The sequence below is a fragment of the Alligator mississippiensis genome, chromosome 7, assembly GCF_030867095.1.
Source record: "Alligator mississippiensis isolate rAllMis1 chromosome 7, rAllMis1, whole genome shotgun sequence".
Lineage (NCBI taxonomy): Eukaryota > Metazoa > Chordata > Crocodylia > Alligatoridae > Alligator > Alligator mississippiensis.
Window position 1 is genome coordinate 7088530 of NC_081830.1, and position 72089 is coordinate 7160618.

General features: G+C 48.1%; 1 pseudogene and 1 gene segment (V, D, J or C); one reads left to right on the forward strand and one right to left on the reverse strand.

Annotated features, from left to right (window-relative positions):
* The first annotated feature begins 613 nt into the window (after positions 1-613).
* On the forward strand, positions 614-29484 carry LOC132251466 (Ig mu chain C region-like; annotated as a pseudogene).
* A 9136-nt stretch (positions 29485-38620) lies between these two features.
* On the reverse strand, positions 38621-43031 carry LOC132251467 (Ig mu chain C region-like). The segment is given in 5 exon segments: positions 38621-39168; positions 39610-39933; positions 40838-41167; positions 41743-42045; positions 42998-43031. Coding segments are annotated over 5 exon segments (1389 nt in total).
* Between the last annotated feature and the right edge of the window lie 29058 nt (positions 43032-72089).

Sequence of the window (72089 nt, forward strand, 5' to 3'; positions counted from 1 at the left end):
GTTTTCAAATACTTTCCCCAAAAACGCATTTTAAACCGGGGGGGTAGGGGGGAGGGGTGGAAAGAAATCTCACTCCTCAAAAAAAATGCTTATTCATTCTCATAAGCAAAAATAAATCAGAATTTCAAAACAAACCAGGTCTCTCAGATTATAATTAAGATCCTCTTCCTCCAGGCTCTGCGTTCAACTCTTCGCAAAACAAGAGTAGACCCAGACCTGCCTATGCTGAAGATAAAACAAAGCATTTCACCTCTATGCCAGATGCAACTTCCAAATGCTTTCTTTGGAAAAAAATATAAGCAAGTCCTTGAGCACATGTGGTCAGTCAAGGTCCAACCCAACCTTACCCCAATCTAGTTTCCATTGTAGGAACAAGGAAATTCTGAGAGTTCCCAAATAATCAAGGAATTCAGAGAAACACCTCTCTAAAACAACCAAGTCTTTTGTGGTTTCTTCAGATTGACTTCATATAGCTCACAGTCCATGAGTAAAAAGCCTTTTCAACTTGCTCTTCATACAGTCATTCTCACCAAATTTTCTTCACAATCTCTGCTCCTCCATATGTTTAACCAACTGTATGTTCATTTATTCTTTAAAAGCAGTATTGGCCAAAATGAAGAGTATGGAACAGACTGGCATTAGAATGGCCATCACAATGGCTACATAACATGTAAGTCCTCTTTAATGCAACAGAATAGGCATAGAGTATGCACAGCCCCCAGCAGAGAAAATAATATGCCATCCTTTTTCGGTTTGAGCCACTACACCTCCAGTCTTCTGTCTACAAGTCTGGAGTCACCCAGGGGCTCAAAGATATTTCATGACAGGAGGAAGATATAGTTTTCTACCTATACATCAAGTTACACTTTGAATACAGGCTCACCAGTATCCTCCCTCTTCACCCATCACTATTTTCCTTGTATTTATTTTTCCTCTTAAGAATTAATTTAGGCAGAGAGTTCTAAAGCTGAAAAATGGATTTGTATTCCCCAATTGAAACAAACCTTATCTGTCTATCTGGCCATCCTTCTTTCCTTCCTTATCTATTTATCTATCACCTATGAATGCAGTGCAAAAAAAGTCCTCCATCACTTCAGACATCAGCAATTAGACACTGCAGAAACATTGTTACAACCATACAGTGAGATGTTCAAAGGAATCTCAGAGACCTTTAGTTTGGTTGTCCATCCATCATCCAACTCCGTCCCCATCCCCCACCTACCCCACTCCCTGCCCCACTCCCAGTAAGTGAGGTCAGGACAGTGGAGTTCTTCCCCTGGGTTAGAAACCACTCAGGCATCCCAACACCTGATGTGATTTAATAGTAGTAGCTAAAATCAAGTCAATGGACAGGTCCACTGATAGTACAATTCAGCCACCGTTCTGCTGCCAATAATGCAACTCCAGTCATTCACACCTGCTGAGAGCCTGACCTGGTCTCTCCCCCCTTTCCAAATGTCTAGGCAGAGATAGTTGAACTAATGGGAACTGGGGAAGCATATAGTCCTGGTGGCTTTTGAAAATCTCATTCTGACTTGACTTCCCCAGACACTTACAACCAAATATCTCCAATGGAAAATCATCCTAGCCCTGCCCCAAGCTCACTGCTACTGCATGGGCTCTAAGGCTTCATTGTTCTTCACCTTTGGTGTTCCTGACACCAAAGTTTACAATCTGTCTGATGGAAACCTCACCTCAGATAGCCATCTTCCTGTCTGCTGCAGCCCAAATACCACAGGGCAATACCCCATCAGCCCCTTGGACAGCCCATAGAAATAAAGTTCCTAACCAATCCTAACAATGTGTGTGTATTCCTTTGTTCAAAGGTTACCTAGATGACTTTGTGGATGCTGAAGATGAGGAACTCTACAACCTCTGGAAAACAGCCTCCACTTTCATCGTCCTCTTCATCCTGAGTCTTTTCTATGGTGCTACAGTGACATTGTTCAAGGTACAGGGGAAGTGTATCAACACTCTGATAATGTTGGCTCTTCTTAATATGCAATTCAACTTGCAGTGCTTGCAAGTGACTACATGTGGGAGGAACATGGTGTAATAACTCATTATCATATTGCCACAACAACAAAATGCCTTTAAAAATCTAGGCCTTGGTCATGAGATTGAACTGCCCGACACCTGGGTTCTGTCCTGGCTTTGTAGTGACTTTATGCAGGTTACTTCCCTTTTCCGTGCTTCTCAAGTAATTGATAGACTTTGTATGAATGGAATTAATAAAATAGTAGACCTAAACCCCAGAGATTAGGAAGGAGATTTTCAAAAACTCAGTCCAACAATCTGGTAACCAAGTTCAGTCCCCTGATTGACATGTACAAATTCAGCAACTAGAAATTCACCTAGAAAAGATCTCCTAAAAGATGTCTTATTCCATCTGAAATGATTTGGACTTGAAATTCTGCATCCAAATCACTTAGACAGCTGAGGACAGCTCTCTCACTTGTCATCTGTCTGCCATTTTAAAACCAGGTTCCCGGGCCACCGTCTTCCAGATGAGATAGAAAATAACAGAGTAGAGTGGAGCAAAAATTGCAGGGTGCCACCAAAATCAGTGGGATGATGTAAAGATGAGAAGGAATGGTAGTCTGATCTTTAATGAGCAAAAGACACTTGCTCCAGAACTGTTTTAACAAGTATAATTTTCAAGTGTTCTTTTTCAGGTGAAGTAAACCCAGTGGTCCAGATTGTTCCTACGAGGAGACCCACAAGAGCAATTATTCCTCAAAGATTATTCCCATACTTTTCTCAGCACAAAGAATCTATTCACCTGTCTGTGAAATGTCTTCAGACATTGTGTCGATGTAAAAAGACTCTCATCATTGTTGCTGAGGACTGACTGATTTAGCCATTGTTTCCTAGCCCCCATTTTTGGTCTGTCCTGGCAACCACAGCTTCATGCCAAATGCAGCCTTTATCAGTGCAAAGCTACAGCAAGAAGTTCTGCTACAATGCATGCTTGTGAATCCAGTTGTGCACAATTGTTATTTCACTGGGTGTTTGCTTTTCTCATTCTGTACATATGTTTTTGTGTTAAAATACAGAAATATATCAATCTAGCATGTCAATAGATTTCTTGTGATACCCTACCCATCACTTTCCCTGATAGGTACTTCCCAGAAACAGTTAGATGTTTTTTTACATTGTCCTGGAGACTTGCAAGGTTAAGGCCTGACTGAAATTATATGATCAACTGTAGCAGAAAGCCCCCTTTTCCTCTTGCCTGCATTTGCTCTCCCCTCTTTAAATATGTTTTTCCTCTTCTACCTTTTCTTCCTTCCTCTTTCTTTCACTTTAAGATAAGGGAATTGTGTTTTAAAATTTGTATGTGTGCATTTTGTATCTCCCCTTGTATTTTGGTATTTTTATCTATTTGTGTGCCATGCCATTACTTTTGTAGCTTATATTTTATACTCCTCACCTTTCAACTTTCAACTAAATGTGTTTAGTTTCATAAGTATGTTATACATTGTAACAATGTTAACAAGGGCAGGAAACAAACTGCCCTTCCCTGTATCAGGCTGGCCCCTGAAAGAGCAAGTGAATCAGTGATTGAATGTATAACAAGGTAGCAGGCAGCAATTAACACCTGGGAAACTGCAGCTCAACCAACTGAAGAGCTCAATAGAAGACAATGTAACAACCAGGAAATCTCTAAACGTCACTGATCAAGGGCTAGAAGCCCTGGCCTGAGTTAATCAACGCCGGGGACCAACTTTTGGGCTGAATATCTCCAGATCGACTGCTCCAAGCCCTATTCAAAATTCATCAACGGACTCCCAAACCTGCACATACATGTGGACGACCCCTGGGACTGACAGATGCCATCCAGTAGCCACCGAGGGTCAATGACCCCTGGATTGGGCAAACCTGAAAATTGGGGAGTCACCAAAGTCTGCCAAGGACAGATAAAAAGCAGTGAAAAGTGACCCTCAGGGGCACCCTCTTGATCTCCAATTTGACCAACACCCGACCTGTCCAGCCAGAAGGACCAGCCGGCGACCCCCTTCTGGAAGATAACACCACACTGAAAGAAGCCTCGACGACAGACTCCAGCACCTGTAGGATAGGTATGCCTGACTCTTGTAGCTTGCTACTGTGTGTATGCATGTGTGTGCGTGTGGGGGGGGGGGACCAGCCCCAAGGTTTATGATTTAACTTCATTACAATGTTTCAATCCGCCTAATAAACCAGAATTTTAAGGATCCCGAGTTGGACATTTGTAGCCAACACAACAAGACTCTCTGTGCCTTGGTGCCTCATCTGTAAAATGGGGAGAAGAGCCTTCCCCTTTCTCATGGTAAGGGTTGTGAAAATAAAGCCAATAAAGTCTGTGACAGGCCAGGATAATCCTTGTCTTGGGAGAATCCTGATGTGGACGGTGATAGTGCTAATCTTGAAACTGGGAGACGTGTTTTCAGCTCAGCCCTCTGCCCCAGGCATCCTGTGTGGTCTTGGGAAATGGGGAAGAGCTATCTAATTTCCTCTGATTGATAGACCTGTCCACAGAATTGGAACAATAATAAGAAATGAGTCAATGAAATGACAAATGCAGGCCCTCAAAGCACTGAACATAGAGAACTACTAGCACAGTCAGCAGCACACAGCTAGAGAGACTAGGGAACCTGAGCCTTTCCAAGAGGGCTATGCTGGGGCCAGGACTGTACCTTGGCACAGAAGGAGAGGGAAAGGCCTTGTGCCCACAGACCAATGGCTTGGAAGCTAACCCTTTCGTTTATAAAAGCCTCCACAGGCTGATTTTAAAGTCTGATGCAGAAAGAAGGCCCTTATTCAATATCTGCTTCAAACTAACCAAATGAATCCCTCTAAAAATCTCTGCCCAGCTGCTGTTTTGGGGTACTTTGCCTACCATTGTGTGCTAGGCAACACCCAACAACAGTGTAAGCCCCTTGGCCAGATGAAAGAGGCTGCTATAGTGCAATGGCCTCCTCAGTGGGCCCTGTTCCACTTGGTTGGGTCACAGGTGTGCATCCCTGCATGATCCAAGAGATACGCTCAGATTGGTGGTCAGTCATGCACAGCTGGTGACCCAGTGATATGTCATGTCCCAGCTGATGGGATGGTCCTTGCTGCCACCCAATGTTTATCCCCTGAGGAAAGTCAGGTCCTAAGCCAGTGTAGAAGGGACCATTTCAGTGACAGGGAGGGAGAGTGGGTGGTGATTATAGACTCAGGCATTGCTACCACCAACAGAGGTCTGACTCAAGCAAGAGAAGAGGGTGGAGTCTGCATCTCTGGCTGCAGGCACTGCATGTGCCATGGCCCCAGCAAAATTTGGAGGTCCTCACTGCCCAAAACATAGTGGTGGGCATAACAAAGGGGCTCAGAATAGGGACATGGCACAGGTAAGAGCAGAGATTAGAAAGGGCTGCTAACACCACTGTGCATTGAGGTGGTGACATTACAGGAAACCACAGGTGTGTGTGCAAAGGAAGGCATGGTCAGGAGCAACTGGCCCTAGCCAGGGCATCTCTGGAGCTCAGCCATAGTCAGAGCCATCTGCTGTTGGGGTATGAAACTTATGCCCATCTCCCCTGCAAACATCTGGGCTAGGTGGGCGTGATTTCTTCAAGCCTTTCTTCGAAGAGTGCTTGTATGGACACTGCACCAGAGCAGGCCAGGTGAAAGGCAGCACACATTCCTCCCTAGGGATGAAGAGGAAGGTGAGACCACCTTGACAACACTGGGGTGGAAGTATCTTCACAAAAGTCCAGGGCTGTTGCCTTCTTGTCCCTCCAGTCAGAACAACTGCAGGTATACTTCAAAATCACCTTGGAAAAGGCTGAGAGGACTCTTACAACAGAAACCTGTGAAACCATCTGGGAAAGGAGCCCTCCCCTGACACCTTCACTTTTCTTCTGAGAGGACCTCATCTCCCAGGGCCAGAGGGCAGCCCAAACATGTCCAGGATCTTCAACAGACAGGTCTTGGCTGGGCTGTGCCAGCTCCTGTTCACTGATGGAGGCAGGGCCATCGCTGAGATCAGAGCAGTGCCACAATCACATAGCACCAAATGCGTTGTCATCTCCATTGATGAAAAACCCCTTCCCTAATGACCCTCTCCTTTTTCATCCTCCTCCAGATTCCCACGATAGTACCATCAAGGGCTTTACACATTGCAAATAGCAAGTCAGATGATTACACCATGCCAAACCATGGAAACTGCAACCTCCCCACAGACCCCTTCCTTGTCACACTCTTCTACAGCAGCTTCATCATCTTCATCCAGGTAAAAGGGGGCCATGAATGAGTAACCCAGAGCAGGGTGGCTTAGCAACCAGGGACTTAAAAAGGAAAGTCTGCCTGCTGATTTGTAATTTAGATTGCCCCCATTACAGGCAACCCCCGCTTAGCGCTCTTAATTGGTTCCAGAAAAACTAAGCATTAAGTGGAACCGTGCTAAGCGAAACCCATTTCCCCATAGAGATGAACGTAAGTAGAGATTAATTGGTTACTGCCTGCCCCGCCACCGCCACCGCCTCTCCCCAGTCCCCCACCTGCCTGCTGGTGCTCCAGCCCCACATACCAGCCCAGGCCTGTGCTCCTGCCGCCCCGCTCTGGGCCCTGCCGGTCCTGGCCCTTGGCACTGGCATAGGTCCCACTCTCATACCCAGCCTCTCCTCGCTGCTGCTCGCTGCTGCTCCCCCCGCCCCTCTGCCTGCCCACCAGCCTCTCTGTCCCTACTTGCCAGCCTGTGCGCTGGCAGTACTGCCGCACCGCTCTGGGCACTGGGCCCCACCGGCCCTGGCCCCCAGGCATGGGCGCAGGTCCTGCGCTACTCGCCTCTGTTGCTGCCACTTCTCCCCACCCCACCCAGCCTGCTCCAGCCTGGGCACCAGTGCTCCTGCCCTCCTGCTCTGGGTACAGGCTTCCACTGGCCCTGGCACAGGCCCCACACACTAGTGCAGGCCCCATACTCCTGCCCCCCACCCATCTCTACTACACTCATTGTACAAAGAGGAAAAAGGGGGTCCAAACTTCCTTTCTGTTCACACTTATCTCACCGCTGTCCATGCCTTTCTCTGACCATGATAGATTTGGAGCAAGCCCTAAGGGGCAGGTTGTCCAGCCAGAAAAACATAGAGTTTCCAGAGAGATATCAGGAGCCCTAAGTTTTTATCATATTGAGTAAAATAGGGCTTGTCCCCTCCTTCAAAATGTGCCAGGTTGGAGTTTGGAGTTGAGCTGGTAGCAGCTGGGACGGCTGAGAGTCATAGTTATTACCTTGCCCCTTATAAAGAAGTCCATAGAGTAGGCTAGAGCAGGAGGGGTTAGGAATCAGAACACCTGGGTCCAATATTTGGTTCAGTGAAGAGAATGGGTTCAAGCATATTAGAGTAGAGAGGGGTTGGGCCCCAAGATTTCTGGATATTATCCTGGCTCTTATGGCGGAGAAGGGAAAGGCAGGAAGGGCCGGATCTCAGGACACCTGGGTTCTGTCCCTGGTTCAGGTAGGTAGAGGTTTCCCTGATGGTTATAACCAGGACCTGAGAGTCAGGACTTCTGCATTCCCTTCCTATTGTTGCAAACCTCAGTTCCCAAATTACTACAATGCTTGTCATTGTGTGTGAATGGGGGGCAAGCTATGAAAAATAATAGCAACTGGAGTTCCTTAGATAAAAGCTGTTAGCACAGAGCATAGGGTTATTACAACCTGAAGCATATTATTCATGTTACTTTGCACCCTAAGTGTTCAAAGTAACATGAATAACATGCTGCAGCTTGTGATCTCTCTTACCTAACTCATTTTCATTGCTAAGGCCCATAACCAAATTTGCCCCTATCGGCACCAGTGTTTCTGCCCCACAATGACTCAGAGGGGAAACATCTGGTTACAGCTGTTTTGACAAACAGGATATGTTTGTACTTAGGGAAGTTCAATCAAACTGGTCCAAATGCTGCAGACCACTGCTGCCTTGTCACATGAGATAGTGGTGGAAATGCAGGCCACAGCATAAGCCTTCCTGAAAAAATGTCTTTGCTTCTTCCCTGAGGAAGACTCAAGGGCCCGTGACAAAACCAGCTAGGCATGGACTTCCAATACAATGCTCTAGCTAAATAAAACAGAACAATCCTGAGAGATGCAAGCAAAGGAATATCTTGTAAAGGATCTTGGCAGAGATTATGGGTTATTTTGTGAGATTTCGATAGGGATTCCCCTGGACTCCTTTGAAAATCCTGGACCCTATAAATGAGGAGAAAAGGTTCCCTTTATCCTTATTTAGGGTTTCTTAGAATAAAGAATGGTTCCATTATATGACTGTAGCCACTAACTTCAGGGAAACCATGCCTTTACCCTGACTACCTCAGCCATTTTTGAGACTCCATCCTCCTCTCTTGCCTGATTCAGGAATAGCATCATAGGAGCCTTGCATAAGCCCTAGTGTGAGACAAGCCAAGGAATCATTCTCCCAAGAGCAATTCTATCCCAAAAGTGCAACAGACTCTGAGGCAGCCAGAAAGTAGTAACTCAGACTGGAATCCAGTTGGTTTAATTAATCACCTGAGAAGGAAAGTCCCCAATGTTTTCTAATGCTAAGCAATCAGCTCCATCAACTTTTAACTCCTGTAGAAATAATAACATGTGTAAGGTTATCTATCACCCACTCCACCCCTATGAGCCATTTAGGAATAGCTATGCGTCTGTTCTACTATGGGTATTCCCCATGCTTCTGGGTTTTACTGGTTATATCATGAGGGTAGGATGGCTTTTTTCCCCCTTCCTGCTGCTACATGTGTTGTGGGGGATCAGCTTCCTTAGAAGCACTGGGTGTCAGCTGCAGCCAAGGCTGGGGGTTTTGACTGGGGTATGCCATTGCTCCTGCTGGGACCTAGCCTGGAGGTTCCTTGCTAAAGAGTCTTGCCCCTGCAGTCAGGGTCAGACCAATTGCCAATTTGGGTTCAAGACTATATTATGCCATGGTCAGATTGGCTTGGACTTGGAGTGGGGGGGAAGGATTTGCTTTCCTTTGTAGTGGGGGCGTGGCCCTCTTCCTTAGATATCTTGAGCATGCTTTAACAACCTTTGCAGCAGCAGAAGGTTGGTCACCTTGGTGCCCCTGCTTTACCTGTGTAAGATTAGGGCATTATGCCTTGTCGTTGTGTCAGGATAGACTGTGTAGTTTTGCTAATAGGTTAGACAGTTGATTTGTATAGGATGGTTTGGAGAAGGCTGTACTTATGCAGGGGGCTGGGCTAAATGACCTCTGAAGGTCATTTCAAGCCCTACTTTTCTATGATTCTATGATTCTATTATCCTAAAGTATAACATTTTTCATTCATTTTATTTGGGAGTGTCTCAGAGCACTTAGGTGCCCTGCTCCTAAGAAGGAAAAACTGCTAGGGAAGGGACCCTAACAGTAAGTGAGTGATGAGCCCAGCTGTGGGTTGCCAGGGGAACCAGAGGAGGTCAGCTGACCAGAAGGGGCAGGGCCTGGCTCCCTTATAAATGCTAGGGGCTGAGGCCAGGCTGGCAGTTCCTTGCCAGCAGCTGAAGAGGAAGGAGTTGTCTGCCATGGGAGAGAGGAGAAGCCTGATACAGGAGCAGCATCTAACACTGCTGAGAGAGAAAGGGTCACCGGTAGGATTGAGCATTGTTATGGCCGAGCGGCTTCAGTTTAAGTTATAGCTGAAGGGCGTGCATTTGTGTTGCTGTTTATCACTGGTGGTTTGGGTGAGGCTATTAGGGGTTGGAGGTGGCCTCATAGGGGACTCACATTAGTGTGGGGACCTGAGCGCCAGTGAGGGTGCAGCATTTGGGGTCCACAGACCCCAGCCCCAGAGAGGGGCAGTTGAGAAGGCCCTGAGAGGTGGGACTGCGGAGAGCCCGAGCACCAGAGAGAGCACGGAGAGAGAGACAGGGCCGCAGAGAGCCCAAGTGCCAGAGATGGCGTGGAGACAGAAAGAGACAGAACAACGTCCGTGACATCTGCGAGGCTTGGGGCGTGGTATTAGGGTGGTAGGAGCCACGCATAGCCCCTAAGGCTAGGGTGACCCTGAAGTACCCGTTGTAGAGCAGGACCCATGAGGGGTCCGGGAAACCACAGGGTCTTAGTGTCCATCGAGAAGTGACCAAGAGGGCATAAAAGGCAGCCTCCCTAACACATTTGAACACCAAAGACGTGGCAGGAGAGAATTTGAGGGTGCCCTTGGGCCAACTTGGCACGGGGAGGGGGCCTTGAGGAGATCACAGCCCTCGTCCAGGACCCTGCCATGACAGGGAGTTATCATAGAATTTGATCAAGCAACAGCGGAAACCAGATGATTCCCCTTCAGAAAAAATGCACACACATCTGTGAGGGGCCCCCATAAACGTCACAGTTGGCCTCTGCCCTCCTATACTTTGGGTTTTTCAGTTTGCAATGTCTGTAGCATGTGCTACCAGATATTCTAAGCTACCACAGAACTTGCTGCCATTCCTTCAGGTACCCAGAGAGATGAGGTGTGGGGTAGGAAGAGGGACAGGTGTAAAGACGAGCCATGAGTGTCATCCACTTCCTTTAGAGCTTGGGTCCCAGCAATTACTGCACCTGAGAATGGCATAAAGCAGAGGGGTGACAATGCTGCTCTTGTAGCCAAAGTTGGAGTCACATGAAGCACCCCATGACTGGATTTGCCTGGTGGGATAGTGGAAACCTCAACCACAGACTAGTTCTGTAAACCCCCCATGTCATCAGAGGTCACCATGGGCATGAGGTTCTGCCATCTCCTTCTCCCTTGTTGCTCAGTCTGGCTTGGCACAGAAGGAGAATCCTTGTCTTGGAAGAATGCTGATGTGGGAGGGTGACTCTACCAGGAGTTCAATTCTATTTGTTCCTGGTGGGCTAGAGTCTGCCTGGCAACTAGTGATGTATTTCAAATTGGTTGGCTGACAGCCAACTGGTGATGGCCTCCATTGGACCAGGTAAATGAGGTCACAAGGGCTATATAAGTTAAGGACTGCCCAGGAGAAGAGGTGCTTGCTTGTATTGTGTATGTTGAAGTCTGTGTCCCATGCAGGGTGGGACACTTTGCATGTGTCAACATCCCTTTTATTCCAGCTCTCCCTAGTGATGTTCACTCGGTTTTGGCCCATGAACAAGCCATTTGTGCTCTTTGCAAAGGAAGAGACCATTCCAGGAAGGACCTTCTTAACTCCATTCGCAAGCCATTCCACTATGACTTTGTCAGGTCTGAAGCCCTGGAGGAAGTAAACCAGCTCCAGCTGCTTCTCTGTGGAGCTGTTGTTACAGGAGACTCATGCAGCAGACTCACCTTGGGGGCAGTGGGTACCACAGGGCAATCTGGAAGCAGAGAGAAAGAGAGAGTGGAGTGAAAGCTTAGTCCCAGAGACACTAGCTGCAAATCAAATGAGACCTGCAACCACACTCCACCTTCCTCCTCATTTCTCAGCTATTGACTTACTCATGAAGAAAGAATAAACGGATAAATGTCCAGAACCATAAACCTGCCCATGCCCTCCCCCAGCAAATCTAGCAGGGCCCCAATGTATAGACTCCTGCTATCCCAGTCATGCTAGACCATATCCCTACTAGGTATTCACCGTTTTCCCCTATAGCAGCGATCCTCATTCCTTTTCCCTCTTAACATCTCATTTATCTATCTCTCTTCTGTCTCTTTGATGCTTTTCCCTTCTGCCTGTCCATGGTCTTCCCATCTCTTTTCCCTCTCACCTGTGCCTCCATTAAATATTTTAATGCATACATCCCTCTCTTCAGTGCTATGCATCTATCCACTGGGACCACCTATCTGGTTGTTGTATAACCAGCGGGCCTCTCACCCTACAGGAGACACTAGAGAAGGAACCCAAGGAGCCCAGCCCAGCCCAGCACCTATCAGGCTTCTTGGTGACATGGGACCCTGTTTTCTGGTGAATCACAGTGCACTGGTAGTTCTGGGACTCACAACTCTCGGCTGGGACAGTGAGCTAGCTGCTCGTGATGTAGAACCCATAAGTGGAGTCCCAAGCTGATGGAAAAGTTTTGATGCCAGTGGAAACAGCCCCAGATGTCTTGCTCCATTACGCTGAGACAGGCTCAGGGAAGTAACTGCTGACCAGACAACCCAAGGGGTTCTGGGAGGAGGGTTCACCGCAGCAAGGAGCCATGGGTTAGACAGTTGGGGCCCAGTCACCTGTAAGGGGAGAGAAAGCAATGTTGTGAGGTCCAGCCAGAGTTGAGCACCACATCCCTTATCCTGCATTACAGCATCCCCTAGTGCTGCAACGGGATCAGGGATGAGAGGACCACAATACTCCAGGACTCCAGTCTGCACTGGCTTCATATAGCATTCTGGGTGTAACTCAAGGTACTGGTTTTGATCTATAAGGCCTTGACTGGGTTGGGCCCTACATAACCAAGGGACCACTTTCTCCCTTGTGTTCCATCACGGTCCCTTAGGTCAACCAAGAACAACCTTCTGCAAGCACCAACTTCATTTGGTGAGAATATGTAGGAGGTCATTCTCAGCTCTGGAAATCCCTCCTCCTTGTGGCCCTCAAAAACCTGAGCCTGGACATTTTCCAGAAGCAATGTAAGACCTTTTTACCTAAGCAGACTTTCAGCAAATGGGTTTAAGTTTTGGGCCATTGGCTTGGGAGTTTTTTCTTACCTCCTATTTTATATTAATGTTTTTAAGTTTCTTTATAATTTATCTGGTTTTCAATATAAACTGTCCTGAGCCTCCTCTGGGGTGGGTGACATATACATCTAATTAATAATTCATTAAATGAATGAGTAGAGAAACCCCTACTTTACCCACAACAGTTACTTCCCCCCAAAAAAGCATCAAAAAGCACCCTAGCCACAGAGCACAATCTTAGATCACCGCTGATTCTGATAAGGATGTCCCCCATGCTGATATCCTACCACCACTCTCAAGGCCATGTTCCATGAGACACTTAGCACATGTTAAACGCACTTAAAATGTGAACATCCACCTATTCAAGCAGAATAAGATGTCCTACACGTGCTTGTGTCATATTGTATTATAGCAAAGTCATACCTCTTCCAGAGTGACTGGATTATCCCCAGATTGTGATAGTAAACACATGTTAAGCTAATGTCAGACATCTCTATGGAGATTATAAGACCAATTGCAGTCCCCAGGTTGGGACCAACAACAGTCTGATTGGGGGTCCCAGGCCCAGGACTGCATGGGAGTCTCCAACCAGCTCTAATACAGTCCCAGGGCTGAGACCAACAATCAGCTGATTGCTGATCCCAACCCTGGGATCACACAGGAGTAGTGGCATACCAACAGGGGGGTAGGAGGGCACCAATGTCCACAGGGACCAGCCTGAAGAGAGCACCAGCTGGGCCGAGAGGTTGCAGCGTCTCCCGCAATTGGTGTGTGGCCTGCCAACCCACCCAGCAGGTTGCATGGTTCTTTACCTCTTATGGATGGAAATTCTGGCCACCACCCTTCCCCCAGCACCCAGTGTGCCACGGTGTCAGTCTCCCTGTGGAAGTGCCGTGGAGTGGGAGAAGGAACTCAGCATCCTGCTTGGATTGTCCCCAGGTGGCACAAATGCAGGCATTGGCCTCCAGTTGCCAGAGACCCACAATATGCCACCGCACTGGTGTCACCGACCAGTTCCAATCCCTAGGATCCAGCTGCAGAGGCAGCACCCTTTCCTGAGCTCAACTCCCAGCACCTCCTGCTGTCATCAGCAGAGACCTGGCTTGGGAGATTATAGTGATCATGACCATGTGACTGTTAAGAACACACTATAGCTTTTGCTAATGCTTACCATGGCCTAAATAAAACATGTTCTAAGGGCCCTCTCAACAACTATTTCCCTCTGGAAAGCCATCTCTAAGACAACATCCTTCTCCCTCAGCCCTTCCTGATCACAATGATTCTCCCTCCCATTAAGAACTGGTAGCTTTCCTCTTAGATTGATTAGCTTTCCTTGACTAAGAATAGATCAGGCTCTGTGCCTCCATTTTGGGCCATATTTCTTCTAAGCACATTTCCATTCTATCCCATCTTTTATTATCAGAGAGTGGTCAGAGGTCTAGAGAGTTACAACAGAGAGGGGATGGGGGTCAGGGCTCCATGGTTCTATCCTTGAAACTCGGAGGAGCCTGGGTTTTCATGTGTTAGTAAATGTAGTAAATGGGGTCCTTGGGAGCTAGGGCTCTTGGATCCTATGACCATCTAAATGAGCAGTGTAAGGTGTACTGGAGCTGGAAGACAAGACACCTGGGTTCTGATTCAGCAAGGGCAGTGGGGGACCCTCTAAGTTGTCTAATGAGAAGTTGTCTTTGGTTCTATTCCCACCTGTGTAAAGACACCAGAGTTTGCTCCTTCCCCAGGGAAGATTACATACCCAATTCCCCCCAGATACGATATCCTCTGAGATCTGAGACTTCCTTGACAGACTTTGTGGCAAACACCAGACAAACAGAACAGGATGAAAAGGGGAAGTATAGATGAGCACAAGTCACGTCAAGGGTGTTTTTCACCCCAGTTTAACCTCTGCGCTCACCCAACCATCAAATTCTTCATGTCTTTTCACTAGTTTCAACAGAAGACTTGTCCAGTGGGATGTCATCTATGGTTGCAGAAACACCTTCCTTCTATAACCATTGGAAGAAGCAAATCCCTCCCAGCCTCAAACAAGCAAAGTTGCCTCAAACAAAATGCACAAAAAGCCCAAGCCGGGGCTGGATTCCTGTAATGACCCCTCTGTCTACAGCTCGTGGTTTTGGCCCACCATGAACAACACTTTGGTGAGTCCCATGAATACTTTCTGTTATGTGATTATGAAGGTTTCTAACAGAGCAGCTGGCCTGTAGGGAGAGAACTGTAACTAGAGATGGGAAGGGGACATCAAGGGTTGTCCCCAGCTCTGGGAGGGAAATGAGGTGTTTTATATTAGGCTGGGGATATCTAGATGCCAGGACTCCTGGGTTCTTTTCTACCCTATGCAGGGAGAAGGATATCCCCCTTGTTATAACACAGCACTGGGAAGAGGCTGAACATGCATTATTGCTCTTATCATTACCTCTCTCAGATGGGGAAGGGAAAGTACAAGACTGGCAGCTTCCTTGCTCTTTCAAGGGCTAATTGAAGGGTGGAGCATCTTTGTCATTGCACCTAGGCATGAGGTAGGGGGAGCAGGCACTCTTCTGTGAGTCCAGGGCTGTGAAAGTGGAAGGCTGTGGGTCAGGAGACGTGGCCACCAGCAGACCTCTTGGCAAGGAGTGCAGGTCTAGGATAGGAGGAGCCTATTAAGTGGGAGTAAGAGACATAAGCAGGGCTGGGTGGGGAGTCCAGAACTGGGATAGCCAGGGACTGTGGGACAGGACTGAGGAACACCAGCAGAGATGCTGAGAGAGGGGATCACAGGGGCAGTGATCTGAGGAGCAGAGGAATAGCAATGCTATGAGCAAAGCCCAGTCATGGGCTAGCAAAAGCCTGCCATTGAGTTTGGGGACCACCAGCTGAGCTAAAAAAGCTCAGATCTGGAATAGCAAAGTACAGCCCTGAGGGGTATAGGCGGAGCCAGGTTGGGAGGGGGGTCAGGGGCTGGAGAATAGGCTGCTGTGGGCTGGGAATTGAAGAGGAACCAGGGCGGTTGGGGTCAGGATTTCAGAGAAGGCATTAGTGGAACAGAGGGAACCCAGAGGTGGCATAGCACAGGATGTAGGTCATGACTGAATGGCATCAGGACAGCTATGTAACTCTGGTGCCTTTACATAGGTGGGAATAGAACCAAAGCTTTGTAAAGCTAATGCAGAGCAGAAAATGGAATTAGGATAGCAGAAAAGGTGGAAGGCAGGACTAAAGGGCACCAGCAAACCTATGCGGCATGGGGAAGACACAGTAGGGAAAGTGGTAGGTCTGTAGACTCCAGCAACCTGCAGTAGCAGTCCAAGCAGAGCTATCAGGGACTGCAATTTGGGACTGAGGGGCACCAGCAGGGCTGGAGGGAAATGCCAGGCTGAGATGTCAGTGAGCTGCAATGTTAGGTTGGCAGCCAAGAGCTGATGGGCTAAGAAGACCCATGGCATTATTAATGGGAAACATTGATCTCCCAGAAGCTGTAGAGGAAAACAGGAGGCTTCCCTGGCTGACCAGAGAAATCCAGGGCAGCCTAAGGGCCAAAAGGGGAGCACATAAAAAATGGAAACAGGGAGAGATCACCAAAGACGAATATACCTCCTCTGCTCGTGCTTGTAGGGAGGCAGTTAGATGGGCCAAAGCTACCATGGAGCTGAGGATGGCAACCCAAGTAAAAGACAACAAGAAATTGTTTTTTAGATATATAAGGAGTAAAAGGAAGGCCCAGGGAGGAATAGGACCCCTGCTAAATGGGCAGAAGCAATTGGTGACGGACAGGGGGGACAAGGCTGAACTCCTCAAAGAGTTCTTTGCCTCAGTGTCCCTAAGCGAGGGGCACGACAAGTCTCTCACTGGGGTTGTAGAGGCAGCAGCAAGGTGCCAGACTGCCATGCGTAGACCCTGAGATGGTGCAGAGTCACTTGGAAGAACTGGGTACCTTTAAGTCGGCAGGCCCGGATGGGCTCCATCCGAGGGTGCTGAAGGCACTGGCCGACATCATTGCAGAGCCACTGGCGGGAATATTTGAACGCTCGTGGCGCATGGGCCAAGTCCCGGAGGACAGGAAAAGGGCCAATGTGGTCCCCATTTTCAAGAAGGGGAGGAAGGAGGGCCCGGGCAACTATAGGCCGGTCAGTCTCACCTCCATCCTTGGCAAAGTCTTTGAAAAAATTATCAAGGCTCACATTTGCGAGAGCCCGGCAGGACAAATTATGCTGAGGGGAAAGCAGCACGGGTTCGTGGCAGGCAGATCGTGCCTGACCAATCTAGTCTCTTTTTATGACCAGGTTACGAAACGCCTGGACACAGGAGGAGGGGTGGATGTCGTATACTTAGACTTCAGGAAGGCCTTCGATACGGTATCCCACCCATACTGGTGAACAAGTTAAGAGGCTGTGACGTGGATGACTACACAGTCCGGTGGGTGGCGAATTGGCTGGAGGGTCGCACCCAGAGAGTCGTGGTGGATGGGTCGGTATCGACCTGGAAGGGTGTGGGTAGTGGGATCCCGCAGGGCTCGGTCCTTGGACCGATACTCTTTAATGTCTTCATCAGCGACTTGGACGAGGGAGTGAAGTGTACTCTGTCCAAGTTTGCAGATGACACAAAGCTATGGGGAGAAGTGGACATGCCGGAGGGCAGGGAACAGCTGCAGGCAGACCTGGACAGGTTGGACAAGTGGGCAGAAAACAACAGAATGCAGTTCAACAAGGAGAAATGCAAAGTGCTGCACCTAGGGAGGAAAAATGTCCAGCACACCTACAGCCTAGGGAATGACCTGCTGGGTGGAACGGAAGTGGAAAGGGATCTTGGAGTCCTAGTGGACTCCAAGATGAACATGAGCCGGCAGCGTGACGAAGCCATCAGGAAAGCCAATGGCACTTTATCGTGCATCAGCAGATGCATGACGAATAGGTCCAAGGAGGTGATACTTCCCCTCTATCGGGCACTGGTCAGACCGCAGTTGGAGTACTGCGTGCAATTCTGGGCGCCACACTTCAAGAAGGATGCGGATAACCTGGAGAGGGTCCAGAGAAGGGCAACTTGTATGGTCAAGGGCCTGGAGACCAAGCCCTACGAGGAGAGACTAGAGAAACTGGACCTTTTCAGCCTCCGCAAGAGAAGGTTGAGAGGCAACCTTGTGGCTGCCTATAAGTTCATCACGGGAGCGCAGAAGGGAATTGGTGAGTATTTATTCACCAAGGTGCCCCCGGGGGTTACAAGAAATAATGGCCACAAGCTAGCAGAGAGCAGATTTAGACTAGACATTAGGAAGAACTTCTTTACAGTTGGAGTGGCCAAGGTCTGGAACGGGCTCCCAAGGGAGGTGGTGCTCTCCCCTACCCTGGGGGTCTTCAAGAGGAGGTTAGATGAGTATCTAGCTGGGGTCATCTAGACCCAGCACTCTTTCCTTCCTATGCAGGGGGTCGGACTCGATGATCTACTGAGGTCCCTTCCGACCCTAACATCTATGAATCTATGAATCTATGAACTCAGGTCCAGGGCTCTGCTCCTCTGCTCTGCTGCACCTGGCACTATTGAGACGGCCTCCCCCGGCACCCTGTAAGCAAGGCTGCACCCCCACCCCTTCTGGCCTGCGGGGAGGAGGCCTCATTTAGCCCTTTGGGCTCTGTAGCTTCTGTGATGGGAGCCTGACGTTGTGGCCTTTTTGTCCTGTGGACACACGGGCCGGAGAAGAGGTGCGGGGCGGCGTGAGCTGGCGCTGCTCCACAGGGGTGGTGGGGCTGGCTGGGGAGATAGGCGTATCTTCTGAATGCTGACGGGTTTAGGGGAGTTGGGCGCCTGGCTGCTGATCGGGTAAGATTGGGAAACTTTTCAGCCTTCACTGAGACGCAGTTGTTGCCATCGGGGAAGCCTTAAGGTCCAAGATAGAGGAGGCCCTGATGTCTGGTCACCTCCAGGGTTGGGCAGCAGCTGAGTCAGGGTTTTCGGGTAACAGTATTGGACTCAGGCTCCCGGCTGGCGACCTAAGCCCCACTTTACATGCCCAAGGTCCCTTTTTGTTGTGGCTCTGCCCCTGCCTCTCAATCTGCACCCCACTTCCACGCACCAGGTGTTATGTAACAGGTCCCTGTTTCACGCGGGTGCAGTGATGCTCCCTTGGTTAAGTAAAGCAAGGGAAGTCTGAAAGGAGTCTAACATGGTCCTAGGGTCTGCATTAATACAGCAACACACCCCCCTATTTAACCAGCTCCCTGGGAGGGCCGGGGCCCAAGGCCTGTGGCGCACCCTCGGTCTCTCCAGCTGTCTCCCTCCTGTGTCACAGTGATAGTGCAGGGTTTTTTTATTATCTCTATCTCTATATTGCGCGCGTGCTCTCTCTCACTCTCTCTCTCTCTCTCTCTCTCCACCTGATTTGGCTGTACTTGCACCTCTGCCCAAGCCCTGGCCCCCTGGCACTGTGAGTACTACAATGCGGTCAGCCTGCTGTCCCTTTAATTGCTGTGGCCAGAGGCACCAGGTCAACAGGCGCAGCCGACAGCCTGTTTCCCAGGAGAGCTTGCTAGCCTGGTGGGGAGAGTGCTGGCTTAGAGGCTTGGTGTCAGGGGATCAAATCCCACCTTGGCACTGTGAGCAAGTACTCTTAATAAACTGGTCTCTGGGCTGAGCTTTTTACTCCCGGGGCCCCCGACTCTTTCATTGCTGTGGCCAGAGGCACCGAGTCAAGAGGCACACCTGGCAGAATCTTGAAAGAAAAGCTTGCTGGCCTTGTGGGGTGAGTGCTTTTTCTAGAAACTGGGATTCATGGGTTCAAATCCCATTCTGGCACTGTGAGTAAGCTGGTCTCTGGGAGAAGATCCTTACTCCTGGGGCCCTGACTCTTTCATTGCTGTGCCCAGAGGCATTGAGATAAGAGGTGCACCCGACAGGGTCCTGAGAAAGAAAGCTTGCTGGCCTTGTGGTAGAGTGCTTGTCTACAGAGTGGGAGTAATGGGTTCAAATCCCATCCTGGCACTGTGAATAAGCTGGTCTCCAGGAGAAGTTATTTACTCCTGGGGCCCCTGACTCTTTCATTGCTGTGGCCAGAGGCATCGACATAAGAGGCGCACCCGAGAGGTCTCCAGGAAGGAGAGCTTGCTGGCCTTGTGGGTGAGGCGCTGCCTTGAGACACTGGTGGCATAGGTTCTAGTCCTGTGTGTGTCTGGGCTGGTGAGTGATCCTGAGTGAGCCCAAGACCCATGGCCTGGGTTCCCCCCTAGCTGTGCTGTTTGAGCGCACAGCAGCTGGGGTTGGCTCCATGCTGCTTCTCAACATGACTTTGTTGTTGCAGGACCTTTTGGAGGTCACGGAGAGGTCGCCCGGGTCTGGGGGCGTCCGGTTTTGGCACTCCAAATGTACATGTACAGTGTACAGTCATCCAGGTGAACATAGTGTCTGGTTTTGAGCCTCCCAGTGACTAAAAGGCATACACATAATCAGTAACAGAGACATGGACTTCTACATTCACCTGGACGACTATACACTGTACATGTACATTTGGAGTGCCAAAACTGGACGCCCCCGGGCGACCTCTCCGTGACCTCCAAAAGGTCCTGCAACAACAAAGTCATGCTGAGCAGCAGCATGGAGCCAACCCCAGCTGCTGTGCGCTCAAACAGCACAGCTAGGGGGGGACCCAGGCCATGGGTCTTGGGCTCACTCAGGATCACTCACCAGCCCAGACACACACAGGACTAGAACCTATGCCACCAGTGTCTCAAGGCAGCGCCTCACCCACAAGGCCAGCAAGCTCTCCTTCCTGGAGACCTCTCGGGTGCGCCTCTTATGTCGATGCCTCTGGCCACAGCAATGAAAGAGTCAGGGGCCCCAGGAGTAAATAACTTCTCCTGGAGACCAGCTTACTAACAGTACTTACTCACAGTGCCAGGATGGGATTTGAACCCTTGATTCCCAGTTTCCAGATAAGAGCTCTCCCCACAATTCCAGCAAGCTTTCTTCCTCAGTGATCTGTCGGGTGCGCCTCTTATCTCAACACCTCTGGGCCCAGCAATGAAAGAGTCAGGGCCCCAGAAGTAAAGAACTTCTTCTAGAGACCAGCTTCTTATTGGTACTTACTCACAGTGCCAGGGTGGGATTTGAACCTATGATTCCCAGTTTCAAAGCAGCACCTTACCCACAAGGCCACCTAGCTTTGCTTTTCAGGTACCTCTCGGGTGTGCCTCTTATCTCGGTGGCTCTGGGCACAGCACTGAAAGAGTTGGGGTCCCAGGAGTAAAGAACTTCTCCCAGAAACCAGTTTATTAAGGGTACTTACTCACAGTGCCAGGAGAGGATTTGAAACCCTGACACCAAGTCTCTAGAGAGAGACTCTCCCCACAAGGCCAGCAAGCTCTGCTGAAGGGGAAGCTGTCGGGTGCGCCTCTTGACCCGGTGCCTCCAGCCACAGCAATGAAAGAGGGAGGAGGCCACAAGAGCAGAGAAGTCACCCAGGAAACCACCTTACCAACCAAGGACAGGATTCAAACCCAGGACACTGAGACTGTAGGCCAGTGCTCCGCCCTCCAGGATAGCAAACACCTCTACACAGGGAGCTCTGGGCTGCGCCCCTTGACTTGGTGCCTCTGAGGTGGAACGAGAGCGTTAAAGACTGGGGGCTTTGGTGTCTTTGCATGGGCCCCGTGTTAGTCAAGATGAGCAGTTGCACTGCTCGCACCCAAAGACCCACCGTTCCCGTATCAGGACTTGACCGTCTTGCTGACGGAGCAGCATGGGACTTAGCCCCGAAAACACGCCACCCGCCCAGGCTCCTGGAAACACTGGCTAATATATGTCTTCTGTTGAGCGGGTTCCTCCTTGTAGGCACTAAGTGCCCCCGGGTGAGAGCCGCAAAAAGCACAGTAGTTACAGCCCCAGCCTGACTGTTGGTTTTAGTCCTGGGTACGAACCTCCATTTTTCACTTCCCGTCAGGGGAATGGGTCCAGCTAGGTGAGAGCAGGCAGGAGCATATCACCCAGGAGCCCAGCAGCATGGCAGACAGCTCGGCTGCTGAAACTTAGACTGACCTGACCTGGAGCAGAGCCGTGATCCCAGGCCTCCAGTCTATCAGGCGTACATCTACCCTGACTTTGGGGAGATGTGGTGAAGTGCTACGTCCAGGTCAGGCAGCCTGGGAGGCGAGTCAGGCTCCGGGGTGGGCACAGGCACTGCCTGCCCTCGGCCTCTTGCACGAGCCCGCCCCAGGCAGCTCCTGCGAGCCCCAGCCGTCAAGCCTCGCTTACTCCCTGCACTGCCTCCCCTGGCTGCGCCCAGTCTCTCCGTGTTTGACTTACCTGGAGCATGGCAGGGCCTGTGGCTGCACACAGGCACATCCATCTGCGGGGCTGCGACTGGAGGTACGGTGCGAGGAGGCTGCACAGGCCTCTGCTGGGGCTGTGGGTCCCGGCCGCCAGCGCCCCAGCTGCAGCACTTGGGGGGCCAGGGCCAGCAGCACCGCACGGCCAGGAGTGCTCGCCGCGCTCATGACAGATGTTGCGTGCGAGTGGCGAGTTATGCTCTGCTTGGTTACCTTCCACCTATATTAGATGCTGTGGGGCAGCAGGGGCAGGGGCAGTGGCCAGGGACTTGCACCAAAGCTGCAGGGAGCTGGGAGCTGCGGGTCCCTGGCGGAGCGGTGGGACAGGTGCTGATCATGGGCAGTCACGCCTGATGGGCACTTGCCAGGACAAGCCACCTGTGGCTCCAAGCAGCCCCTGGGTAGGACAGGCAGGGAGAGGACTGCTGGGCCAGCTGCTCACGCTTGGGACCCGGCAGGGGCTCAGACCCACGTGTCATGGAGCTGGGAGCTGAGCCCGAGCCAGCCCATTTGCACAGCCTGGCTTACCTGAGCAGTGTGATACCAGCACTGATTGGCTATTTATTGGGACTGACCCTGCCAAACTCTTGAAGGGGAAAGATGGAAGTGGATCTTCCATTGGTAGATACCTAATTAACGGCATCGAACATTTGCATTGCTTTAATGGGCAGAGGAAGCAAGGTGGGGTCACTGCTGGTCTTTGCTAAATTCATCTGATGGGACTTGCATCCTATAGGGCCCACAGACCATCAAGGGTAGGTCTACACCTCTGTTATAGTTTGAGATAAAGCCTCCCACTTGGCTTCTCCCAGCTGCAAAAGATAGTTGTCCCTGTCTCCATTGCCTGGATGCAGCAGGACTACACAAAGAGAGACAAGTGCCTGGCAGATTCCTAGAAGAAAAGGAACAGAAAATGTAAATGGAGTCCTTCTAGGAATCACACCCACTCCTTTTCTCACGTTCTGTGCTTGGCTCCAATTATGAGTAGCAGAGACAGGAAATAAGTGCAGAAGAGTTGATAGTTGCCTTCCTGTGTTATGTCCTGGAGTGCTTGGGTGATTTCTGAACACATGGCAGAGAAGAGCCAGGCTACAGGGAAGCTTCTAAGGACAGGCTAGACTGCTGCAAGAGGACAAACTAAGTCGTTTGTAAGATGAATGGCTCAAGTTCATGCCTATAACAATATATATCCCAGGAGAAGCGAGCTAGGTATTCAAGGGATTGGGATCCGTACAAAGAAGTACCCATGCCTATAGAGGAGATGCTGCCATTGTCTTCTTTTCCTAACCTAACAGTGACTCTCTTTTGGAAGCCTCCCTACATGGAGCATGGGAGTAGTAACTACTGGAAGTTACTGAATCAGAACTTCCTAGACCTTAAATGCTGCAAATGAGAGAGGAACAGTGGAAAAAATCCTGGTCATATCCTGTTTGCTTGCCCTTTCCGCATCCACTCTCTCCTACAATGTGACACAGGACCCTGGGAAGATGGACCTATTGTCTGACCCAGTAAATAGCAGTTCTTATGTATAGCTCTTACAATGTTTTTTGATTTAATGTCTCTTCTCCCCTCACTCTTGCACACCTCTTCCCTTTCTTTTTCTTCTCAACAGCATCTCCAACTGCTCCAACTCTCTTCTTACTTGTCTTATCTTGTGGCACCGACACCATCCAAGACCCCAAAACTGTGGGCTGTTTGACTCTGAATTTCTTTCCCGACTCGGTTACTTTCTCTTGGAGCAATAAACAAAACAACAGCATCAATGAAGACATAAGGAATTTCCCCGCGGTCTGGACAAATGCTGGAACCTTCACTGTTGCCACCCAGATATCAGTTAGTGCTGCCAACTGGCCAGTACAGCAACCTTTGCATTGTGTGGCCAATCACTCTCAAGGAAAAAAAACAATAAGAGTGCCACCTCGGATCTACCATAAGTAGAGTGGTGCTTTTCTTCTTGATTATATACAAAATCATATGCATGTTATTCTAGATACCTGAAGGCCTTTGAAATGGTAACATATAGATCCTCTTGGGTGAGAACCATTAGAAAGGTTGCAACAGATGTAGATGTAAAAAAAAAGAATAAATCCAAAGGCTCTGGCAGAAGCTCTCCCTAGCTCTGGGAAGTCAGTCTTAGTGAGATGGAGCATGTGAGTTTAGAAGGTAATACTCATTGATGGAAGTGGACGTCAAGTGGGTTAGAACAAAGCATGCTGGGAATCAGGACATCTGGGTTACATTTTCAGTTCTGGAAATTAATTTTGACCCTACCTAATTTTAATTATTTAATATAGCAATATTAATAGCTTCCTTGTGCCCGGGCATTCTACTAGAAATCATACACTTAGAAGACATGGGAACTGGCTTTGTGATTGCAGCTAGGGTTTATAGAGAGAAGTATCCAAACCAGACTAACAGCCATGATATAATGAGATGTGATTTGGGCACTAAGTTTAGTAGACACTGATCACAGACGCCAACAGGCATAATGACAGACACAGATGCACCTATAACCAATTACATGTAGCATCAGTTGGGCACATTCATTCTCAATTGTAGGTACCACACTCACATCCTGACCCCTTGTTTCTGGCTCATGTGCACACCCTGCCCTCACCATCCACCCTGCAGCCAATGAGGACTTTGATACCCCATACAGAAATTCAACCATCACCTGCCAAGTTAAAGATCTTCACCGCTCAGACATTGCCCTGAAGAATGGGAATTTGCTGCCATCTGGATTCACCACTTTGGGCCCCGTCTATGATGGCGATGAGGGGTACTTCATCACCAGCCAGCTGATTGTCACCGAGGTGGACTGGAATGCCAATATTGTTTACTCCTGCATGGCTGACAGCATGAATTCAGTGACATGAAAAACATAAGCAAATCCATCTCATGTGGCAGTAAGTTCAGACTCTCAAGGCTTCTCTCCTTCCCTTTTGAAATGTCCCTGACCCATCCCATAGGCCTATACTAGGTGCCCGGTTCAACTTATAAGCAAACATGAAGACAAGGCAAATTTTGCCCTGTAACAAGAGGAGATTACATTTCATTTAAGAAATAGGTGAACTACGCAGGGAATGAGAAGACTGAGGTGAAACGATGGCTGAAAAAAATATAGGGATCACTCCTCCCACACTGAGATGCAATAAGTTCTGGGGTGGGCAAAAGCACTATTTCACAATGTCAGAGAAAAGATAAAGAACAATTAATGGCAAAAAGTGAGGAATGTGTACATTAATATGTGTCCCTCCATGCATAATGCAGTGAATTATCTGGCTCACTCAGCTGATGCCAACCCCACCACTTCTGGAAAGGCCAATGCCTTGATAATATGACCACTTGTATTCATTAAAACAAAAGTCATTTATAAAATTTCCCTCGGGAAAATGAGGGGTCTCACTCATCTTTCTCTACCTCCCAGTATCTTGTATCTCTGACGATATTGCTGTCTAAGTTATCCCGCCTTCCTTTGCTGAAACCTACCTCAGCAAATCAGCCAAGCTGACCTGCAGGGTCATTAACTTGCCCACTGCAGATGGGCTTGCTGTGACATGGTGGAGACAGAATGGCCAAGAGCTGGAAACCACTCTTCATCCACGTGTTCTGCAAAATAATGGCCGGTACAGTGTGGATGCCACAGCCAGTGTATGTGCAGAGGAGTGGGACAAGGAAGAAACCTACACCTGTAAAGTGACCCACCCAGAGCTTGTCTTCCCAATGGAAAAGACCCTGCTCAAACAGCCTGGTACATGACACCCCTTATCCATTTCCTTGGCATCACTCCACAGTTGGTCTCTTAATTGGCTTCAGCAACTGGTAGCTCATTGTCAGATTAACAACCCCAAAAGTGTCCGCCACCAAAGCTGTCTATTCATGGCCCTCTCCATCTCTCTCTTCCCCATGCAGAAGCCAGCAGCCATGCTCCATCTATCTATGTCTTCTCCCCTCCCTCTGAGCAACTGGCCCTCCATGAAGCTGCCACAGTCACTTGCCTGGTGAAGGGCTTCAACCCACCTGACCTTGTTGTCCGCTGGCTGCAGAACAGTGAGCCAATCAATGCCTCCAGTTACATCACTGCAAGCCTACCCTCGAGTACCAGGAACCAGAGCTCTACTTCACCTACAGCACCCTGACCATCAGGGAACAGGTGTGGAATGCCGGCAACACCTACACATGCCTTGTGGGACACCAGAAGCTGCCCGTGCAGGTGGCTCAGAAGACCATCGACAAGTCCACAGGTAAACCGACCCTGGTCAATGTGTCTCTGGTGCTGTCTGATACTGCCAACACCTGCTACTAACCACTATTCCTTCCCTCAACCACCCAACCACCTAGCCCTTGCTATCATTCTCCCTCATCCCAGGATTGTAATGGAGAGGAGAGGTCACAATCCCTGCCATGGTTCTTTAGGTTCTGGTTCTTCTTCCAGCACAAACTCCATCCAACCTTTTACTGCTTCTCTTGAGGGAGACTTGACAAATGTGTGGCATACACATGGCAATGAGACCACTTATCAGCTGTTATTTTTACTCTTGCAAGAAGAATTGAAATATGAGGTCATAATTTCATTCCTTTCTGAAAGAACAATGCACATGTGTTTCCATAGAGATCCTCCATTTGGACAGTTTGGCAGGTAGATGTACAGCATAACCCACCCACTGCCTTCTGATCAGTTGATTCAACATTTTGTATTTAAAAAAAGGCAAGGAAAAAAGTCCATTCCTAAAACCAAGGGTTATCAAGATGATATTATATCAGTTCAGCCTACCAGGATCTGGGGGAACGATTGTTCACCAGAGAGTCCCAAGGGATGACAAGGTCGAATGGTTATAAACTCCTGCAAGACCATTTCAGGCTGGACATAAGGAAGAATTTCTTCACTGTCCAAGTCCCAAAGGTCTGGAATAGTCTGCCACCAGAGGTATTCAAGCACCTACGTTGAATGCCTTCAAGAGAAATTTGGATGTTTATGTTGCTGGGATCCTCTGACCCCTGCTGACTTCCTGCCCCTGGGGCAGGGGGCTGGACTCGATGATCTTCCGAGGTCTCTTCCAGCCCTAATGTCTATGAAATCTACCTAGCTGTCTCACTCTTCATGGGCAGTCTCATAAGAATAGACCCTCAGGCTAGCTGTGAAAGAAACAGCCAACAATAGTCCGGTTCTTAAAGCAGATGATTCAGTAGATACGAAGATAAATGTGCTAGTAATGGGAAACATGACTTTAGATTCTACAGTGCTTGCTCTTATCTAACATAGTTTCATTGAGGGACTATTCACATGATTCAGGAGCATCAAAGAATAGAGTAAGAGATGGAACCTTTCTCCATTTTCTTCCGTCACAAATCCCACATCCAGATTAGTAATGACCCAAAATATTTGTGATGGGATATCAGTTATGTAGATAGATTCAAAAAAGGTCTACCAAGAAAGCAATGGGAAAATAGGAGGATCATCAGACACATCTAGATGATGCTGAGGTGTTTGTTAAGCTAGTTAAAAAAAACATAGAAAGCAGAAAGAAGGAAAGAGAACCCAAAACCAAACCACCTGTGATGGCAGGTCTTCTCAGAAGGAGATTCTCGTTTTAAGTTTCTCTGGGTGTCTTCATGAGAACATTTCAATAGATGCACATGGAAAATGAAGGGCTGCCTGTGAGGTTTCTGGGTTTTTTTCAAACTGGCTGTTAGATTTAAGTTTTGTCTTTTGGTTTAATTATCTTTAGGAGAACTGTTATCAGTTCTCACAGCAAATGTTGACATTTGATAAAAGAAAAGGTTCAAAACCCCCCAAAATTTGAATCTGAAATGCTCCTGTGGTGTCTCATGGGAGCTGTAGTTTGGGTTCCTCATGTGCTCATTCTCCTGGCTGGACATACAGGCAGACTCTTTCCCACAGTGCAATTCAGGTATGCCTTGGTTGTGAGGTATGTCCTCTCCATTCAGTACTATCCCGTGACATCCAGTTTAACCCAATCTCAGTAAAGTGCTGCATGTGGTACCATGATGTAGTAGGTACCATGGAGTTGGGGCTCAGATCAGATTTCAAGCAGTATGTGGGCAGTCAAACATATTTTAAAAATGAGTCCTTCATTACTAGGCTTGAACCCCTGGATAGTTGAAGTCTATTCCTCTTTTACCGCTGTTGACCAGGTCAGTTCCTCTCTCTCTGCTTTTCCCCCCTCCAGCTTTTTCTTTCTTCCACAGATAGATTATGAGATCTTCAGTGATGAGAATTTGTCATGTGATGGCATGAAACTAAGAGGTGGAGGTCTGTGATCTTCAGTGAATGGGAGAAACTTTTCTCCACTGTGGTACTAAGTATCTTTTTTTTCCTATCTCAGGTGAAATAAACCCAGCAGCCTTCATTGTTCCTGCAAAAGGAGAGCCAACAGGGCAATTTCTTTTGAAGGAATGTTCTCCACTTTTCTCAGCATGGTGTCTTGATTGATCTGCTTCTGAAATACCCTTGGACATTTTACAAATGTAACTGGACTCATGCACTGTTGCTTAAAGGCATCTTAGCACAATCCCGTTTTTCCACATCTCCTGGCTGTATCCCCTTTATGCAAATGCAATATTTACCAGTATAAAATATAGCAAGATGTGCTGCCTGAAGGAGCAGGTGTAATCAAATTGCATATGATGGTGTTTCACTGGATGTTTATATTTCTCATCTTGTACATATTCTCTGTGTTGAAATACATCTTGCTGACATGACAACATATTCTTTGGGACTCCCTAATGTTGTTATTCACTGACTCTTGTAGGCACTTCACAGAAACAGCTAGCGCACTGATTCTCAACCATGGTGCCACAGCACCCTGGGGTGCCATGAGATCCTTTCAAGGATGCCATGGGGTTCCACACAAAGTTAACACTGTTTAATGTTAAAAGCATCCCACCCCATTGTGGTCTTTCTGAGTTCTTTGCAACCAAAGAATTGCTCTATTATTTTTCTGTAGTCCAAAAGCAAATGAAAACCAAAATTTGGCATTTTCCAAGGGTTACCTGTTGCATCTGTTGAGGGGGTACCTCAAACCTGAAAAAGTTGAGAATCACTGAACTAGAGTCATTTACTCAGCCTTGGAGGCTCTGACAGATTAAAGCCAAAAGGGATCCATAAGGTCAATTAGCCTGACCTCTAGATTAATTAAGCAGGCTGGAGGATTTCACACAGTAAGTCCTGCACTGAGGCATTTTTCTCCTCCACCATGTAAAATACCCTGAGAACCTCATACCTGATGTTTGAACTGGAGCTTACTATATAGAGAAAGACTCCAAGGCTTTATCTGAAGACTGTGAGCAATGGAAAATTCACATCTTCTTATGGGAAGCTGTTCTAGATACTAGTTCACTGGCAGAAAGTCTCACCTCCAACCATCAGTTTCCCTCGGTTGGATCTTGATACAGTATTGCTTGATCTGCTAGATTTACGGCCCTCTGCCATCAAAGATCTCCACCAAGTCTTGGCACAATTAAGTTCCTACTGAACCCTCCTTTGGATCAGCTGTATTTTAATATTTTTGATGAAATAACTACTACCCTCTGCATAAAAAAAAAAGGAGGGGCTAAAGTTCGATCTTGCCCTTTCTTGCACTGCAACAGCACGACTGTTTGCATGAGTGGGTTTTCTGGATGCTTTAAAACTCTTTCTGGAACACTGAAGTAAAACTCCTCAGATATAGTTTAGTTTGGCTTGCCACGAATTAAAGTGCTGTATCCACGGATTCATTGCATGCAAACACAAAGGCACTCAAAGACATGTAATGAGCTTCTTTGTCCACCAGATGGTATTGTAACTTTTTTGTAGTTTACCCCTTCACATTGCTTTTGCTTTTGAATTGCTTCCACGGTTTTTTTTTCTTGTGCCGTTTGCCAGCTCCCTGCTTCTACAGCTGCATGGCAGGGCATGGGGTAGGGGGCCCCGGGCCGGGTGGGCAGCACTGAACCAGCCCGCTCTCCTACGCCACCAGCTGGGGACCAGGCTTAATTTGTTCAAAAATCTAGTGTGTGCAAACACTGATCCAACGCTCCAAAATAAACAAGGTTAAATTCTATAAACCTATTTACTTTCATGAGGATTAAATCCTGTGGTGTGTACAGGTGCCCCAGCATGCCAGTGTTCTATCCCAGCCTCTGGTAAATGGAGTGATGCCTGATGGTTACAGCCAGAACTTATGACTCCTGTATCTTCTATTCCTTTTTTCCCCATGGAAATGCTGTTGGGGATCTAGTGCCTCATTTTTGACCCAATAATTATAATGGTTATTTTTGTGTTTGAATGAAGGGAGAGCTGTGAAAATGAACAATAATAGGAGTCCCCTGGATGAAATATGGGAACCATGGACGGATCTAGGATTTTCAAAAAGGGGTTGTAGATGGTGTGGTACATCATCACATAAAGTATAACATATTTTTATCCAGTTAAACAGAAACTAGAAGCATTGCTAATGTGATAGGGATATAGCCCTACATTATTCAGGTTAATATCAAAGCAAAAACAAATATAACTTTATTGGAATGTGCTAGATCACATGTAATGTTTTTAAAAAAAACAAACTAGGCAAAAATACTCAAAAGATATTGTTTTATTAGTTCCATAGTTATTATAATTAAATGTGCCTCTGTCATCCAACAAAATCTAGTCTTCTTGAGCATGTTGACAGTGCTTCCAATACGTCACTGTCAGTCATTTCTACACCTGAGTTAATATTACCACATCTGAGTTAAGGTTTTTCGCTAGAATAGAATAGTCTGCAGGGCTGTGAAATAAAAGAAATATATAGCTAGGAATGGCTAAATGAGAGAAAAATTGCAGAAGAAGTTATAGTTTGAATAATGGAACATCAAGACAGCCAAAAAGGATAGAAGGTCATTTCACACCTGTGGAGCAGAGAGAGATTAGCAGGAATCAGGGAGGTGATAATGAGCCATGAGGTCACCTAACTCTCTAGGCCCTGCCTGAATAAGAATGCAGCTTCCCTCCCAGGCAGGTAGTTTTAAAATGTGGGTGGAGCAGGAATCAACTGCACCATTGCACCCCTCCTCGATCCACCCCTGCCTGGAACACAAGGTGATCACAGAGATCAGCATGTTATCTATCTTGTTTTTTACCACTAAGCCTGAAAAGGTTGTTATTTTATTCAGCTCCCTCATCTACCTTAGCTTCATTGTTAATCCCCATAATCAAATCTGCCCCTACCAGGGCCAATGTTTCTGCCCCAGAATGACTCAAAGAGGAAACACATTATTACAGCTGTTTTGACAAGCAGGAAATGTTTGTCCTTAGGGAGGTTCAATCAATCTGCTCCAGATTTTAGGGCTGGTTCTTGACTTCACCCTCACTGCCCTGAAGCCTGAGATACTAAAGGAAATACAGGCCACCTTCCTAAAAATGTGGTCTTTGCTGAAGCTCTGAAGGCAACTCAGGGTCTCACAACAGATAAACAGCTAAGCATGAGCTCCCTGTGCAATGCTATGAGTTAAGGAGGGAAATCCTGGGATGTATAAGCAGCAGAATATCAAGCAAGGGATCTTAAAGCCTATAGGTTATATTAGGGAGATTTCTACTGTAAGAGTAGCTATTGCATATTCAACCTACCCAATCCATGGAAACATCCTAAAAGATGATGTTCTTATTTCATACGTACGTCTTGAAAATTAAGGGATGTCATAAATAAGGATAGTATCCTGTCTCTATTTTGGGATTGTTTCCACTGACTTCAGTGGAAAAGGGGTTTCAGATAAATGTTCCCTTTTCATGGGTTACTCCAGGCATAACTCACAGCAGCCCTGTCCAAGTCATAATACTAAAGCAGCTAAGGAATTCCCTTCTCCCCAGTGCAATTCTGGGGAAAAGTGGGACAGATTTGGGTAAGGACAAAAACCAGCAACTTAGAGGAAAATGGAGACTCTTCCCCTTAGAGATGTAATAAATGCACACATGCTTTCACATATATCTGTAGGCTGCTCCCCACAAATATCAACAGTTGGAGTCTTCTCTCTTTCTTCTGGGTCTGCACTTTGCAAAATATTCAGTGTAAACTGCCAAACATGTCAAGCTGCTGAGGAACTTGATGCCCTTCCTGCAGGTTTCCAGAGAAATGGAGGAGCCATGAACAGGAGGAATATGGACAGATATGATGAAGAGGACTCATGAGTGCCATCCACCTGCTTCACAGCTTGGGTCCCAACAATTACTGCAACTGTGAGATGCAGAAAGCAGAAGGGTGAGACTGTTATTCTTGTACCTTCAGTGGAAGATCCTCTGCCACCTCGCTGGTCAGTAGAGAATGGCTGGTTGTAACCAGCCACTCAGGCTTCCCATATAATACAGGGAGGAGAATGGCACTCAGCCAACTTTGCATCCAAACTAAATCAGCTGGTGGCATTAAAGTAGGGCATTGAGAAAAAGAGACCCAGCCCTGTCTTGGGGAATGGCTTTTATCCTCTGGAATATACTTGGAAGTGGGGTATCAAACTCACTAGGACAACCTCAGCCCTTAAATGCTTCTGACACCTCCCCATACCATCATGGGTCAGAAATGGTTGTGCTCCCGCTATAGTACTGACAATGTTAATCAGTAATGAACACCTAATCTCTGGTGAACACAAAGGGATGCCCCCCCATGTAACCCATATGACTACCCTTAAGTAGTAAGAGCTTTTATTTTGATCAACTATTATTGCTAAAGATACTTTATTACTTATTACAAAGCATTATTAACACCGATCCTTGATAAATTATTATTGATTTATAATTGCAGGTGCTGGCCACTGGTGGTCAGCCTCTGATCATTTATCATTGATTAATCGTCACTGATTATTACTAAAGTTTATTAATGTTTGATAAACTATTCTTGAACATCAGACTGAGTTGGACTCCAAGTGATATATCTAGGACTTGATTATTAAAAATAAGCCTGAATGCTGCATATTTATCAAGAGTGTCTGATCGGTGCTTACTGATCATTGATAACTAAAAACTAATTTCAACATATTTAGCATTAAACATAACTGTTGATTAATATATTGTTACTAATTAAACATTAACTATACATAATTACTGATTATTAAGTGAACCAACAACCTTGATTTCTTTTCATTAACTGAAAACTTTGATTAACATGAAATAGCTGTTATCTATTGTCACAGCGGGGTCCTTCAGGAGGGCCGTGATCTCCTCGAGGTCCCTCGCTCCGTGTCAAGGCCGGCCCAAGGCACCCTCTTATTCTCGCCCGCCACGTCTTCGATGTTCAGTAGGTTCGGGAGGCTGCCTACAACTCCCTGGGCACGGCTACTCGGGACCTCTGTCCCCGTGTGTTCCTGGACTCCTGTGGTCTCCCAGTATGACGGGTGCTCCCCAGGCACCCTAGCCTTATGGGCTGCGCGTGGCTCCTACCATCCCTAATACCACGCCCCAAGCCTCACAAATGTAATAGACGTTGGTGTGTCTGCACGCCCGCTTCCCGGGCCCTTCTTCTATAATCTAGCCCACTCTTGGGCCTTCCCTGTATGTGTCTACACTCGTGCCCCTTCCCGGGCTCTCTCTAACACAATGTCCCTCACTGGGACTCTTGTCCACTCTGGGACTTCCTGTCAAGCCACCGGTCTCTTGGGCCCACCGCACTATTACCCTCTCTGGTACAGGCTCACCGCGCTGCTATCCCCTTTTGCCGGGGACAACTGCAGCACCTTGCCCTTGTCCTGGGTTTTTCTGCAGTGCTAGCCTTCACCTGGGTCTACTACACCCTCTCAGGCTCCTCAGTAATCGCCCCTCCTTGGAGCTGGGGTCTATGCACCCCGCAAGTGATGCCCTTGCTGGCATCTGCTGCGCCCGTCCTGGGCTTCCCAATATGGCGCTCTCCCTCTTTGGGGCTCGCCATGCCCACGCTAGGGCTTCTCAATAGTCCAATATGGCGCTCCCCTTCTTTGGGGCTCGCCGTGCCCATGCTAGGGCTTCTCAATAGTCCAATATGGCGCTCCCCTTCTTTGGGGCTCGCCGTGCCCATGCTAGGGCTTCTCAATAGTCCAATATGGCGCTCCCCCTCTTTGGGGCTCGCCGTGCCCACGCTAGGGCTTCTCAATAGTCCAATATGGCGCTCCCCCCTCTTTGGGGCTTGCCGTGCCCACCTTGGACTTCTCATTGCTACCCCGCTCTGGGGCTGGGGTCTACGTACCCCACACACAACCCAGGGTCTCTGTTCCCCACCCGCAACCCACTGGTTGCGCTCCTTACTGTCAGTTGCGCCTTCACTGGCACCAGGGTCCCCATATGAGGACACTGCGCCCTCTTGGCGTTAGGGTACCCCACTCTCTCTGGGGTCCCTATGAGGCCTCCTCCAACCCCTACAGCCTCACCCAAGCCTCCGGTGTAATAAGCAACCAAAACACATACTGCAAGCCTCCTGGCTACAACTAAAACCTATGGCACCTAGCCACTACAAAGTAAGCCGCCTGGCTATAACTTAACACCATTACGCCGACCTTCAGAGCTCTCATGAGCTGTACTGGCCATCGGGCTTCTACCCATCTCTCGGCCAAGGGAGCTCCTGCCTCTCCAGCTGCTGGCAGAGAACTGCCAGCCTAGCCTCAGCCCTGGGCTTTATAAGGGCCAGGCCCTGCCTCCTACAGGCAGCTGGCTCCCCTTAGTTGCTCCGGCAACCCGCAGCTGTGCTCGTTACCCAGGCAACCCTCAGCTGGGCTCGTTATGTCAGGCCAGGGCTCGCTCTCTCTCCCTGGCAGTTTCTCCTCTCTAGGAGCAGGGGGTACCGAGGTGCCCTGCGACACTATTAATATTAGCAACAGATAATAAATTAGCAATGACCAGTGGTTGATTACCACAAAGAGATGAATATTTCTTTGGAACCATAGAAAACTATTGATTATCAACAGTTGTTTATCCTCATATATGCATGCCCAATGATTGAGTGTTCATCACAAGGGGTCCTACTTTTCTCTGATTAAAAAAAATCCCAAATTTTCGGGTATAAAAAAACCCCTCAAATCCATATTTTTTCCATGATTAAAATGAAACACCACTTACATATTTAGTGGTATTTAATTTTAATTGCAGAACAATGTGGTTGGGGGGGCACATTATAGCTAAAAATTTGGAATGATTTTTATCAGTGAAAACCAGGATCCCTGTTCATCACAGCTTAATGAGTGACTTAATGGACCAAAAATTAATTCTTAGTTACAAAGTACTACTCGTTGGCACGAAGAATGAAAGAATGAAGTATAAGTGTGGGTGCAGGAAGCCATTATTACCTTGAACATTGTGACACCAGTACTGTAGCAGAGGCTGAGGAGAAAGAGAACAATGAAAGTAAGTGCTGTCCAGAAACTGTCAAGTTTTTCCTCTCCTTCTTCAACAAAATCCCATGAGTCAAACACCACAATGACAGGAGCTGGGGACAAGACAGACATCCAGTTAGAGCAGTCTCCTACTTAACTTCATAAAGCATTTGAGCATATGGAAGGGAACTATCACCCTGAAGCTGGCAGCATAAAAGACAAGAACACAGGGTGACCTCTGTACAGGCTCCAGTTTTCAAAGAAGGATAAGGGTTTTATCCCACTAAATCTTACTGTCTTGTGGTCATTTAAAAATCCCAGTGGCAATACAAACCCTTCCTTGACCACACTACCCAAAGGCAGCAAACAGCAATGGTTTCCCAGTCACTTCGAACTCAATCCTCAATGGAAACATATCCCTAGCAGTAGGCAAGATCACAGCCCCCCTCAAAAGTTCCTTTGTTGTGAGATAGACAGCATCTCTGATGACATCATGGATGCAGCTTCCAAAAAGTAACTAAAGACCAGGACACCTGGGTTCTAGCCCCTCTTCTTCCATAGACCTGTTACTGTAAGCATAGAAATGGGACAATCAAAACCCACAACTTGCCAAACTATGAACCACACTCCAAAACAAAAATCAACTCATCCACACAACATACTTCCACAGGAGCAAAGGCATCCACACCCATCCACAGTCAGTTCTGTAAACCGTTTTTGAAAGACCAGCGTAATCCTAGAATGAAGCAGGCAATGTATTTCTAGCAAAGATGGAGAAGTACTCATGCCATTGTTGAGGACACTGCTAAGACTTCATCTTGAATATGGTGCACAATTCTGGGCACTCTGTTCCAGAAAGATAAACTGAAACATGGAACAGGTTTAGAGAAGAGATATTATCACATCTAAAAAATGGTGAAGCTTTCTTAGGAGAATCAAAGGTCTTGGACAGTAAAGGATAATGTTGGTGCAAGAACACATGGAGACCAACCCTCCATGAATAAAGTTAGCCAAGAAAGTAGGAAGAAGTTCTAAACCATTGGAAGAGGGAAATTGGGAACATCCTAGGTAAAATGAGCACAGGTATAAAAAAGCTCACCTAATTGCAATATCAATGAACTAGAATGATGATGTTGCCATGATAGCAGGGAAGAGCAATAACTCAGGAAGCCCCTTCCAGAACCATATAGCTATATTTTGTCCCAAGCTCCTCTACCCACGGGGTATTAGTTGAGAGCTTCCTAACATACTGCTCAGTAGGAGCCTCTTTCACTCACTGTGGGCCTGGGCTCCACTAGGAACCAGTTTTCATGAGCTGTGCAGTTCCCTAGTCCATAGTCCCGAGCTTTCCAAAAGTGGTAGAGCCTTTGCATCACCCCCACTGGGAAACACCATGAGGATTTCTTAAATATGTTCATACAAGGCATACAAAGATCCATCCAACTTCCATTGCTGTTCATTTAGGTTGGGGAATGTGCTGATTGATATGTCTCTGAAAGCCAGGAAACTGGGAACCTTGGCTATGAGAAAATTTTACTTCTATGCCTGGTGCTGCCAATAACACATTCTGTCAATTGAGGTTTAGATTTCAAGGAGGAAAACGCCCCAAATGGGATCATCACTTCTGACATCCTGCTTCATGAGAGCTGAAAGCCCTCACTCTCAGAAACCAAAGGCCTCACATCCAACTCTCCTGGATGATCCAGAGCACTGTTCACAAGGACCACTAATCATAATATGAAAGCTTCAAATGATGGGGTATTCACAATATGTCCCGGTAAATTATTTTATTTCTTTATTCCCTCCAGTGATGAAAACCTGTGCTTTCTTTCCAGTCTGAATTGGATTTCCAACTCTTCCCCTTCCAGATCTTTTGGCTGCACTCTAGATGAGTTTGTTCTCACAAAAACTCCCTCATCTTGTGGGCACTTCTAGGCCATAACCAAATCATCCCTCAACTTTCTTTTGGACCAACTCAACCACAGGGCTCCTTGAACCTCCCACCTTAATGTCTAGACCTTGACAGACCTCAGGATAAGGATGAATTTCCAATGAGGAAGTGCCTTCCTCATCTCTGACCTAAACAGAGTGACTTTAATTAAACAGTAGACCCCTTCATTCCCTCTGTAGTGGGGATGAAAGCAGTTCTTTAATTCCTTCTATCTGTTTAGAGTTTCAGATCTTTGGGAAAGAAATGGTCTTTTTTTGTGTGTGCTTGTGTGTCAACCTCCATTGTGGATGCTGATGCAATAGAAGGAAGACTTGGGAACTACTGCAGCCTTGATGCCCCTTCTCAAGTGATACAAGTGCTGCTACCTCCATTCTCACAGCTAGAATCCAAGTTATCCCACCCATTATTACAGGTCTTTGTATGGCACTAGTCCACAGCAACCCCAGCCCAGGGGCCCAGGGTACCAAGGACTCAATTTAGCTTGGTACTTCATGTTCCCCAACAGTGATAACTTTGCAAGAGCAGTGGTAGATTCCCTTTGAAAATATGGTGGATTCTTGGTCAACAGGATTCTCTAGATATGGCATTTTCCCAAAATGGCCCCAACTCTCCTAGAATATCAGCCCAGATAAGAAGTGTCCAACTATTTCTGAGGAATGTAGTGGAGCTCAACCATAAATCAAAGCAGGGCTCTCTAGTGTAATTCCCAATCCTGTGCCCCACAGCCGGCCAGACTAGTTTTAAAGGCCATTGTGCCCATCCAAACATGAAATGCCCAAAGCCACAAGCTTGAGAAAACACTTGCTATTACTTGGAACCCCTAAGGACTCTCTGAAAAATCTTGCCCTTTGAACTCCAAGAAGGTCAGGTCCCCTAAAGCATAGCAGAGGACAAGTCCCACTATAGTGAAAATCCCAGTGTCCTGATAGACCAGGGACAGTAAACTCCTGTGCAGATCAGTTCTACTGATGGAGAACTCGGTAACCCAGTACTCAGTCACTAGATATTTGATACTTAACTTGGCCTTCTTGACTTTGAATCTTTCATTGATTCATTCACAGAAGAAAAAGCAGAAAAGACAAGTTGGCTATCTCATCTGACTCACTGTATAACACCAGACATGAAATTCCTTCCAGTTACCCCTACATTCAGCCTAAAACCTAGCGTTCAGCTAAGACAGCTTCCAAAAGAACAAGAATTCTTGGTTGAAGGACTTCAAGAAATGGAGAATCCATCCATTCCCTTTCCAGTTTTTTCCCCAATAATTGTCAGAAATTTGCCTTTCCATGATCTTTTGAACTAGCCTAGCTTCACCTTTCACTCACTGGTGGTGTGATAAAGAAGATATGTTGGCTGTTTCCTGGAGAAGAAAGGAAGAAGGGATGAACAAGATGGAGAGATTGAGAGACAGACCATGTCAGAATATGACATCCTACTGAAAACAAGCTCTAGACAGTTGCTCTTTTATTTTAACATACAACACATACAGCCAGGCTCTGTTCACCAGAAATCCCACAGCTTTATATATAAACTACATGGCATGTAGTTTACACAAGGCTTGCACAAGTAGACACAAGGCTTGCAGGGCTCTATCCCCTCAGTAGCAGGTGATTTCAGTGTCAGACAAAACTACAGAGACGTTGACAGCAGTGGGTTTACCAGAGGCTTTGTCCACGCTCTTCTGGACAAAGGTCATTGGGAGGCCTTCATGACCCACTACACAGGCAAAGATGTCTCCCCGCTGCCACTCATTGGTCAGGACACTGAGCTTGCTGTAGATGAAGTAGTTCAGCTCCTTCTCTGCAGTGTCCTGGACGGGTCCAACATTGATGAAGGTTTCCTGGGACACGGGCCGGCCCTGCTGGGTCCATGTTACCAGGATGTCACTGGGGCGGAAGCCCTTAGCCAGGCAGGTCAGAGTAGCTACCTCCTGCAGGGACAGCTCATCGGCAGAAGGAGGGTAGACATAGACTGAAGGAGCCTGTAGATTGGTGGCTGCCAGGTCAAAACAAGCAAGAATTAATGATCAGGGGTCCAATATGGAAGTCCTGGTACCTCTTACCTAATGCATCCTACACCAGGAAATAGAACCTAGGAGTCCTCTCTCCCATAGCCTCCTTCTTCCAGTGAATAAACCCCACTCTCCTCTAACATGAGGGATAAAACCCAGATCTCCAGATTCTGCCACCCAAGTCCTAACCCACTCCCTTCCCCAACTCCAAGGACATACCCAGAAGTCCTTACTCTCCATCTCTTTCACTACATCTATATTTTAACACTTAACCCTACATCACAATTTTTTTTTTTTTTAATGCAGTTCCATTGCCTGGATATGCATCAGAGTAAGCATGTCCTGAAGACAAAGGCCCCATATCATATATCCCTGACACAGGGGCTGGAGTAGAGTTGGTAACCCACCCTCACCCCTCCACATACCTTTGGTCTTGTGGATGGATTTGGTGATGGCTGATGGGATGCCCGGGTGCTTCACTGTACAGGTGAATTGCTCCCCAGACTTCCATTCCTCTGCGCACACCCGCAGGATGCTGGTCACACTGTAGGTGCTATTTTGTTGCTGCACTGGCTTCCCAGTCACCACATCCAAGGTGCCCTTACTTCCCCGGCTCCAGGAGATTTCCAAGTTGCTTGGTGTCTCCAGGTTGGTGACCAAGCAAGTGATGGTGGTGTTATGTGCTACAAAGATGTCCTCCAGGGAAGGGGGATAGAGGAATACTTCCACTGGTCTTGGGTCACAACGATCTGCTGGGGGACAGGAGGTGGAATTGAGGGCTGGGTTTTATAAATAATCAGTGGGTAAAAGGTGGAAACCACCAGCCTGTGGTACAGTGGAGTGATAGCCAAGGCTTATGTAAAGTAAATGCATTGGCATGGGCAGTGGTATTCCAAGTACAACTGAGGGATTCAGATGCCTGGGTCCCTCTACAAGAGAGCTCTCAAACAGTGATAGTGGCTTTTGGGTCCATGCAGAGGTCCTCCAGGGAAAAGGAAAGTAGAAAGTCTACTGCCTTGGTTTGATGGCTAACTAAGGAAGGTCAGGGAATGAAGCATTGGGCTGAGAACACACTCAATAGAAGTAAGGTGATAACCACATGCCATTCCTCCAGGGATACCATTATCAAGGGACATCTGTGGAACAGACTAAGGAGTGAATAAGATGAGAGTGATCTGGGGGCTGGGTACTGGACCCCCTAATAATGCTGAGGGAACTCACTCTCACCCAATGGGGAAGGCAGGTCTTTGCATGGGACATCAGGATGTTTGGCTGAGGTTTCTCAAATCACCTTTGCTATGTGGACACCAGAGGCGTTTCAGAATGAATTGGCTCTCTATATCCTCTGAGTGATATATATAGACTTTATATTCTGTTAGTTGAGTAGTAGTGGCTGCCTTATCCCACTATGCCCTACTGCCCTGTCCTGGCCCTGGAATAGACCCAGGAAACCCCACTCTCACAAAACCCCTCTGTCCTCCCTCCCTGCACCCACCCCCATTCTGTAGATTAAGTCTGTGCCAGTTCCATCTTACATCCCAAGCACATCATGGATGATGTTTCAAGCTCTCTTCACCATTTCCATGTCACTCATCACCCTAGTCTGTACAGTCCATCTCCACTACCTTTAGCCAATGCTTGTTTCTGACTTACTGGGAATGCACTTGCTGGCATTTCTCATCTCATAGTCTGTGCTCAAGGCAGGATGGGACACTTTGCACGTGTAAACATCCTCCTTATTCCAGCTCTCCCTAGAGATGTTCACTCGGCTCTGGCCCATGAACAAGCCATTTGTGCCCTCTGCGGAGGAGTAGACTGTGCCAGGAAGGTCCTTCTTGATTCCATTCACGAGCCACTCCACCTTGGCTTCATTTGGCGTGAAGTCCCAAAGAAGGCAAATCAGTTCCAGCACTGGGGAAGAGTCACCCTCACAGGGCGGGGTCAACAGGTTCACCTGGAGTGGAACCGGTATTGGAGGGCACTCTAAAAACACAGAGTAAGAGAGGAGTGAAAACACAGTCACAGAGCCATTAGCTACAGATCACGAGTCCCACGATAACAACCTCAGATGGGTCCCACACTGGCATCTCATCCCACAGTTTGCTTTATGTCTCACTAATCAGTCTAACCATAGAGGAAATAAAGATTACTCATTCAAAAGTATAAACCAGCTCACAGTTTCCCTCAACAGCTCTACCAGGGACTTTCAGAATGCCTTACCCTGACAGACCCCTTCTCTCTCCTCCCCAACTTGCTGGAGAACACCCTCTATGAGCCTCCAACCCCTTCCTCCACTGCAAAATGGTCCCTCTTTCCTTCTCTGTTTTCTATCTTTTTCCATCCTTTTTCATCCCTCCTCTCATCTTATCCGTGGTGCCTTCATCTATCTATCCATCACTTTGACTCTCTCTCTGTCTTTCCATGGTGTCATTTTCTCCATGAGATCTTACTATTCATCAAACTTTCCATAGTATCTACTTTTCTCCAACCATCCCTCCCTCCATCACTTCACAGCCATGGCTCCAGAAGCATCCCAGAGAACCCAGTCCAGCACCTACCAACATCCATGGTGGTTTGGAATGATGTTGCCTGATGCGTCACACTGCACTGGTACTTCTGGGACATCCAGCTGTCAGCTGGGACAGTTAGCTGGCTGCTCATGATGTAGAGCCCATTAGATGAGTCCCATCCAGAGGAGGAGGTTGTGATGCCAGAGGAAACTGTGCTTGATCCTTTTTTCCACTGTACTGTGGCAGGCTCTGGGAAGTAGCCACTGACAAGACAACCCAAGGCAACCTGGGAGGATGTAGGAGAGCTTTTGCAACAGGGAGTCATGGGGAAGACAGCCGGGGACTTGTTACCTGTAAAGAGAGAGAGAAGCAAGGAGGTGACATATCAGCCCAGTGGAGCACCTATTACTGTACCCAGCATCACGGCACCCTCTAGTGCTGCACCGGGGCATGGGGATCGGGGCTAGGTGCCAGGGGAGAGTCCCACCCCACTAGGCCCCTCACCCAGTTCTGGGTCATTCCTCCTGAGTTCACTATGCACATTTCTTGATCTGGCATACATCAAGGTCTCTGTACCCCCCTGGGATTCTCTTTTCTCTAATAGCACTTCTACATGGGGTTTTTTTCATCTCGCATGGTTGGCCTATGCTCCATTTCAAGCATGACTGAGACATAAAAATGCCTGGCTGCTGTTAAAATTTCCACCACTCATTCTTAAAAATACCCTATGAGAATATGAGCCATAAGGTAGCATTAGGTATCATCTCATGACAATAGTTTCACACTTGCAAGATATTTTTCTTTCTCTTAAAAGCCTGAGGTTGATACTGGGGTGCACCCAACCCCCTGACTTAAAGGCAGGTCCTATCATACCATCCAGTGATTACTAAACCCCAACTAAGGTTTCAACTTGGACAGTCAGACACCATAATAGGTGCACCAGAAATGGGAGTCTGTGCCGTATCGTCCACCTTGAATCAGATACTTCCCAGGCACATGAAGACACAGCCCCTTTACTTAAGGAACTGCTAATCCAAACAGGCAAAGGTTAGGAGAGGGATTTAAGGCCCAGAGACAGAGAGAGGCTTCTTGAGGTCATGCAGAAGATTACAAGCAGGGCTAGTCATACAAGCCAAGGGCTCTGAGTCCCAATTAGGCACTCTGCCCTCTGGACCATACTATGGGCTGGTGCTGCAACTCATTAATGATGTGGAGTGGACTGCCTAGAGCTCTAGGTTTCTCTAGCCCAGTCTTGCATCAATATATCAAGCCTTCTCTCATCCCACCCATCCACATCACAAACCTTGCTGCCTATCTGTTTTTCCATCCCCAAACATCTTGTTTGTCCACCAATGCATCCATCCTTTCTTCCATCCAACCCCAGGCAAAGCCCTCTCTCTCTCTATCATCCTTTACTCAACATCTCAGAGCTGTCTTTCTGCAGGCTCTTTCCAAGAAGACACAAGAACCTTTTCTTGTTTAGACACTGATGCTAATTTGCAGAAATGAACAGGCTCAAACTGTTCTTGCCCTCTTGGATTTCCCTGGATTCACTTCTGGCCCCAAAAGCAGATGACCTGACCTACCCTGCTGCTTCTGAGCAAATTCTCAATGTCTTTTAGTTAGTTCCTTGTAAGAAACCTTGAGCTGAGACCTATCTGTGCCCCATAGCTGGCTGACATTGTCAGACTCATCTGTAGCTGCTCAAATTCCACACCCAGTGGAGCAGACCCCAGGTGTCATGCAAGCAGTGTATCTTCCCAAAATGCCATTAATTCATTTGCCAATTCTAAGAGATGCAAAACAGTTCATATCTGTTGGATGGAAATGCACAAATATCAATATGAGAGAGAACTTGGCATGCAGGACTCCTGAGGTTTGCCCCCATCCATCTGAGAAAAGAAGTACTGTCTAGTTATTTGGAGCAGGGAGGGGCTGGGGTTCATTCCTCAGGTCCCAGAGAGGAGGGGTTTCTCAGGGGCTAAGCCTGGGAGGAGCTGGGAACCAGGACACCTGGGTTCTATTCTTCAGCCCTCCCGACAAATTGAAGTCCTATGTATTGGCACTTGCTTGCTTTGAATAGAAAGACTTGAGCTTTATTAGCAGCTGTAAGGAATGTCTGGGATCTAGTGGGTAACAGCAGAGAGGGGCTGAGAGGACAGGACCCTTGGACTCTACCCCAAATCAGTGAGAACAGTGGGAGGCCTTGTGAGTTAGAATGGGGGGTGGGAGGGGCTGAGAAACAAGGGGGGGTTGTTCCAGGCTGGTTTCTCTGGCCCTCCCAAGGGGGAGATTATGTAAAATGCTCCCCAGGGACACTTTCTTTTTCTGAGAAATGCAACCACCTTTCCAATTCTCAGACATGAAGAAAAGAAACAAACAAACAAGCAACACAAAAGGGGAAGTTCAGATGAGTAAATGTCTCACCCAAATGTCTCTTCCATCCAATTTTAGCCCCCGAGGCTCACCCAAGCATCAAATCATCAATGCCAACTCACCAGTTTCAACAGGAAGCAAGTCCCAGTTCACGTCATTGGCATTAATCAATGTCCTATTGTTTGTGTGACAATTGGAAAGTGCTGATACCACCTGGCCTCATACAGGCAAAGATGCTTTGGACCAGATGCAGCAAGGAGTTGTACCAGAGCTGGGCCCAGGTAATGACCCCTGTGTCTACGGCTCTTGGTTTTGATCTGCCATGAGCAACGCTTCGGTGAGTAAATCAGAGGGAAGAAGGTTCCTGTCCCTGCAAGTGACTATCCTGAGGGAAGACACATTAAGAAGGAGACCTGGGCTGCCCCTGCACTGCTGAGGAAGGGAAGAAACAAGGCAGGTTGTTACCCCACCATGCTAAAAAGGCAGCATAAGGCTGATGCACTCCTTGCATGGTATCTCTCCATGGGATGATAGAGGGGAGGTAAAGGAGTATTACAGCCTGGAACACAGCAGGCACATGTGGTGGATGAGGCCAGCCTGAGACGGCAGGGAGCCCAATCAGGGGCAAGTGAGAGGCACAAGAGCTGGGATGAGACAGCCTAGGGAAATATGCCAAAGCTCGGAGAAGGGGAGTCAACAGGAGAACAGTGCTGAACACCAGATCTGGGGGAACCAGGTGGTTCATGGGCCAGGAGTGAGGGGAATTAACATAGCTAGAAAAAAAGCGCAGGACTGGGGGCTCAAGAAGTGAGCAAGTGGCACCAGTAGAGCTCGGGAGAAACCCAGGGCTGGGGTAGCAGGGGCTGCTGTCATATCTGAGGGGTAATGCTGTGTGTTGGAAACTAGTGCTGGAAAATGTGGGAGCTGTAGCCTGGGGCGGGGAGCCCCTAGCAGAGATATACTGAGTGCCCGGGCCCGGGTTAGCTGGGGGTTAGGAATCAGGATTGAGGGGAGCCATCATAGCTGGGTGGGTGGGAGCTCAGGGTGCAGCTAGCAGGGGGCTGCAGCTTGGGAGGGAGGGACATGAGCAGGGCAGGGGAAGCCTCAGTGTGAAGTAGTAGGGTGCTGTGCAGGGAGGGGGCTGCTAGCAGAGCTATGCGGGAAGGGGGAACCCAGGGCTGGGCTACCGGAGGGCTACTGGTCAGGAATAAGGGGCACCAGCAGATCTGGGGTGGAGCCCACAATTACCATAGCAGGGAGGTTAGCACCAAGCCAACAGTGAGGGGCACTGGCAGAGCTGAGGGAATGCCTGGGCTGGGCTGGGCCGGGCCGGGCTGGGCTGGGCTGGGCTGGGCTGGGCTGGGCTAGCAGGGGGCTGCTGCTTGCCAGTGCAAGAGCTAAGGGAAGCCTGGGGCTGGGTTCAGGAATGTGGGGCTCCAAAAGAGCAGGAAGCACCCCAGGGCTGGAGCAGGCAGCTGTGGGTTGGCACTGGGGGGTACAAGCAGGCCTGGAATGGGATAGTCCTATGCTTGTTTAGCAGAGGGCTGCTGGTCAGGCATGAGGAGCACTCGAAAGCACCCCACGCTTGGGAGGACAAGGACTGCAGGTCGGGGGAGCAGGGTACTGACAGAGCTATGGGGAGGGGAGGTGGTATAGCCAAGGGCTGAGCTAGCAAGGACTATAGGGTGGAAGTGAGGGGCACCAGCAGAGCTGGAGAAAACCTTTGGCAGTGCTAAAGGGGGCTACAAAGCAGGCTCGAGGGGCAGCAGAAGAGCAGTGCAGTGGTAGCTAAAAATGGGATATAACAATGCCATAGCAGGGAACTGGGGAGCACACCAGGGCATTGCCCAGAGCCCAGGCTGGGATGAGCCAGGGGGCTGCAAGCTGGATGTGAGAGGCACCAACAGAATGGCGGGGAGCTCAAGGGCAGCTACCAAGGAGCTGCAGGTTGGGAATGAAGACCATAGGTTGAGATGAAAGGGGAAACTGAGGATTGATCAAGCAGACAGCTATGGGTTGGCAGTGAGAAGCACCAGCAGGGCTTTGGTAAGTCCAGCCTTGGGCTAGGGCAGCAGAAGACTGCTTTTTAGGAGTGATGAGTATTGGTGGAGCTGGGAAAGAGCCCAGATCCGTGAGGGCAGGGGCTGCAAGCTGGGAGAGGGGAGCACTGGCAGAGCTGTGGGGAGCATGGAAAACAAGGCTGAGCTAGCAGAAGCTGGGTGCTTGGGGAGCAGAGCATGACTAGAGCTGGGAAGCACCCCAGGGCTGGAATAGGCAGGAGGATGTGGGTCAGGAGTGAGGGACAGCAGCAGGGCTGAGGAAAGCCTAGGAGAGAGCTAGTAGGGTGGTGTTGGGGGTGGGTCTGCTAGCAGAGCTGGCCTGAAACAGGGAACCCAGGACTGGTCTAGTAGAGAGCTACTGGTCAGGAATGAGGGTCACCAGCAAATCTGCAGCGGAAACCCCAGTTACCATAGCAGGGAGCTTAGCAGCAAGCCAAGAGTGAGAGGCACTAGCAGAGCTGAAGGGATACCTGGGCTGTGCTATCAGGGTGCTGCTACTTGGTACTGGGAGAGCTGGGAGAAGCCTAGGGCTGGGGTCAGGAATGGAGGGGTCCAGAAGAGTGGGAAGCACCCCAGGGCTGGGGGCAGGCAGCTTTGGGTTGGCAATGGAGGATACGAGCAGGCCTGGGATAGCCGCATGCTAAGCAAGCAGAGGGATGCTGGTCAGGCATTAGGAGCACTAGACAGCACCCCAAGATTGGGAAGGCAAGGACTGCAAATCGAGGGAACAGGGCACTGACAGCACTATGCAGGGTGTATGTCCCAGGGTTGGGCTATCAGGAACTGTGGGGTAGGAGTTAGGGGCACCAGCAGGGCTGTAGCAAGTCTCTGCCAGTGTTAGAAGGAGCTACAAACAAGGTTTGAGGAGAAGCAGCTGAGCAGTGCAGCGGTAGCTAAAACTGGGACATTTCAGGATGCTGTAGCAGGGAACTGGGGACATAACTGAGTGCCCAGGCCTGGGTTAGCAGGGGTTTGTGAAATAGGATCGAGAGGAGCCATCACAGCTGTGTGGGTGGGAGCTCAGGGGCCAGCTAGCCGGGGGATGCAGCTTGGGAATGAGGGGCACCAGCAATGCTGGGGAAGTCTAGGGGTGCTGTGTGGGGAGGGGGCTGCTAGCAGAGCTGGCCTGGAAGCAGGGAACCCAAGGCTGGGCTAGTCAGCAAGGAATAAGGGGCACCAGCAGATCCGGGGAGGAGCCCAGCTACCATAGCAGGGGAATTAACAGCAAGCCAAGAGTGAAAGGCACTGGCAGAGCTGAGGGGATGCCTGAGCTGAGCTAGCAGGGGGCTGCTACTTAGCACTGGGAGAGCCAGGAGAAGCCTGGAGCTGGGTTCAGGAATAGCAGACTCCAGAGGAGCAGGAAGCACCTCGGGGCTGGGGGCAGGCAGCTGTGGGTTGGCACTGGGGGGTACAAGCAGGCCTAGAATGGGATAGCCCCATGCTTGGTTAGCAGTGGGCTGCTGGTCAGACGTGAAGAGCACTCAAGAGCACCCCAAGCTTGGGAGGGCAAAGACTGCAAGTTAGGGAGCAGGGCACTGACAGAGCTATGTGGGGGAGGGATATAGCCCAGAGCTGAGCTAGCAGGGGCTATGGGGTGGTAGTGAGGGGCACCGTCAGGGCTGGAGAAAGCTTCTGGCAGTGCTAGAGGAGGCTCTGAAGCGGGCCTGAGGAGCAGCAGTAGAGCAGTGCAGCGGTAGCTAACTCTGGGTATAACAGGATGGTGTAGCAGGGAACTGGGGAGCAGGACAGCACTGGTGGGGCTGAGCAGAGTCCTGAACTATGATAGCAGAGGGGGCTGTGGATCAGGGCCAGAGGGATGGGGTGGATGGGAAAGGAGCCCCGGTCTGGGAGGGCAGGGGCTGCAAGCTGGGAGAGGGGAGCACTGGCAGAGCAGTGGGAAGTGTGGAGCACAGGCTGAGCTAGCAGGGGCTGGGTGCTTGGGGTGGGAGTCATCACTGGATCTGGGGGCACCCCAGTGCTGGAGGAGATGAAAGATGTGGGTCAGGAGTGAGGGGGCAGCAGCTGGGCTGTAGAAAGCCTTTTCCTGGGCTAGAAAAAACCATGGGTTGGGAATGATGGATGTCAGCAAAGCATTGCAGTGGTAGCTAAAGCTGGAAGAGGAGTGTGTCACAGCCTAGGGGGAAAAGGAGGCATTGCCAAGAGCCCAGATCTGTGGGTGAGGCTGGGGTAGGGTTCAAGAGGATTTAGGTGAGGAGTGAGGGACAAAAGCAGAGCTGATCTGGAGCTCAGTGCTGCGCTCACAGTTGCTTGGGCGTGCGGTACAGGAGGTAAACTAGAGAAGCCCAGGAGGCTGTAATGTCAAGGGATGGGGGATGTGGGCAGATCTCTGTGGTCAAAAAACCCCAGGGCTGGGATAACTGATGGTTGTGTGGCTGAGGACCTAGGCAGAGGGCCAGCATACGTGTGCCAGAGGGGCTGCGTGCTGGTGTTGAGAGGCAGTAGCAGCACCTAAGGGGGTGGCTACGCACAGGATAAATAGCAGTAAACCCACTGACCTGGACCCCGATGGAGGAGTGGAGAAGGAGGATTCCCAGCCTGGGAGAGCAGGGGTTATAAATCACCCCTGAACGGTATCAGCAGAGGGGAATTCACAGTCTGCTCCTCATCTCGCAATATTCGCAAGTCACCAGCTTCTAAAATGAGACAGGAAATTCCCCTTTGGCAGGTCCCCTGGCTGATTAGGGCACTCCAACCCACCTCATGGGTAAGTGCATCTCTCAGAGCCATCCCTGCCTTCCCCCATAAGCTTTCTGCCTGGGTACCATGCTCCAACCTAGAGTTTGGGGCGTGCCTACCTCACCTTTCAGGTACTGAGCTGCCAACAATTAGGTATACTTGTCTGTGTTTGAGTGACAGCTGCAAGTCCATGATTTGGCCATGGGGGTGGACCCTGCTCCATTTCTGTGGGATGCTCAGCTTGAGATGTACTTGGGCACCTTCTCAAGGGTGACCAGCACCTATGTGTCCAACTGAAACCCACTGGAATGTGGCCCTCTCTAATTCCTCCCTGAGGTATCTTGAGTTTGTTCACCTAGGGCCTGAGGCAGCCAGCATTTGAGAGCCTGCCCCTAGAGTTCAGGAAAGTGTCCCTCAAAGCTTTCACTCACATCTGCTGGAGGATGAGTGGTTCCTTGAGAAGGAATATACCTAGGAAATTTGGGAACCGGGAAAGCTACTCAAGGACTGTTTGTGGGAGGAATTGTATTACTCTCTTAGCACAAGCGCTGCATTCTAACCCCATATCCAGGACCTAAATCCCAACTCCTTAACTCCATAGGAATGGCCCACTCCTGGACCTTCACACCCTAACTCCAAGCCAACTCCTTAAACCTAGTCCTAATCCCTAAACTTCAATAATGACCCCAAAACAAGCCTTCATCCTACTTATACCCAGCTCCTAACCTGAACCCTTTTGTGCTCTCTCTCTCAATGCCAACCCACAGCCATAACTCTAGTCTTCTGAGTCCCTCACTAACCTCAAACCTAACCCACACCCCAAACCTCTGTTTCCCAAGATTGCAATGTCTGAGTTTAGGATAGTTTGTGCTTGCTATTTGCCTGTAGAGTCCTAGTGTGTTGGGTCTCTGATCCTGGACTTGGGTTCAAAGCTGCCAGCGGGATGGACAAATGGCCCTTTTAGCCTTTTAAAGGTGATGGAGAGGTGCCACTCTGGAGTGTATAGTAACTCTTACAAACTAATTGTTACAGCAGCATGACCCTGTAGCAATACACAGCAGTCAACTCACCTGAGCTATGAACCTGAATGGAATCAGGTTATAGTTGCAGCAGTGTTGCCACACTTGCATCTCTACAGAATCATGGAGATCAGTGTTTCTCAATGGGAACCCTATGGCACTCTGAGATGATGAGAGACCCTTTTAAGGGCTACCACAGGATGCTGTACAAGATTTACATTGTTAGGTGTTCAAACACTTTACACACAATTTACAAGAGAAACCAAGAGACTTCAAATAGGAATCCAGAGTGTCAGAAATATTCTGACCTGCTATGGACTTCCTGAGTTCTTGGCAGCCTGAAAAAAATGCTCTATTATTTTTCCATAGACAAATAGGAGTGAAAGCAAAAAGCTGGTATTTTCTGAGGGGTGTTTCAAGTCTAATGAGGGACAGCTTGAATCTAAAGTGGTTGAAAATCACTGATGTAGCCATCACAGTTGCATCCTAACAGTTTATATTACTATCCTTTGTATAGTATACTATCCTTTATATTACCAATATAATTGCTGTCTGTTTTAACCTAAACTAATAGAAGTAATGCTAAACCTCTTCACATGGATTGTAATCCCCATGGTAACCATCTGAATATCAGGTTTTACATCCCTCAAGGAGAACAAGTAAACATCAAGGCACTTATCTTTATTGGAAAATGTGCCGCTTGGATTGGACCTATGGCATTTCAGTGATTCTTCCCTGGATCAACACATCAAAACAGGACTGGTTAGAAAAGGGGAGTGATAAACTGTCTTCAGATCCAACAAGATTAGACATTCCTAGGCAGAGGGTCTCCATAAATTACCCAGCATGAAGGTATCCCCTATATTGGCTTCACATGCATAGCAGAAAACATGTTGAAACCTCTCCTCAGGAAATGCCTATAAATTTTACTTTCAGGTTCAGATTTTTACAGGGGACTTCCAAGCACAATTACTGGTAATTTTAATAGTGACTTGATATTCAGGTTTCTCATTGGGCATACTCAGGGCACGGAGAATAACAGAACATGATGTGGAAAGAAAATATGCTTAGTTCTGGGGTGTGCAGGTGGTGAGAAAATGCCACCCTGTGATTTCTCCTTGACCAAGGGGAGCTAGAAAATCTAGCATGAATAACTATGAAGCTGGTTCTTCATGGATGGGAGAGACTTAGGGGCTGGAAGGGGTGTGAAAAAGAAGTTGCTGCAGTGTGTGCAATGGAGAATGGTATGTTTTGCAAGTGGTTGGGTTTCACTCCCTTAGAGCACAGTCCAACCCTGGTCAGAGAGCAGGGTGGGCAGCTCAATAAGAAGAACTCTCCCCTCATAGAGGTCCAGATGCCAGTGCCCCAGTTCAGCACCAAGGGAGACTGTGATGCCAAAGGATATACTGAGGACCTCCTATGGGCCATACCTCACAGCTTTTCTCTCTCTCCCCTTACAGGTGACAAGGCTCCAGATGTCTTTCCCATGATCTCCTCTTGCAAAGGCTCTCCTACCTCCCCCAAGGTTTCTGTGGCCTGTCTTGTCTTGGGCTACTTCCCTGAACCTGTCACAATGCAGTGGAAAAAGGACTCTGGCACCATCTCTACTGACGTCAAGAACTTCCCATCAGTACTGGACCTGAGCAAAGGGCTTTTCACCACAAGTACCCAGCTCACCATCCCAGCTGCCAGTATGAGTTCCCACACATACAGCTGCATTGTAGACCATCCGAAAACCAAAGCCCACATAACCAAGACAATACCAGGTAGGTCCCAGACTGGGTTTTTTGAGTCCTCTTTGTATTGTCTTCTGCACAAAAAGAGCCTGTTCATTAAAATTCCTTTCAAGCCTAAAGGCCCACTAGATAGTCATGGTTAAGGCAGGACAGTCTTTGTAGGTGATATCACCAATATTACATCCAATTTTGACTCTACATTTGTGCATGGACTGATTAGGGGCATCCCATAGTCATCAGGCTAGGGCAGGGCATTTATGTCTTTAGAACCATCAGAAAAGGCCTTAAACACTGATACTGTACTTTACACTATAAACTTGTTATCAGTACTGTCTGCTAACTGGAAGGTGCCCCTGGCTGGATGCCTAGACAGAGATCTATCATGGAGGGATAGAAGAAGAGATTCCATTGAGGACAGGGAAGAAAGAGACAGAGATATCATGGAGAGACAGATGGATAGATAAATGAAAGGTTAGATCCTGAGAGAGATACCATAGTAAAATGGGGGGAAAATAAGAATGGAGACAGAAGGGGGGCTGCACCATACAGGAATGGTTTGGGGGCTCAGAAGGGGCCACTTTTCCCTTGCAGTCAGTGCTGTCCCGAGGGAAGAGTGGGATGTGATGTACTTCCAGGGGTGGGGAGAGTGTGGCTCAGTAAAGGAGCACTGTGTTAAAGGTAGAGGAAGGGGCTGGATAATGGGTCACAGTCTCTTTCCATCTGATAGGTGCCGGTACTGCCCCCACGGTGCGTGTGCTCCACTCCTCCTGCAGTGTTCCGTCAAAGGACAACAACATAGAGCTGGTGTGCCTCATCTCCAACTTTGACCCCTTGACTGTGACTGTGGATTGGCTGGTGGATGGCATCTCAGGACTTGTGAAGTTCAGTACCACAACCCCCCGGAAGAATGAGGATGGTAAAACCTACAGCACCACCAGCCAAGCCAACATCACACAGGAGGAGTGGCTGCAAGGGAAGACATACACATGCGAAGTGACCCATTCAGCAACAGCAACCAAAAAGCGGGACCATGCCCGGAGATGCCCAGGTAATTCTAAGCAGGGTCTGACTTAGAGTGGAGACTTCCAGAACCCTAGAGGAAGGGGGAAGACAGGGTGACTTGGGTGGTGGCTCTGAATACCAGGGAGGGAAGAAAGAAGAGATCAAACCAGGAAGCTCACTCAACTCTTCCATTCCCAGTATCAACACAAGCTGCCAGTGACATCCAAGTCTACGTGGTACCCCCAAGCCCTGGAGACTTGTATGTGAAGCAGAGCCCTGAGTTGATCTGCATGGTCATCAACCTGCCCAGCAATGAGGCACCAAAGGTGACCTGGACCAAGGACTCTCCAGGTGTCCTGAATGCCAAACCTCTGCAGTGGGTGGAGCAGTCCAATGGCACCTATACTGCTACCCGTGCCCTGCCCATTTTCACCCCAGACTGGGAGAAAAGGCAGAAGTTTACCTGCAAGGTAGAACACCCAGAATTGCCTTCGCCTCTCACCAAAACAATCTCCAAAAAGACAGGTAAGATGGAGAAGAACCCCCCCCCACATTCTTCCCAACCCCCTACCCACCATACAGAGACCGAATGGTGCCCCCTTTTACTCCCAAATGTCTGGGGCTCCCACTCTTCCATCCTCAAGTGAAGGGGGGACACCCCACCCACTTTCTCCATCCCAAAGTATGTCCCTACAGGCCCACCACTCCATATAGACCCAGCTGCCTGATATGAGCAGCTCACCTGTGTCTCCTCGCTCCTTCACCTCTTCCCTTTCCCCAAAGGTAAGCAGAGTGCCCCTGGTGTCTACGTCTTCGGCCCCCACCATGACGAGCTCAACAGCAAAGAGAATTCTGTCAGCATCACCTGCCTGGTCCGGGGCTTCCTCCCTGAGGACGTCTCAGTGCAGTGGATGCACGATCAGAACCCCATGGATGACCGTGACTATGCCACCACCGCACCCATGAAAGACACTGCTGGGGATTCACCCTTCTTCCTCTACAGCAAGCTGAGAGTCAGCAAGGACAGATGGAATAGGGGAGAAATGTTTACCTGCATGGTTGTCCATGAAGCCCTCCCTATGAAGTTCATCCAGAAGTCTGTCCAGAAACAACCTGGTAAATGAAGCCAACACCCTGGCATCTGCTCCCCACTGGCCCTCATTCATCATATCCTTGTATAAATAATTTCTGTGCCTGCAACCAAAATATAATCTGGATTAATAAAAAAATGCCAGCCTGAGCTCATTCCCCTGGTCTCTTTTTGATGGTGTCTTTGGGGGCTGTTCATGATATTTTCAGGTGTCAGTAATTCCTGCAGTGGAGTATGAGAAGTGCTGAAATGCTCAAATGGTGGAATGTTCATTGTCAAAACCTCAGTGGGTAGGCAGGTGCATATAAGTGTATATACACGGGACACGTGGATGGATGGAGGGATATAGATATGAATATCTCTTCTAACAGTAAAGATGAGTGAATAAATGCATGCATGTGTATATAGAAAGCAAGGGAGGAGGAGTAAATGCATGGTTTAAAAGAAAGATTATTCCAAAATTCAGAGAAATAGATATCCTATTTTAGCACAGAAAGCCAAGAGACAGTGGCTTGTTTAGGCTAGCCAGATGGAAGCATAGAGGGGATACAAATATCCTCTATAAACACATTCTTGGAGTAAACACCAGGAGAGAAAAGAAGCATTTTCACTAAACCAGACCTGTGTTGGCACACGAAAAAAATAGATGGACACCAGGCAGACATAAACTAAGGGAAAAATTAGGTTTCCAACCATGAATGAAGCACTGGACCAGCCTTTCCAATATAAGCATATAGGAAGAAATATGGCAAAGAGTCAATGAATATATAAGGGTTGATGGATGAGAAGAAACAAAACCAACTGAACCTCAATTGTCTTTGGGTTTTCAATGGAGCTAGATCATTTTAAGGAAGGGCCCAGAGGTGAGGTTGTCTGTGACAGCAGAAGAATGAATTCAGTGAACCAGCTGATGCCTTTCTACACCATGGAAGCAAGGATGGGTATATACATCCATCCCTCTATGCCAATAAAAAAGAAATGGTTGGAGAAGTAGATGGAATGGACACTGCAGAGAAAATAGTTCACTTGGACTGATTACAGGAAGAAAATAAGGTAGACACAGACTTTGGAGGGATGGCTATTTGGACACATGAACACAGTTTTCAGATGGACAGTAAAGTGGACAGAAAAACACTTCAGAGGAAAGGACTGACATGTTGCAGAAACAAGGATAGATAGATAGATCCTGTTATGTGCGTTCCACAGTGCATACGCTTCCAGTGCCTAAAGCCCTTAGGTCAGTCCCAGAGAGACAAAGATTGAGAAACAGTCCCGACGCTAAAGACCCCCCAGTCAAAATGGACAGGAGCAGGTGGTAAAGCAAAGGCTCCAAAAAGGGATATGACTTGACCAAAGCCACCCAACTAGTGAGTGGCAGAGCTGTGAACATTAACCAGGGATCCTAAGAGGCCATTCCACTGTCCCTAGCCACCAGGCCTGCTCCCTAGCTGGACAGCACTGAAGGTTCAACAGCTGGATGCCTGGATAGATTGCCATAAAAAGACAAAGATAAATGGGCACAGGATGAAAAGTTGTTGGATGAGACATGAAGATGGAGATACAAGTGTAGATGGACTGATGAGCATGGATGGGTGCACATGTAGAATAGGGCAATAAATATATAGATGGATGGATAGGAAGTATGTCAATAGAAGGAAAAGCATGTGGGTGGGTGGCTGGCTGACTGGCTGGATGGGTGGACAGTTTCTGGGGGTTCTGTAAAGGTGTGCTTCTGAAATCTATATTTTTCACCATGAGGATGCTGTACTGGAATCAGCAAACCCATCCCAGAGACCAGTAGATAGCCCTATGAGACAGTGCTTGGGCAAAGAGGGTAACTCACATACATTTCAGGGCCTTGGTCCTGCCTTTCCTCACTGAACCTACCCTTACTGAGGAAAAGAGTTACAGATATTGCATGCCTGTTTTGAGGGGATTCAGAGAATCTCCATCCATCCATCCATCCATCCATCCATCCATCTCTATATATATGCTTCCCATGATCCAGCCCTCTATATGTCCTCCCTTCAGTATATTTGCTGTCCGTCCATCCATCCATGCACCCATCACACTTGCTTCTATCAGTGTATTTGTCATGCATCCATTGATGTTTTTCCCATCCATCAGCACTCATACGCTCATTCACACTTTGCCATATTTATACAAACTTAGACACTTACAGAAATGGACATAGAGATCCACACAAACTATTTCCTGTCTTTTTAGCTCAGATAAGGGCTCTTTCACCACCACAGCAGCCTCCAGCACTTCCCAGACTCCAGTGCAATTAGCCTCCCAGTGAGTCATGAACAGATTTTTTTTCTCCCATCACCCACAAGGAGCCAAGGCACAGAAAGACATGGCAATGATGCAAGGTCACACAGCAAAGTAGTGGTAGAGATGGGAATTGATCCCAGGTCCTGTGTACCTGCATGCAGTAAATTTACCCCCAGGTTGTTCTATGGAGGACAGTCCAAACAGCCCATCTACTCAGCCTGCGGCCTCTTAGCGCTGAAAGAAGAGGTTTCATAGGGGACCAGGGGCAGCTCAGGGGGAAGCTCAGAATTTATGCAAAACCATGCTTGGCTGCATTGACCTGGGGCCATGAGTGACATGGTAGATATCAGGGAGTGCCAGACACATCCTGACCACTACAGAAAGAAGGTGGAAATAAATGGATGGACAGAGAGGATTTTGCCTGAAGAGAAATGTGTGTAGGGGTGGATGGAGAGACAGACATAGACATCAGGAAGCAAGGGGTGGAGGGCAGTAGGTGACATGATGTTGGACACTCAAATTAATCCTTCTCTGGAAGGGTTATTGTCATGGCAGACTGGTCAGTGATAACATCTCTTTCTGCCCCCTCACAGAGGTGTTTGTGCCAGCGGACATGTGCAGTTATGATAAAGATGAGGAAATGGAGGGAGTCTGGGCCACCATCTCTGTCTTCATCACCCTCTTCCTCTTGAGTGTGTGCTACAGTGCCACAGTGACCCTATTCAAGGTGAGACGAACTTGGTGGGTGGGTGGGAGGGTGACCAGATGGAGAGAAGACTGAACCAATGAACAAATGACTCAATGAATGAACAAACAAATGAGACTTACGTAAGAGAAAACATTGAATGACTAGTGTTCTGCATTTTCAGTTTTTATTTATTTATTTTTTTTAATCCAGGAATTTTTTGGCATTTATCTTTCAAACATAAAAAACAGGATGAAATTGGGATTAAAGGAAGAACAGGGAGAAATGGTTTAAATTGGGGAAAATAATAATACATTCCCATGGCAGGGAGGGAGGGAGGGAGGGAGTAAGGCTGGGACTAGGGAAGGGGGAGGGGCATGGCACAGCCCATTGGCCAGTCCTGGGGCTGCAGCAAGGAGCAAAGTCTGGGGGACTGTCAGTGGTGGGGGGCAGGCAGGCATAGCTCTTGCTGCTACGTGCACCCTGGGAGGGCTTCAGGCTGGGGGGCTGAACTGGGCTCTTCCTGGGGGAAGAACATGATCTCTTCATGGGATGAGAGCCGGCTGACATCTGTCCCAAGCACCAGCAAGAGCCTAGTGCTGTCACCAGCCTCAGCCTGCAATGGCAGCCTGCTTTCACCTGGTGCACAGATCCAGGGGCACACACTCCCCAGGAAGAGCCCAGCACAGCCCCCAAGCCCACAGCCGTCCTGGGGTGCACATAGCAGCAAGAGCCACCCCCCCCACCCTACATCCTGCACCCACTTACCGTTCACTCCACAGCTGGCATCAACTGCTCCCAGGGCCGCTGAAGCAGGGGCTGGGGCAAGTGGGAACAAGAGAAGCTCTGAGGTGAGGGGCATGGCACAGCTTGTCCCCACTCATCCTAGCCCCAGCTGCAGCAGCCTGCTGCCGGGCTGCCCTGGCATTTTGGGGGGAAGGGGCAGTGGCATGTGGCTGGACACAGGGGGCGGGACCTGATCCTGGCACCAGAACCAGCACTGGCACATCCTGCCCTGCCCTGCCCATGGTCAAAGCCAGGAGCCCCACACCCCTAGGGAGCAGCTCCAGCCCCCCGGGCCCATGTGGAGTGGCCAGGTGCAGCATCCACCATGGGGAGTGGAGCCAGGCTCTCCTGCCTCCCCCCACAGTGCAGCTTGCAGCTCCCAGTGCCCAGGGCAGGGCCACAGCTGAAGCCGCTACCACCCTGAGCCAGGAGCCCCGCACCCCCAGGCAGCAGCTCCAGCCACCCTCCCTGACACCTGCATTGCGACCACCATCCCTCCCCCCATCCCCCACCCCTCGGTCCAGCCAGAAACCTGTGAACTGAAAAACAAGTGTAATTCAGTAAAAATGGGTGTAAATCAGTAAAAAATGAATAACTTCAATTTTAAAATCCAGTAATTTATCGGTGAAGATAGGGAAAAAATGAAAATGCGGAACACTATGAATGAAACACAGGCGGTCCTTGGACTTATGTCACAATTGGTTCCTGAAAACCGCCTCTTAAGGGGAAATGTTGTAACTCGGAACCAATTTTCTCATAAGAAACAATGTTATAAATGGAGGGATTGGTTCCTGAACCAAGGCCTGATACCCTATTTTCACCAGAAATACCCCAGAATTTTGTACTCGATCAATGATAGATGAGTCATATAGCTACATTAATGTATTTATATTGTAAATAGCAATCACATTGATTTGGAAGGACTTCTTTGAGGTGACTTTGCTGGACTTTGTGAAGGGTTCTTGGCTGGAGTCTTCTCAGGAGTCTTAGCTGCAGGTTTTTCTGGAGTCTTGTCTGCTTTCTCCAAGAAAGTGTCCAAGGAAGTTTGGACAGATGTTCTCCAGGGAGATGAGCGATGCAGCGAACTTGTTCGCTGGCATGCTGTCATATGGGATCAAGCCTTGTAAAGCTGAAACTGATGTCATCAAGTTGAAACAGGGTGTCAATTTATAAATGTTGTAAGTGTGAAACATTGTAACTCGAAACGTTTCAAGTCAAGGACTGCCTGTAATGTGAAAGGATGAAGGTGGAAAGATGGAACAAATGAAAAGAGGGGAGAGAGGAAAGAATGAACAAGCAAATGAATGAATAAGAGAAATGCACAATGCACTAGTGGGATGTTAGGTGGGGTAGCACTGCCCCTCACACCCTGCCACTCATGCCCTGCCACTCTGTTGCTTCCTGCAGGTTAAGTGGCTCTTCTCCACTGTGGTACAGCTCAAGCAAGCAAACACATCCGACTACAAGAATGTGATCCAGCATGCGGTGTAGGGAGCTGATCCCTTCTCCTTGACTGATAATGAGGAAGCAGAAGTGCCAGCATTTCTGGAAACACCCCTGAGCCCCACTGCCCTCCTCCGTCTACCTCTGGCAACCTGTCTACTCACTGGTGGGGGAAAGGAGTTCACATTGTGATCATTCAGCCACAGGGTATCCTGCCAGGTTTGAGAGCAGCCAGCTCATGTCATTCATAAAACCAGTGCCCCTTAAAAGCAAAGAGTACTGTATCCCTTTCTCCTGAGCCACTCAGCCCCCCACCCCCCAAATACGAGCCAATGAGCTCTCTTTTGGGTACTTTCTATATTGCTTATTGACGCTCTTGCTGTTTTTCTTGGTGGTTTTCAGTATTTGCACTGAATAACAATAAACACACATTCATTCTGGCCTGTGTGTGAACCCCTGGCTCTGCCTTTGATCTACAGGGACTTTTGGAGTCTTTATGGGACAGTACTTTTGGTGTAGGGGGTGCTTCTGGTTAAGGGATGGAGACTGTGGGGGTCTCTTTGTGTTGGCTCCAATGAAAGTCATGACACAAAGGCAGAAACCCAGAATCTCAAGATCTCTTCCTCACGCTCTTATGCTGGAAACAAAGCCCATGTGATGAGTTCCTGGATTCAGAAATACCCTTGATTCCATAGAAAGGTCTGCATAGTATTATAGATGAACGGAGGTATGTCCTGCGCTGGACAAAAGGTGATATGAACTGGTATAGGTGATCTATAGAAAAGGAAGCTGAAACATGGATCCAGGAGTATGAATATGGACTGATGGATCAATGCGGAGGTATGCGGGGTCAGATGGGGTAGACGTGATGTGCTGGAAGCATGCTATATTCAAGGGCTTTTGTATTGACCTAATACATGTTATGTGCATCATTATGGAATGGCTAGGGATTGTATCCTAAGTTCCCTGCCTGAATGCACACATTTTCCTTTGGTGAAAAGGGGATAATAGAGGTAACCAATGTGCCAGTAGTAACCTAGTGGAATGGCTAAGTCTGTGGACCTTTCACACCCTGGGATAATGCCAAACAAGGATTGACCTGTCCAAAGGAAGACCTGCAAAATACATGAGATAAACTGATGGACTTTAGGGAGATGTCACTTGTTTTTGACCAAATAATTGGCATGGGAAAAGAGCAGAGAAACCCAATGAGTGAGGCTGAAGACCTTGAGTCATCTCTGGGTCTTCAGGAAGAATATGGAATGCTTGTTTTACTATCTGTTTTCTCTGAAATACTTTTGATAAGTGTTTTATGAGACTTGGTTCCTCGTTGCATGGCTCTCTCATTGTCAGGACAGGGCAGAACTGCAGATACCACTGACCACTGGCTCTGCCTGGTGAAAGAACCTTCCAGAACCTTCAAGAGACCAAGACGACCCAGCTGACTCCATCCATAAAGGTCATAAAATTATGTGCCCCTCTTCAGCCTGCAAGAGGTGTAGAATAGGCTGGATGCCTAAGGTGGAAGTGTGGGATGGGGGGGGCTCCAGAAGACCCCTGAAAGAACTGAGATATGTAGATGTTGGAGGGGGGGTGGATAGACATATAAGACAGAGTTATAATTAGAAGCAGATAGGATAGATGGATGTTTTGTATAGTGGATAATGAGAGGCTGAGACTCTGTTAGAACCACAAAGAGCATCTTTCAGTCCTGAGAGGCAGTGACTTGGTTTTTTCCATTCATTGTATTTTGGTAAACACACAAATTCTTCGCAACTCCTGAACATCAAGCCACAGGGGAAGTAGACAGTTTTTGTTTTCTTTTCTTTCTTTCTTTTTTTTTTCTTTTTTACTGTGCAAAAAATTGACTCAATGCCAGCTGAGGGCACTAGAGAACTAAACACACATATTCATGCACAGTAGAAAGCCAAGTCTCTATGGGTTTTTGTGATGACTACAAAGCTCCGTTCAAACTCCACCACGAAAAGCCCCATGAGTACAGACAGATGCCTGCTGCTTTCCCAGCTTTGGGTTCTGAACACTGGAAAATACCATCAGCAGCTACAGCCATGTAGTAGAAGCTGCCAAGGACCTTGCTTTCATTTTCCAAGCTGTAGGAAAGAAGGAAAGAGGCAGAGGCAGGATGAAGATGAATGGACAGAATGAAGAGGAACAACCGGCATTATCCTTCTCCTTCAAAGCTTAGAACCCAGCCAGTACCACTCCCGAGACACAGAAAGCAGAAGGCTGAGTCTGTTGCCTTTATTCACTGTGCTAGTTCATGTGTAGCACTCCATGCTGGAATTTGTATAGCTTATATGTGGACGTGGGACTGCTGACTCCATGCAGTGCAACCTCTAGCATAACATGGGCAAGAGATCCCTGCCTGGTCCATCCCCACATTCAACCTAGATCTGCCATGAGGGTTTGAATGTTTCTTCAAGAAACACTCCCAGCTTGGTCATTGTTGTCTTGTGATGGGTTCGAACACAGAGAGAGCGATCGCACTAGATGTGGCTACTCAGCCAGAAGCTGATAGGACAGCTTGGGTTTAGAGCGCATCTTCTAGCCCCCTTCCTCTACAGGGTGAGCAGAGAGGATCCTGGATAGGACTGCTCAGCCACAGTAGCAGCTGCTGAATTGGACCCCTGTCTCAATCCAGGTGCAAGATAACCATCAGACTACTGCTGTCTTCATGCAGATTCATAGCTGGAAACTGCTGGATTCACTGGTCCTGTCTCTGTTTCCACTGGTCCACCACTGCAAGGTTTTTGAAGGTTGGTACAGGACAGCATGCTGTTTCCTGTGATAGAAGCCTGCACATGACTGTTTAACTTGGAGAAGCTGGTGCACAGAAACAACAACCACGTGATCTTAACAACATGGAGATCTGGACCCAGTGGCAAGGGAGAACCCTAGATGAAAGGAGACCTCCATCTTGCTGCAGCCTTCTTCTGTCTTTACAGTCATTGAGATCCTGACATTTTCTGCTGCTGGTTTGCCATTCAGCGCTTGTGGTTTATCTGGAACCTCCCTTCAGGCCTCTTTGCCACAGGTGACCCTGCCAGAACAGTGAGATTTTGAAGAAAAAAGCTTTGAGGATCACTGGGATATGCAAGTTTCTTCACACCTACAAGGTCTTGGTCCACAGAGAGTTGTAATGCAGTAGAGCTGAAAGGGACCTCCAAAGGTCCTCTAGTCCAACCCTTGCCTGAGGGAAGATCATCCCTATTCAAACAGTTTTAAAGCATCTTGCCTTCGAGGCAGAGAAGAGAGAGTGGAGGAAGGAAAAGGAGAGGAATCCCAGCTAAGGCCCACTCTCCTCTATGGAAATACCTGCAACTTCTGTGGACAGATCTGTGACTCAAGGATTGGACTCTGAAGTCACCCCAAGAGCCATAATGAGCCATGATCATACTTGAATTGAGGGACTGCAAATGACAACAATGATAATGTCTCTACAATTCAGTGATTGTACTGGTGGCTTTATGGTCTTGGCAACAGGGCTCTGCATGTGGGTTGGGACACCCAGGTTCTTTCCCAGCTCTTCTACAGACCTGCTGCAACATCAGGCAGGTCATTTCCACTCCCCCTCACCCCCCCCTCACCCCACCCCGTCCCGCCGCCCATTCTCCTTCCACCCCTTTGTCTATTTAGATCATGACCTACATAATTACATAATCAAGGATTCTCATGTTACATGAGTGTGCAGCTTCTCACACACTAGATCCCAAACTCAGTTGAGATCTCTGTACATTACCCTGAATCACATAATAATGGGAATTACTACTCACCTGAAATCAGAGCGGAGACCTCCCAGGAGTCGTTTCACACCAGGAGCTGAAAGTCTGAGTGAACAAGTCACTGGATATGGCCTCAGGACACCCGAGTTTAATTTTGACTCTGCTGTTGTCTTCTTTCAAGTTTAATCAACTGCTTCCTCTCTCTGCTCTCCCTCCCATCCCTGGACAGCTTTGATTGTAACTCATTCCATGGGAGTTAACGACTCTAATATACAAGCAGTCCTCGACTTGAAACATTTCGAGTTACAACGTTTCGCACTTACACCATTTATAAATTGAACACCCTGTTTCAACTTGATGATGTCAGTTTGGACTTTACAATGCTTGATCCAATGCAACACCATGCCAGTGAACAAGCTTGTTGCATCGCTCATCTCCCTGGAGAACATCAGTCCAAACTTGGACACTTCCTTGGAGAAAGCAGACAAGACTCCAGAAAAACCTGCAGCCAAGACTCCTAAGAAGACTCCAGCCAAGAACCCTTCAAAAAGTCCAGCAAAGTCACCTCAGAGAAGTCCTTCCAAATTAATATGATTGCTAGTTACAATATAAATACATTAATGTAGCTATATGACTCATCTATCATTGATCGAGTACAAAATTCTGGGGTATTTTTTGTGAAAATAGGGTATCAGGCCTTGGTTCAGGAACCAATCCCTCCATTTATAACATTGTTTCTTATGAGAAAATTGGTTCCGAGTTACAACATTTCCACTTAAGACAGTTTTCAGAAACCAATTGTGTCGTAAGTCCGAGGACTGCCTGTACACATACTGAGGTCCCAAATTCAATTGGATGTCTGTGATGCACCTAATGTGGGGCTGTTCAAACTCATGACTGTCCTCAGCCGGAGGGGATGGATGCCTACAAATATAGAGAAGTGAACTCAGTGACCCAGGAGGCCTCCTCCCAGCCCTCAGTTCTTCTAAATAAAAGAAAATTTATCCTGAGTTCATACAGTGCTAAGAGGAAAGGAGCTCTGGACCCTGGTTGTGTCTGCTATAAAAGTAATACAAAAATATCATATTTTCTCACATACAGCAGATTGACAAGGTTCTTTCGGTAAATCTGATATCTTTTATTAGACCAACTCAAATAGTTGGAAACATTCTTCGTTGCAAGCTTTTGAGTATAAATACACTTCATCAGGTTGAGGAAGCATCTGCAGTTGGTGTGTGCTCATCTTGGATGGAATGAATGGTAAAGAAGCCAGAGGCTTGTATGCATGCAAGAAAGCCAGTCAGCGAAGATGTAAATTAAGGAGTCAGTGAGCGACAGTGCCTGTCACATACAAGAGGCACTTTTTCCCCCAAAAAAGCTGCTGAAATTGGAGTGCATGTTATATGTGGGAAATATGGTAAAAGCAGTTTCTGCTGCTTGCCAGGAAGAAGCAACAGTAAAATCTGCAATTATTTACAGGGAGCAGAAAAGTGAACAGGTTGGTTCCCTTGCTGCTGCTACTCTGTTAATTGCTACAAGGAATGATCTTTTCTTTATATTCATTCTGCCCTTCAAAGCCAAGAAGTGAATTTTATTCTAAAATCTGATTGTAGGCAAAAAATATGGTACTTTATACATTCACGTACCACACTCATCCATTTCCATAGAAAATTGGCAATCAAAATCTGGGGTGCAGATGATTCTGAACAGTTTTGTCAAAAGTAAAGATCTTTTTTTCTTCATTCAGCTTTCCCAAAATAAGGTGTGTGTCGTTTGTGTGGAGGGATCATTTGATATGCAAATAAATATGGTAAGATACAAATTAGAAAATTAAATCAAGGTAGTAATCTGAGACAAGGAAGGAAGAGAAAAAAGAAAGACTTTTTTAGGCTTTTATTATCAAAACATTTTTAAAAAGATAAAAGCACATAATTCTACAAGGGGCAGGGCATGAAACCATTCATCAGTCAGTTACATCATAATCAAATATTGAAACCCCTCCTTTCCTATAGGCCATTCATGTGGCCACACTTTAGGATCAGCTGGATATCTTCTACTATACAGAGTGCCCCTTCAATGGTCCATCATAGCACAAACGTGTCTATGCTATGTTGCAAAGTATCCAAACTAAAAAAAGATGGATGTGTACTAGACCATGACCTGGAAAATGTGGAGGGCATTGTCAGAGCCAACCCTGGACAGTTGATTCCTGTGGCTCTTTGGGGTCAGCTGGCCAGCAAGAGTTTGACCACATAGATCACTAGAACGATGGTCTCACTCTGCAGCAGAGGAAATTTAGGTTGGAGTTTAAGAGGAACTTTCTGACCATGAGGATGGTTAAGCATTGGAAGAAGCTGCTCAGAGAAGTTTTGGAATCTCTAATCTTGGATGTTTTCAAGAGCAAGTACACAGACACATGGCTGGGATGGTTTAGTCAGGGGTGATCCAATCTTGAACAGGGGCCTGGACTAGATGACCTTGTGAGGTCCCTTCCAATCCTACTTGCCTATTATCCTATGATCACACTTTTCTCAGCCAACCAGAGAAAATAGATGTTGTCTCAAAACAGTTCAAGTCCAATGTGCTGAAGAGGTTGCTGGGGCAACAAGGACAGGCCAGAGCCAGGAGCAGTCAGAGAAGGCATGGAAGTGCTCTTCCATTCAAAAAGGGCAGACTGCTAATGCTGATGGACAAAATATGTTGGCTGTGTGGAAAAGTGAATGAGATGCAAAGAAAGAATGAACTAAATGAAAAAATGAGTGGGGGGTGGGGAAGGAAGGATGGATAAGACTACTGTAAAAGGTGACCACTCCAACCAAAGGCAAAATATGATTTGGATTTGATCCAGTAATTTACATTAGGATCATAGGTAAGTAGGGCTAGAAGGGACCTCATGAGGTCACCTAATCTAGTCCCCTGCTCACAGCAGGATCATCCTTGACAATGGGCTTTAACAAAGAGGAATGGATCATGGTGAGAGGGTCTAAAGGTCCTTCAGCCCCATCAGAGTCTCCAAAAAGAATTAGGTGGCTGCTTTATCTGAAGCACTCATGTTCTGACTGAGTTAAGAGCTATGGCTGATGAGCACTGGTTGCAGTGGCATAATGAGCAGTGAATAAGAAGCCAGGAACCCTAGGCAATGACAAAGTGGGGCACAGGAACAAAGGCAAGGGAGAGCTCAAGACATTGGCAACTATGGCCTCTGGTAGTTTGGAGCAGGCAGAAGTGGCTAGGATCTGGCAGGCATGGGAGCTGGAGGCTCTGGGACGGTGGGGAGAATGTGGTAGAGGGAGCCTCCAGCTAGGGGGTTGATCCTGACACCAAATTAGATATTAACCTCATTGCTCAGCATGGCTGTCAATGGCATGCTTGAGCCCGCTGCCTGAAGCTCATGGTCATTGGGTCCTAGTCACTTTATGCCACTCTGTGCCAATCAGAGACCATAGCTGCTGGATCCTGGAGCCCCCAGTACATCTCTACTGCCCAGGGCACCAAAAATACTGGCTATACCTCTGGCTGATTGGTCACTATGTGGTGATCTCAGCAAATTACAGAGGCCCAACCCAATCCAATCCCAGTTGGAGACAGTGAAAAGGGCACAAACACCCTCTGCTTTTGTATAGGGCTTAGCAAGGTGCTATCTGGAGGGGCACAAGGATTGAGTTTAAACTCTACCTTATGCTTCTCCACCTGGGCACAGAACAATAGACTCTACCTTTCTGGGTATTAGTTCTGCATATCACACAAACTCCAGCACCCAAGGCCATTGTAGACATTTCTCATGTTGTCCAGAAAGCAAGGAGACAGAAGAAGAATGAAGGTGAATATATGGGATGAAGAGGAGCCATAAGCACCATCCACTTCCTTCAAAGCATGGAGTCCAGCAGTTACTGCACCTGGGAGATGCAAGCAGAGGGGTGAGTCTGTTGCTGTTGTACCCTGTGGAGGGTCATGTGCAACTTACTATGCTGGAGTTTCCATAACTAATACACCAGGAAGGGATGGTCATCACCATCTGACGCAGTCCAGGGTGGAGAACATCACCCAAGCATCTCAGCATCTAGTCTCAGCCTCAGTGTGGTTCTGAATCAATTCCCACCACTCCCCCAACATCCCATGCTTCTGGGCTTTGTTGGTTGCCACGTGGGACTGAGAAGGAATTTCTTCCCCTCCTAGTACAGTCATTGGACAGCTAGGGAGGAGGGGGAGAGCATTGCCTTCTCAGACGCATTGGGTGTTGAGTGCAGCCAAGGCTGGGGATTTTAACAATGGCATGCCAATGCTTCAATTGGAAATAAAAACAGAGGTTCCTGCTTTAGGGGGTCTTGCCCCTCCACTTGGGTTCAGAACAGTTTCCACATTTGGGATCGGGAATGAATTTAATGCTATGGTTGGATAGGTAGACTTGGGGGGTGGGGGCTGTCTCCCTTGTTGTGGGGGATATGGCCCACTTCCTTAGATATCTTGAGTTCATTTTAACAGGTAAAGCCCTGTCCCCCTGCTTTACCTGAAGCCACTTAGGGTGTTCTTGGTGCCTTTGGGCATTGGGCATGACAGGGTTCACTTGTGTAGTTCACTTGTGTAGACAAGGATCTACCTACTAAGATGGTCTGTGTGGGATGATCCTGCCTAGAGAAGGGGGTTGGACTGGATGTGGCCTCCCAAGGTCCCTGCCAGCACTACTTTCCTTTGATTCTGTAAATTATGATAGGAGCTCCATAGAGCATGAACAAGGCTCTGCCATTCCTCTGTATTGAGCTGTAGCCTGGATAGCCCTTTTTTTTTATTTCTCCAAAGGTCACTTTCTTAGGTGGGCAGGTTGCTGGCCTATTGCTGTAATCCTAACCTGGGTGACCAGTGGATCCAGAAGTGCCAAGTACATGGGTGCCCAAGAGCCCTGACCCCTCAGTAAGGGGGCTGTCATCTGACATCCATAAAACCTTCCATATGTCGATCATTGCAGAGCCCTCCCCCCCCACCCCGCCCCCGGCCAAAAATTAAACTTGGCACCTGTGAGTGGACTCCTCCATCTTCTGTTCCCCACCCTTCAGCCTGACATCTGGGCCCCTGCTGCACCGTTTGCTTTTCCATTTCCATTGCCTCCCCCCACTTGCACTTTTGCAAGGCCCAAAGCTTCCCTCCAAAGAGCAGGGGGCTTTGCTCACCCAGGCCAAAACAGCCCCACACAACCTGCAAGAAAGAATCTCTCTATCCCCTGCCCTTTATCCCATATGTTTTGGGCATCCCTAACTCAGCATCCAGTGACGCTCCCAGGGTCTCTGGGACACAGGCATCTTCCCACCACAACAGGGCAGAGTCCCAAGGGAAGACTCAGTCATCATATCCACAGATTATTCCAGTTTCCATGCATGCGTCCATGATCTGGCCATGGAAACAGCCTCTCAGGCCACTACAAGAGTCATCCCATTTTTACAGTCTGCAGGGGGAGGCTAAGGGGTGTGAGAATGTGCCTAAGTTTGAAAGAAAGGCCTGGGCTGGATGGACAGCTTCAGAGGGCTGCAGATAAGCCTGAGTGAAGGATCACCCTGGGAGAAGCCCAGCTAGGACTGGGTTAGCCTCAGTGAAGACCAAATCCCAGGAGGCCCAGCAACGGACCAGGCAAGGTGCAGGGATGCTATAGAGGGGAGGGAAGAGGCTTCTTCTGAGTCCCCTCAGTACCCTGTCCAGGTGGTGGCACTTCATCCCGGGAACAAAGCCTCCAATGACCTGATCACCGCGGGAACAACAAGGTACGGCAGGGGAGGTAGGTGGAAATGTCAGACACCAAAGCTGAGGAGTGTTCTTCCACTTGAGGAACACTGATCCATGCTCATGCTGCTGCTGGCTATTGATCATTAATTGCTGATGACAGGACAGGCTCCAGATAGTTTGTCAGTGATGATAGGCTCTAAGTTTATATTAATAATTGAATATCCATAACTATTTAATATCATTTTTTGACTGACATTAATGCTGTTAAAAATGCAATTGTTTCTTTTTTTAGTACCAATAATGATAAGTCATTATGATGTCATAAATAGTTGCTGATTGTAATGGGTTTCTCCTGGATTGCATCTTATTGGTCTTTGGCTTAGGATAAAATTTTCCTCCCTATGTCTTAAGGGACTATGTTCATAGATTCATAGATTCATAGATGTTAGGGTCAGAAGGGACCTCAATAGGTCATCGCAGAGGGTTTATATCCTATAAATAGTTATGTGATCATGAATGCGGCTCCCAACATTACCTTAAACAATATTGCAGCAACACTGAGGCAGAGGCTGAGCAGAAAGAGGACAATGAAGGTGAGTGCTGTCCTGGGGTTTTCAGGTTCTTCCTCTCCCCCTTCAGCATCATCCCCTGGGTCCAACACCACAAAGACAAGATCTGGGGACAAGACAAGTATCCAGTTAGAGAGATCTCTTCTCTAACCCTATGTGGGTGTTCATGCCAACAGGGTTTAGAGCATGTGAAGGGAGGCCCACTCTGTCACCCTACAACAGACGGGCATTGCCTGTCAGGTTTGAGAGACAGGGGCACAGGGAGGTGTCTATATAAGATTGTACAGACACCTCAGCCAGCTGCTTGACAAGCCCCTCCCAATACAAGCTACCCCTACTCCAACCCAGCAAAGTATCGGAAAAGGAACCATGCTGAGAGAAACCAGTGCGTCACTCAATGGAGCCGTGAGTACCCACCAAATGGCAGCAATTTCCCAGTCACTGACATCCTGGGTCACACTGGGACCAATTCCCTAGGGCACCTATACACATGATGGACCACTACTCCAACACATGCTAATTAGCATGTGTTGGAGTAGACTCAGTTAATCAAGTCTGCTGGAGTGTGCTAATTAATGCACTCCAGCAGCCTCTGCCTCACATGTATTCAGCATCCCCACATTTCAAAATGGCAGTGGGGGCAGTTTAACTAAAGCTCTTTGAATGAGCTTTAGTTAAAACACCCCCACCACCATTTTGAATCATGGGACACTGAATACACATGATGCTGTGGCTCTGTGCCCAGGTGGAGCTGCTCTAATTAAAGCATGTATCCCACCCCCAACCTCTACGCCAGAGCATATGTAGAGACACCCCTAGTGTCAAGCAGGAATCCAGTGTCTCTAGCGGTCCTCATATTTGTGACCTCAGCTCCTTATCCCAGGAAACATGGCCTGAGATCACCAAAAATTAATCTCACACAAATGGCAGCACTGATTGAATGAAATGGGCACTATATGTGGGGCACCTCCCAGGACACATCATATTTCTGAACTCAGTTGAGCCCTCCATACAATACCATAGTACACATTATAATGGGATCACTGGAACCCACAACCTCCATTGCCCAAAACCAAACCCCAGCCCACCCATAACATGCCCACAAATTGTTAGAGAGAAGGTTCAGGCGGGACATCAGGAGCCATTACATTACATTTAGGGCTACCAGGCTCTGGAATGGGATCCTAAGGGAGGTGGTGCTCTCTCCTATCTTGGGGGTCTTCAAGAGGAGGCTGGACAGATATTTGGCTGGGGTAATATGACCATTCCTGCCCAGGGCAGGGGGTCAGACCTGATGATTTGCTTAGGTCCCTTCTGACCCTAAGCACTATGATACTGCAATAAACCCTTCCTAAAGGGTAAAAAGCATCAATCCCTCCAATTACTGGCTTCCCTAACAAGCCCTGTGTTCTCATAAAACTTAGAACTGATGTGAAAATGCCCCCAGTTGTGTCATGCTGGAGACTGCTCCACCCTGATCAGTTGGAAATTACTTCAGTAACTGCATTAAACAAGAATCCCAAAGAAAGAAAAACCTCCCATGGCCAGACCCCAACTTCCCCAGATCATTCAAAGAAGGCAAATGTGACTGTGGAATATATCAGGCCAGTTACTGAGACAGGGAAGTAAAGAAGCAGCAGAGGGAGTTATTTAAGCTAAGGAGCAAAGTTGGCTCAAGGAAAAATGTGCCTAATCTTAACACTAAGGCTTGAAATTGAGAAGAAAGTGTCTAAGAAGAAATTTTCACATCAGATTCTGGAAGAGCCTTTCAACTGGATTAGTGAGGACAGATGGAATACCTGTTTCTAAGACCAAGAATGATCATAGATGCCTCCCATAGCAGAGATCTGAACCCAACAGGCAGCAAGATCCCCTTGAGTCCTGCCTCCCATGCTTCCATTTGTCCAGAAAGGGTTTGTACCTACTGAACCAAGACTTACCCTTGTCTCTGACCCATCACTCACAATACAGCTCAGTGCAAGCCACTTTTCCTTGCTACCAACCCAGGCTGCACTGGGAATAAGTTCCCTAGAGCCAAAAGACTCCACAGCCCATGAACCCATGAGCTACCCATGTATCCTGCGGTCTGGGTGTCCCCCTCATTGGGCAAATGTCATAGGCCCCATCCACTGTGTGCACACATGCTATCAGACTTCCAGCTGAAACGGGAGAAGGGAGCTTGCAAATACAGCCCAGAGGGCAGCGAAAATGGGGAAAAGTGGTGCAGCTGCCCTGCCACCGGAGCAGGATTTGAGTGATCTCATTTCTGGTCTTTCCTCTGGTGCTAACATGCTTACACCAAGATTAAAAGGCCGGAAGAAGATTTGGTGCTCACCTCAACTGCACTACTTCATCACACAAGCTAAAGCACTTTGCCCAACTATTGAGCCCTCTTTCTGAGCTAGAGAATTGCTTCTAGAAACATCTGTTCAGTCCTGATGGCAAAACTTCAGGTGATAGAGAGTCCACAACTACTGTAATTAGTTTCATTGTTAATGTCCCTCACTGTACCTTATTCCTAATGGGAACTATTCCAGCTGCAGCTCCCATATATTGGATCCTCTTCTGCCTTTAGCTGCTAGATTAAAGAATCCTCTACTCAGGAACCATCTGAGTCGTCTCCTGGATTAATTGAATATAAGGAACTCTGTGACCCCCTTGGAATAAGGAATATTCTTTGACTTTGAAATTCCCATGGGTTTGGGATTAAACCATTTATTCATCTTGGTAATTCCTACTTTAGCTGAAAATAAACAGAGGTTAGGCAAACATGTCCTTTTGATTGCCTTCATGAATCCACTCATGGTCTTTCTGGACCTCAGTTCTCCCACTGGTGAAGAGGGTGAGGACAAACATTTTTCTTTTATTAATTTCATTTACTAAGATTGCTAGTGCCATAAAAGAGTGGGCAAGTCCCAAAAACTGACATGACTTCTGACTGCCAGGAGCCCTGATCAGGCAAGCCATCCTGGGCCAAGTACCTAAGTAGCCACACCTGCATTGAGTCACCAGCTAATGAACTCTGTCCCAGTTTAGGGACAGTGAGCATCCTGACTGGCTACCAAGAGCATCACCTATCCATTTAGACCAGGGGTGGGCAAAGTCTGGGCTGCGAGCTGGATCACACCTGCAGTGGACTCAATTTGGCAGCTCCCGTGGCAGAAGCTCTTTCTGGCTGCTGCCACTGGACCCAGCCCCTG